This window comes from Castanea sativa, chromosome 6 (genome assembly GCF_040712315.1).
Source record: "Castanea sativa cultivar Marrone di Chiusa Pesio chromosome 6, ASM4071231v1".
Classification (NCBI taxonomy): domain Eukaryota; kingdom Viridiplantae; phylum Streptophyta; class Magnoliopsida; order Fagales; family Fagaceae; genus Castanea; species Castanea sativa.
The window spans coordinates 26,738,160-26,810,248 of record NC_134018.1 but is presented as its reverse complement, the minus strand read 5'-3'; the positions used below and the strand labels follow the sequence as shown (position 1 = coordinate 26,810,248).

Below are 72,089 nucleotides of genomic sequence, written 5' to 3'. Positions count from 1 at the left end.
CCTCTCTTCTCCTTTCTTGAGTTCTAGTGAAATAGAGTAGTTTTGTTATATCTTGGTCTTTCTGAGACTCAACGTATTAAGTGAGGCTCACTCTTCCTCTCCTAATTCTTCTTTTCTTCTCCACTAGAAGTACTTCCACCAAGAGCCTCCTCCTCCACCGTGTGGATATAGCATGCTCTAATATGAAATTATCATTTTGTATTTACTAGGGTAAAGGGCCCACACACATCGGCTGGAATAATGTCTTCCAAAAATTCATCGGACCTTTGGGAAGCACGTCCAAAATTCAAATCCTTGAACCTCTGGGAAGCATGTCCAAAATTCAATTTCAATGGACCTCTGGGAAGCATGTCCAAATTCAAATCCCTGGAACTCTGGGAAGCATGTCCAAAATTCAATTTCAACGGACCTCTGGGAAGCACGTCCAAATTCAAATCCATTAAACCTTTGGAAAGCACGTCCAAAATTCAAATCAACTGACCTTTGGGAAGCACGTCCAAAATTTTTTCCATCGGACCTCTGAGAAGCACGTCCAAAATTCAAATCCTTGGACCTCTAGGAAACATGTCCAAATTCAAATCCATCGGACCTTTGGGAAGCACGTCCGAAATTCAAATCAATAGACCTTTGGAAAGCACGTCCAAAATTCAATTCCATCGAACCTCTGGGAAGCATGTCCAAACTTCAAATTCAAGAGACCTCTAGGAAGCACGTCCAAAATTCAATTTCAATGGACCTCAAGGAAGCACATCCAAATTTAAAATTCAAGGGACCTCTGGGAAGCATGTCCAAATTAAAATCCATTGGACCTCATTGGACCTCTAGGAAGCATGTCCAAACTTCAAATCATCGAACCTCTGGGAAGCACATTTAAAATTCAAGATCGTTGGTCCTCTGGAAAGCACGAATCCTCATTTTGTCGTGATCGCTGGTAAGCATGTCTTGTACTCATTTTTTTCCAATAAAAAAAAAGCTGCATGTATGAACTACGTTTGGACCTGATCCTTTCACCAAAGGGTACGTAGGCAATCTCCCCTAAGATTCGGTCCACATTTTGATCCACTACATGACGATCTGCATTTTTATTTGCATGCATCATACGTTTACCACTATTAAATACTGATTACAAAGGTAGGTGTCTTTTTCATACATTAACATTCGCTTTTCAAACTCTGACAATGAGGAACATTCTGTTGACGCCCCATTTTGCAATCCGCATTTAACCTCACATGGAGGGTAAAAGGGTAATTTCACCTTAGAAATATGCACCTTGATTCTGGTCATTAGATCCTTAATCTCATTTCACCAAAATGATCTTGATGTTATAATGATCAAATCGACTGGTCATAAACCCTAATCGGACCATCAGATTGAAAGTTTCATTAAATCAAGTTTTAATGACTGAGATGCACTATCAAAAATTGAGTCCAACTATATGTGATTATGAGCAATTGATTCCAATTAGTTATAATTATAGTCAATTTGAGATTAATGACGTGTAATAATTTGATTGGCTAAGACTGCATTTTATGGTAAAGTTGCACAAACCTAATTAATTAGATAGTCAAACATTAATTATTCAATGAGTAATTTGTTCAATTATCTTTTAATTAGGTTAAATTTGGAACTAATTAATTCTGAAATGGGAGCGATTGGAGCATATTAATGTTAATTGGAAACTAATTTGGGACCTATTAATGTTAATTATGCTAAAATTATTTTCTGACAAATGACCTCTGCTCACCATTTTGTTACTATCTCTCAGAATATTTTGAATCTATGAATGAGGTTAATTTTTCTAGAAACTAGACATTCGGGGCTTCAATTTGAGTACAAGAATGAGACAATTCCGATCAGAATTGAGTAAGATATGATTTTTTGAAGTTGGCTCTACAGGCTATTATAGTAGTTAAGGGAAAACCGAATTTTGCTTGCTCTTCACTCCCACCAATTACTACATTTAATGCATCAGATTTCCCCAAAGGCTAAAATAAGGTCTAGGTTCATGATTCTTTGTCAGCCTTTATTAAATGACATTTCGTTCATATTTTCTCCACCACTGCTATATAAACCCCCTTCTCTCCTCCATTCCAAGACACAAAAACCTTCATCTCTTCTCCTCTCTTGAGTTCTAGTGAAGTAGAGTAGTCTTGTCATATCTTGGTCTTCCTAAGATTCAAGGTATGGAATGAGACTCGCTCTCCCTCTCCTAATTCTTCTTTTCTCCTCCACCCGAAGCACTTACACCAAGAACCTCCTCCTCTACCGTGTGGATGTAGCATGCAAGTATAATCTCTATCCTTAACTTGTTTTCCATGTTGCTATAATGATAATTTAAGATTAGAACATGCTAGTGTTTATTTAAATTCCTTGAATATGTTTGAATGTTCGTAAATGTTCTTATGTGTTCTTTATAGGTTTTTGGTTGTTCATCACATGTTCATGCATAACACTAATTTTGATCTTAAATCCACATCAAAAATATGAAAAGAAAAATGTTTGTTTCATAATTCTTTCAATCTAGGATATCACCATCCACACACATTCACTAGAATTTATGTTTCAATCCAAATGCAATGCTTAATAAATTGAATTAGGGTTTATCACATGCACACACATTAAACTCAACATGCAAATTGATTGATAACATATTGGATAATGTGATATAAATGTTAGTTACCATAGTCTAGAAGATCGGTTTCACTAGGTAAGGTGGGTGCCTAACACCTTCCCATCTTGTAACATAGCCTCCAAGCTTAGATCAAAGGTTAGTAGTTCAAATGCTTATTCATGTAATTTTCAATTTCTAGATTGTAACTAGGAAACAAAGCCATGTACTTTATCTTAGATTGTATCTAGGACCTAAGCCCTGTAATTTCCTATGATCAATGTAAATTCAATTTCAAATTAATAAAATGAGGAATTTTTTAAAATTTTGGTTTTCTTATTTTTTCCAATAATTAAATAAGTAGCGACTCCATTGTAAAACCCTTAATTTAAAAGGGTAAATATAATTAGTCGAACCTCTATTTTGAGAGGCAATCACTCGACTCCACCAATTTATGTGGGTTTGGCCTAACACTCAAAAAGGGGCCGGGGGCGCGGCCTCTCCCATCCACCGTGTGTCGCTCACCCACCCTAAACTCCTATAAATAGAAGCCTTCCTAGGGCATTTCTACACACACCAAGACATCTTGAAACACATCTTGGAAGACATCTACACTTCAAGCAGCATCAAAGAAGATTCAGAAGCATAGAAACTCTACTGGAATCAAGCCTTAAAGCCTTTAGGAACTTCAAAAACTTCAACCTCGAATACGAAGAACATTCAAAGCAGAATAATTCAAATCATCTTCCTATATATATATATATATCTCAAATTTCACTAGAATCAAGCTCAAAAGCCTCCAGAAACTTCAAGAAACCACAAATCAGTGAAGCTTTACGGATTCAATCCTCCAAAACCTCAAAGAATTTCCACCACAAACCTTCATAGACGAAGAACACACAAAGAACATGAAGAACACATAAAGAACGTGAAGATCAAAAGATTTCTAACAAGCTCATAGCTAGAGATTCATTGTAATTCTGTTTTAAAGATTTTCAATCCATTCCGTAAACAAATTGAAAGATAGTTAGTGCTCGAGTGAAAATCACATTACCACAATTCTAATAAACAAGTCTTTCAAGGAGATCAAATCAGAGGATCATTATTTTATAATTACAGAAAATCGTACCACACATTCATCAATACAAATTCACATTTGTAAAACTATTTTGCTTGTTTGACTTATTTCAAACTAGAAATTTAGTTATCCACCAAAGCTTTTAAACATAAAGTATATTTTGAAAAATGTTATCTATATATATATATATATAATTTTTTTTTTCCGGTGTTTTATACAGCTAAAATCCTTTAGTACCAAAAAAAAAAAAAAAAAAAATCTAATCAACTGAAAACTAAGGGCAAATCGAGTAAAGGCTAAGGGCATTCTAGTGAGATTACTTTCTTCTTTTTAAAAAAAAAATTATATTCCAAAATAGTTTTTGCTCTTGTGTGTGTCTTATATATATATTTTTTTTTTTGAGAAAGTTTTTGCTCTTGTATATGTATGCGAATGTTTTTAAAAAAATTTATTTCATATGGTTTTTATTATTATATCTCACTTCCTATTTCTTTCTTTTATTATATTATAAGGTCTGTTTGGATAGAATTTATTGCTGAAAATTGAAAACTGAAAACACTGTAGCAAAATAATTTTTAAATGTGTGAATAGTATCATGGGACCCATTTTTAATATTTTTTTTCTGAATAAAGTGCTTATGGGACCCATGAACAGTATGTAAACAGTGTAAAACAGTGCACGAACAGTGCGCTTGTCTCCTGCACAATGCATCCATGTGCATGAACAGTGCTTTTACTGTTCATGCGCTGGAGGAAAAAAAAAAAAAAACAAAGCTGAAACGTAGACGTGAGCCAAAACGTGAATCCAAACGGATTCTAGGTCCGTTTGGATAGAACTTATTGCTAAAAACTGAAAACACTGTAGCAAAATAATTTTTAAATATGTGAATAGTACTGCAGAACCCATTTTTAATAAAAAGTTGCTGAAAAAGTGCGTGAACAGTGCGCGCACAATACGCGCATTGCGCGTTTTGTCTCCCGCAGCAAAAACAAAAAACCAAAAAAAAAAAAAAACGCAAATAAATAAAACGCAACCACAATAATCCGAATTCAAACAGCTACTCTATATAAAAAAAATCTAATATTGTATTTTACACCGTCATTAAACATGTGAAAGGTTTCTAAAATCATACAAATTGAATGGTTTATATATATAAATGGTGAATCCATCTTCACTATTTCCTCATATATACCACCCTCGATCTTCTAATCAACAAATCCAGTACTAATATTAAAGGATCTTTCACTTTCACATGATGTATTTCTATGAAGAAAATGTATAAGAGGAATTGGTATTAAAGGAGATGATAGAGTAGAGTAGAGACATATATTGACAGTACTGGGAAGCGCCAAGCATTTGATTTTGATGTCACCGTCGCACTCGCACACCAGTACATGACATGCAGGTCCTGGTCTAACAAAGCGTCTGGATTTTGAGTGCACTGGCATGCCCCCATACCCCCACCCCTGTTGGTGTTGGACATGCCCTAACAAACAAAAAGTTTTATTATAGACTTACTTTAGTATTTAATCACCACATATCACAAACCCTACTCGCACGTCTCTCTCTCTCATACACACCCCAAAGAGAGAGAATTCGAGTTGTCATTTGAGCAAGTGGGACTCCATTTGAGTTGTAGTACGTACCCATCAAAAAAAAAATGTACATCAAGGTGATGTTGACGCAATAATCCAAGAACATGACCAAGTTGATGTTGAGCTCAACAAATTTTTTCATATACTATTCTTTATTTTATTGTTGTTACTTTTTAATATTGATAAAATGAATAAATGGTTGAACTACTTATTATTGTCCTAATTATATACGTTAAAGTGAGTTGGAAAATGACAATTGTGTGGGAGGTTCAATTCTTAATGAAGGGTTAGTGGTTTGCATTATGACTCCCACTATTTTGTTTCAAAAACTCCCACCACGACAGTAATAGATAATAGAATTTATATGAATAAACGGGTTTTAACTTTTAACTTTTACATATGGAGTAAGTGCTATATATAAATAGGCCTATTTACATCATCCCTCAATACAATACAATACAATATCTATAAATACAGTCACTTAAATATAACACAACATTGAAAATTTCAATGTAGCCATGTTGGGAACAGGTATGACGGTTGCTCCAGAACAAAGACTCCCTTTTTTCATAACGTCTTTAAATCAAAATATTTCCCCAGTTGCTCTATTCTTGAGGATGGTGTGAATATGAAGGGATCATAGGTTTGGCAAAGCATCCTAAAAGCACGTAAGGTCGTGAGGTTGGGTTCGAGATGGAGAATAGGGGATGGCAAATCTATCATGATTCGTGGTGACAAATGGCTCCCAGATTTGCACTCAAGGCATGTGATTTCACCTCAAAAAAATTTTCCCAATAACACATGGGTATGTGCTCTTATAGATGAGGAAAAATGCAGATGGATTGAAGACCGAGTGCTGGAAGAATTTCTTCCTCATGAAGCCAAAGTCATACTCTGGTTACCTTTGAGCTCTACCCGTGCCAAGGACAGACTGATCTAGACTGCAACAAAGAGTGGACACTACTCCACCGAGTAAGCATATCACCTCCTCTCAGAAAAGGGTCACATAATTGAGGACTTGTGGCTCCTAACCTCAAACTTGAGAAATGCTTCCTACTCACATGTCAAGCGTAATGGCAACACTGTTGCAGACAAACTCGCCATATTGGCAAAATTCTTGTATGAACCCCAAATATGGTTAGAGGACATCCATTGTGATGTAACCAATTATGTAATACTTGACAGAAGTTTTCTGTCTACATAATAAAAATTCCCGACTGGTTTCTCAAAAAAAAAAAAATATATATATATATATATATATATATATATATATAACACAACATTCATTGTATATAGGAGAAATTTTTTAGAAATTGTCTATATTTTCACATAACTATTAATGTATAATTAGTTTGAGCCAAATTAGTGATTCGATCAAGTGATATCCAAGAGAGGACAAGTCAAGTAGAAAATTTGTTAAACAAGGGCTTTGTACCTGAATTGGCACATTCCATTCACAAAATATTTGGTGGTCTAGGGAAAGAGGGTTTGAGCCGCGGGATTAGCCGCATACTGTAATTATCACTAAAAAAAATAGAAAAATTGTTATATTGGTTTGCAGAGTTTTCCAATTATATATAATTTAACATTTGTAAAAAAAGTGGGATTTTTTTTACTTTTATCTTTTTTCCTAACCTTATTTTGCCATTCAAGAATCATCTTATGATTCAAATAAAACATATATATCATGACCAAAAAAACCCTTCCAAACACTTCAAATCGGCTAAATTTATTCAAAATTACAAGATTTGACCAACTTTGACCAGAAATTAATGATTTTTCAAAATTTCGACAACCTAAGGTCTCTCCTCTAAGCATTTTTTCCCTCAAAATTTCTACAGTACCCACTATTCTCAATTTTTTTTAATAAACTCTATTGCTGTAGAAAATTAAAATTTTCAAAACCTTTAGTTTGATGATGTATTTAATATTTATAGAGGGAGGATGCAGAAAGATTACTTAATTTTTTACTCCACGGTTATACTCAGGAGTTTTAAACCTTTTTTATCCTCAAACTCATTTGAAGTTGGCTTCAAGCTGATAAGATAAGCAAAAACTCATATTTGGAGCGAATTAGGAAATGAGTTTTTTCTGAGGCTTAGTCCATAGAGCAGAGGCTTGGACTGGGAAAATTTTTTTGACTCGTTTTTTAGCCAGTTGTGGATCCTCTATGCGGGATATAAATACCATTGCTGCATATTAGGGTTTATTGAGTTGTTAAGAGAAACAGTGTACTGTCGTATCTTGCTTCTTCTTTTTTTTTTTTTTTTTTTTTTTGGAAATAGTAAATCACTGTAACTATGTGGACAAAGGCAAACTACTGAACCATGTAATTTCTTATGTCGTGTGATTGCCTTATGTGTGTGTTATTTTTCTATCTATTTTTTGTCTCTCATAGATTTAAGAATTTGTGAATATTACCAACACTTATAATTATTTTAATTACATTCTTGTCTTAACAAAAATAAACCAATGAGATTCTAACATGAAATTAATCACCAATAATCACATAGATTATACCTTAATGCTTTAGAATGCATATTAACTATTAAATCTTGATGTGGTTTGATTTCTTGATCAAATCATCTGATTGCCATATTTTTTATGTCATTTTGATTGTGGTGAATTCTTAGGGTTTTTTGTCCTTCATAGATTTGAGAATTTGTGAATATTCCCAACAATTATAATTATTTTTAATTACACTCGTATCTTAACAAAAATAAACCAATGAGATTTTAACATGAAATTAATCACCAATAATCACATAGATTATACCTTAATGCTTTAGAATGCATATTAACTATTAAATCTTGATGTGGTTTGATTTCTTGATCAAATCATCTGATTGCCATATTTTTTATGTCATTTTGATTGTGGTGAATTCTTAGGATGTGTTTGTTTGGAGGTGAAATAGGATAAATGGAAAACTTTGGAAAGAAAACTTTTTTTAAGTGTGTTTGATTGGGTAGGGAAGAAAGAAAATAAATTGTGGGACCGATGTGTTTTCTGTCTATGCCCACCAAAAAGTTTTCTCTCCAAAATAGGAAGAAAACAGAGAGGGAAAAGCTTATGAAATGAGCTTTCAAAAATACCCCTCACGTTGGACTTCACCTCTAACGTGTTGGGTTTTTTTTTTTTTTTTTTTCCTTTGATTTTTTCTTTCTCTGTTTGCTAACATGCTTGGTTTCTTTTTCTTTTTCTTTTTTTCCTTTGATTTTTTTCTTTCTTTGTTTAATATTTGCGCTTGGCTTCTTCTTCTTCTTCTTTTTTTCTTCTCTTTCTTTGATTTTGTTTGGACGTGTTAGTTTTCTTCATCTTCTTCATTTGTTTTTTTTTTTTTTTTGGTGCTCATATGTTTATTTTCTCATTAATTTTGGTTGGTTTTTGTTTTTGTTCCTTTTTTTTTTTTTAATAATCAGTTTTGGGTTAATTTTTTATGCTTTTTTTTTACTTTAATGAAGTGTCCATCTATACACAATAACGTGTTACTTTTTGTTTTATTTAATAAAAATATAGTGGTAAATTTATACAAATTTTTTTTTCAATTAAACAAAAAAAATTTACATCCTCCACTAGCTTTCCACCCTCTCAACCAAACACAAATGAGATAAACTAATTTTTTTTTTTCTATCCTCCCATTTTTTCTTCCTCTCTCCATTTTCTATCTTCCAACTTTTTCATCATTCCAATCAAATGGACCCTTAAAGTACAATTCATGTTCATCAGATGGTTTGAATGACAATTTTACTGCTAGATTATTTTGAAATTATGATTTTACCCATGTGGACTCCTCAATTGCAAAATAGGGTCTCTACAACAATACTGAAGAAGTTATAGGTGAGAGGCTCAGCAATGACTGTTGATGAAGCAAATAGGCTTTTACTTCTGAGTTCACATCCCATTGCTAGTGAGAAGCCTCAAATGTAGCATATATTGCTAGATTATATATGGAATTCTGCCAATCCCTAATGTGGATTTCTTTTTCAATTAGTTCTTTTGTTTGTGTTTGGCTGGTAAGAAATGATGAGAAAATAAAGTTTCTGTTCGGAAAAACCTAAAGAAACAAAAAGGAAAGTGTGAATTGGTAATGAACAATTATTTGGTGTCCTGTGTCAAACTTTAAAATTATAAAAAAAAAAAAAAGGGTGAACAAAAACAACAAAAGGACATAAATTGAAACATTTTCAAATGTTTAGAAATGAAAATGGATTCTTTAAAATTTATGGATGAAAAATGAACTCCCTACAAATTTATGGATAAAAATTATATTTAAACCTAAAAATAACATATTTTCATAAAAAATTTAAGTGAATAACACGCGGGTAAAGTTATTTAGTTATGTAACATTTTTTTGAAATTCAAGTATGTCAAACTTGAATTCCAATAGTATGGCACACGTGGCAATCTGAACTGGAATTAAAAAAAAAAAAAAAAAAAAAAGCTATTCCAACGGCAGAACTAAACTTGCACTACATACAGCAGCTCCAGACCACAGAGAATCATCACCACGAAACAAAACACCTCACTAAGTTTAACTTACATTAATCGAATTGACTAGGACCACGTGCAAGAAGTCCACCAACAGCTGGTGGAAATAATTAAAGCTTTAAAATAAAATAAGGATTCTCCGAAAGGTGCATAAAACTATTTTAAATAGAGTTCACAATTCCTTTGTTGGTGGAAAACCGACTCCTTATATCTAACATTACTTCCCTTGGCAACTCAACTACACTTAACGAAATTTAGTTAAAAAATTACTGATTAGATTAAACTCGAGTTCAACGTGGTATTAAAAAAAAAACAAAACAGAACAAAAACAAAACAAAACAAAATCTAGGTCAGATGCCACCACAATTTTACAAAAAAAATTCAGATCTGACGTAACTCTTGGAACTTGAATTTGTAAAACTTAAGTTTGAGTTGGAACTCGTTTTCAAAAGATGTTACATATCTAAATAACTTTGCACAAAACCCTTGTAAAATTCATCCCTACACGAACCTGAGTGAGGAGGTGATCAAATTTCAAAGTAAACCTCTATACTTCATAAGTCCTACTTTCTAGCACCTGTCGCAAGAGACCATTGGGGTTCTTTGTAGTTCACAGCGGTGACAGAGTAAAGCTTTGTAGATCCCAAGATTGCCGAAGCGAAAGCATTGGGGAGACTCTAATTTTGGCTTTGATGCATAAACTGACTAATAAAGGTGGTAAATGAAGGAGGTTGATCAAAAGAATATGTGCATGAAATCCTTTTACATGGCCAACAACACGTGCAGGAAAATCTCTGCCATTGTACGAGTCTCGTTAAAGTTAGCTAAGTTTCTTAATTTGTGAAGTTTCTCCTGGATAGCCAATGTAGTGGCTCATGAACTGAACTGGGTGTTTGGGTGTGAGTGTGACGATCCGCTTTTGTAGGCCTTGTTCCTTGCTCCTTGAGAATTTGTCTTTTATGAGCAGGCCTTGGCTTCTGAAGCCCAAGCTGGTTTATTTTTTATTTTTTATTTTTCGATTTATGGCTATCCATTTCATAATGATTTATCTTATTATTAGGTATAGGCAATATTCAAACCTCAGATCTTCCATTCAATGACAAAAACTTTATAACAAATATATGAAGCTCAAAATTTGTAGAGTTTTTTTTCTCTCTTTTCGCCTAATGAAATTTTTGTCCAAGAAGGATTTTTCTTTTATTATTTTTTTGTGCGTGTGGTAGAAATTACCTTTTTTTTTCTTCTTTCTGGATAATCTCATTTCATTGCAAAGAAATAAAGGAGGATACAAGGGAATCCTCCCCACCTTCACCTTCTTGGCAAAAACAATAATATGGAATACTAGAGATGAGGAGGATTCCCATATTATTACGCAAAAAGGTCCACTTAGCAATAATATATGGAGACATGGAAAAATGGGTTATGACTTGACAACCTAATTCGAACCTGAATCTTTTTAACAGGAGTAAAAATAGGTTGACTCGTGATTTGATATTATTTTTTAGTTAATCTAAATTGATATTTTTTTGAATAAAAATAAAAATAATAAATTTAGACTTCTTGGATAAGTGCATAACTCAAACTCAATTAATAATTATAATAATAAAGCCACTACCCACACTAGTGCCAGCCCAACCACATCATTTTTATTTTTATTTATTTTTGGCTCTGCCCAACCACATCATTATGAAACAGTATCTATGTTTTCTTTTTATATTTATCAATCTAAGTCCCGTTTTCTTTCTTAAAAAAATGAAAAGTAAAGAAAACCTCCTTATTCTGCTACGCATACTTGAGGGTCAAAACAATTAAACAACACACATGTTATAAAATTACTCTTTTTTCACGGTCAAAATGGGTTTTTACCAATTTTTTCACAAACTTTCCAGTAAAATGTCCTATGTCTGAAACTAATTAAGAAATATCCCTATTTTGAAACTCAATATTCTAAAAATCGAGTTTCAAATGTATAACTCGATTTTTGGAATATTGAGTTATAGCGAATGTGACGTAAATGCATTTTTAGTCCCTATATTTTGCATCTTTTTTGGTCCCTACATTTTCATTTCACTACTTTTAGTTCCTAAGTCAATTAATCCGTTCCATTTTGATCCCTACCGTTACTCACTTAACAGAAATTGCCTATGTGGCAAATGGAATACACAGTCAACACTTATAATGCTTACATAGCTATTAAAATAATAATAAAAAATTTTAATTTTGCATTTAAATAATGCCACATCAGCATTTTAATATTTAAAAAAGCCACATCATTAAAAAAATTAATTTATTAATTTTCAGTTTTTAACTAAATAAAAAAATTAAAAAAAGATTATTTAAAAAGAAATCAAATTAATTAAATTAAAAATCTAATCTAAACATGAACAAAACATCCAAATCTTCTCATAAAAAAAAATCCAAATCTTTCTCTCAATTTCTCAAAAAAAAAAAAAAACAGATAAAATCTGAAATATGAATTTTGAAAAGAAAAATTTTAATATCAAGATCACAATTTCTTTACTTTTCTACGAACCAAACACATCAACAATGTTTACGGAGAAATCTGTAATAGTCTGTAAGCAACCAAAGTACCATACACATCTCCAGAAGCAATTTGCTGGTTCATGTCATGCCCTTGCATTGCTGGTTCCAACACTGCCCTCTACACAGAATAAATCACATTTTCAAGCCAAATCTCTAGCCATAAACCACATTTTTGAGTCATAAACCACATTTTTGAGTCATAAACCAAAAATTTTATTGCATAAACACACTATACAACAAAAACAGAGGGCTTAAGCTTCAGAGTCAAAACAAAACAAAAACAAAAACCCTCATAAAATCTAGGCCATTGAAGGCCAAACTTCACTAAAATTCACCAATACAAGAGCCCATTAATTTAAAGACCCCATTATCAAAGGCAAGACACACAAATTCTAAAACAAGATTATAATTTTTGTTTATAGTTAAGAAAAGCGTAACCATTACCACTAGCCGCACAAACAAGGACATAATTTTTTTGAAATTACAAAGAAATGATTTTTGTTACTTGTTATTGAAAATTAAGAGAAACCCATAAGAGGAAAAGTGAAAAATAAATAAAGGGTAAGAGCCAAAGAGACCTAAATAGGGAAGAGCTTGGTGATACCCCTCTTAGACAAAGCAAATATAAAATCTTCATCAGCTTTCAACGACGAAGATGATGAGGCTTCAGATTTGTAATCAGCTATGGTAGCAAACTTGGCGAGAGAAGGCAAAAATTGTGGTGAAAGTATTCGGTTTTTCTGAGAAACTGAGAGAAAAAGATCTGGATTTTTTTTTTTTTTTTTTTTTGATGAGAAGATCTGGATGTTTTGTTCATGTTTAGATCAGAGTTTTAATTCAATTTCCTTTTTAAATAATCTATTTTTAAATTTTTTTTATTTAGTTAAAATTAATTTTTTTAATGATGTGGTTTTTAAAATATTAAAATGCAAAATGCAAAATTGAAATTTTTATTATTATTTTAATAGCCATTTGTGAGTGCTAACTGTGTATTCTGTTAAATGAGTAACGGTAGGAACCAAAATGAAACGCGTTAATTGATTTAGAGACTAAAAGTAATGAAATGAAAATGTAGGAACTAAAATAAAAAAAGATGCAAAATTTAGGGAATAATTATAATAATAAAGCCATTGCCCACACTAGTGCCAGCCCAACCGCATCATTTTTATTTTTATTTATTTTTGGCTTTGCCCAACCACATCATTATGAAACAATATCTATGTTTTCTTTTTATATTTATCAATCTAAGTCTCGTTTTCTTTCTTAAAAAATATGAAAAGTAAAGAAAACCTCCCTATTCTGCTACGCATACTTGAGGGTCAAAACAATTAAACAACACACACGTTCTAAAATTACTCCTTTATCATAGTCAAAATGGGCTTTTACCTATTTTCTTACAAACTTTTCAGCAAAATGCTACATGTCTGAAACTAATTAGGAAAATGTTCTTATTTTAAAACTCGATTTTCTAAAAATTGAGTTTCAAATGTACAACTCGATTTTTGGAATATTGAGTTATAGCGAATATGGACTTAGAAAAAAAAATTATGGAACTTGAGTTCCATGTAAAGTACTCGAGTTCCACTTGAATTCTTTCAAGGAACTCGAGTTCCAGAATTTTTTTTTTAATTTTCAATTCGCTATAACTCGATTGTCCAAAAATTGAGTTTTAAATTGAAACTCGATTTTTAGAAAATCTAATTTCAAAATAGGAGCATTTTCCTAAATAGTTTTAGAAATGGGAAAAAATGCTATATATATATATATATATTTTTTTTTTTTTTTAAAAGGGCAAAAGCCCATTTTCTCCTTTGACACTACTTCTATATCATAACAATTGCTTTTTTTTTTTTTTTTTTTTGGCTAGATGTAACAATTGGACTATTAAAATAATAGCCATGATTGAATTGTGTAAACTTAAAATATATACATTTAATTGTTTTTTTTTAGATTTTATGGTGGGTTTGAATCCAAGTGTTGGATTTTGTTAAAGAATTGTGTGTTTTTTATTCCAAATTTGGTAGAAAGAACAATGGTAGTTAGCTTAGTCTTTTGCTTTTGTAACTTTTTTTTGGGGGGGTAATTCTCTTTTTGTTTTGAATGTATTAGTTTTTTGCTTGGTTGATGAAAGAACTAAATGAAAGAAAATAAATTTAAAAAATTTGAATCATTTGCATTGTGTTCCATTACTATTAAGCTTGTAGGGATTTGTATTTTATGATTAATGAGAAAATATCAATTTGTTGATCTGAGCTATCTCATAACATGAGTGAGTCTAAATTAATGCATTCCACCATAAGTAATTTATTGTTTTTTGGAAAATGACCTATTCTCTAGAAAACGTTGATGCGAAAACAAACAAAGTATAAGTAACAAATACATACATGCCAAGAGCTTAGTAGCTGAATTGACATCTCCCCATGTAGAAAGTGCTTAAGAGCCAAAGGGGAAAGGGTTTGAATAGCAAAATTAGCAACACATTGTAATTATCTAAAAAAAACTGACGAATACATGTATTTTATCTTTTTTTTTTAAATGTGTAATATACAAGTCAATACAATCCACCTGACACACAGGGCTAGCCTAAGGACTAGGCCTAAGGCCCAGGGGCGGAGCTAGGAATTTATATTTGGGGAGCCAAGGTAAAACTATCATATTAATCTGTAATTCAAGAAAAATTCAAACTACAACATACATAGGCGTCTTTATGCATTAATTTTCCTTTATTAGTGTAATTATTATTAGCACTTAAAATACTAACAAGCTAAATGACCAGGTTAAGAGGTCTGAGGTTTTATCATCGCCTACAAAAAAAAAAAAAAACCAATTGATATTTTGATTTAATGATAAAGAGTAATAATCAGGAGCGGATGTCATAAGTTGAAACTATATCTTAAAAATGGAAGGGCGTATTGTAGAGTTTTGGGAAAGGGAAAAACTTATATATGGTACATTTTTAAGTGTAGTACATTACATTTCCTAACGAAACTCAACCACCTATTTACCATGACCAATTAAACACAAACATTATTTTCATTTTCAAGAAAAATTGTGTTTAATATAGTTGAGTTTAATTAGGGAATTTAATATACTATATGTAAGTTTTATCCTATTAGAAAAAAAAAATGAATGAATCTTCTAAATGGAACTAAAACTAAAAGCTAGAATAAGTTAATAAAAGTATATGAGATATGGTTGAAGTGTGGAGAGAAGGAATGGAAAAGGACAAATGGTGAAAAATTAGGATTTTGAGGATCCAAATTTGGTTAATGTATTGAAGGTGAGGGAGGGGGGACAAGCTTTATTCTTGTAGGGGGGAGGGAGGGGGGAGGCTGGCTATTAAAAATATGAGGTGAAATCTAAATTTATTAAGTATTAGAGGGTTTCTAAAAAAAATGGGGGGGGGGGGGGGGGGCGCACCACCCTTGCTAAGGCCCCCACCACAAAAAAAAAAAAAAAGTCTACCCCCTAGAAAAAAGGTCATGTCCCCATTGTAAAAGGCCCAAATGTTATAAAAAAAATATGAATCTTTTTAAATGGTTGTGCAATTTTTTATTATTATTAGTGATGCTATGGGATACCACAAATTTTATTATAAACTTATAAACTATCATGTCACCAACACAAAAAAAAAAAAAAAAAAAGTGATTCAAACATTCATTAATTATGTTATTAAAGTTCATCAATCACGGTTATTGTCATATCATATTGTGAAAATTTTGTCGTACCTTTAGCATCTTCATTTTTTATAAAAGTCACACACTAAATAATATCCATCTCTATCTCTTAAAAAATAGATTACAAATTTACTTAACTATGTATCGTCATATATCTAAGATAAAGTAATTTCCTTTTTCTTTTTTCTTTTTTTAAATATTATTTCTTTTTGTTAAAATTTATGCTTCATCTATGATATTCAATTCTCTATACTCCAATAGAAATTGTTTCATTTTTCCCTCTCTTTCCATTTCGAATCTCATTTCGGTTTGTTTATTGAAAATAGAACATTTTTATATCAGCCTACTTCAACATACAATTTGAGGATTATCACTAAATTACCAGATTGGTTGGAATTTAGTGAAATATACCAGAATAGATAGAATGAAGCAAAATAAACCAAGATTAGAACATGATAGAATAGATGAATAATTTGTAATAATTAAACTAATCGAAATGAAAAATTTCATCATTCATGGAAAGGAATTCAAAACTATACATTTTTAATGTCAACCCGCTACTCTTGTCTTTTCTTAAAAGAAAAAAAAAAAAATTTCAACTGACTACAAAATATAAATTACAAATATATAATTTATACTATTATTTAAGGGGTTTCTCCTATTTGGATTCCTCATTTTTTTAGTTAAAAAATGCCACTATGTTTAAGTAGAAATAAAATTACAGGATAATTTGGTAAAAATATAACTCTAACTCCCACTAAAATATTGCCTAAAAAATAGGACACTTTCCTGTTAATTTTCAAATTACTTTATCCACTTATAAATTAGATTTTTAAAATAAAAATTATATATATAAAATTAAAAAAACACTGTTTTTTCTACAAAATAAGACTATTAAAAAAAAAAATTCATCCCTGTTAATTTTTAAATTACTTTCTCAACTTATAAATTAGATTTTTAAAATAAAAATTATAACTAAAAAAATATATATATTTTTTCTACAAAATAGGACTACTAAAAAGAACATATATAATAAAATAAAATAGAACCACTAAAAATTATATTATAATAAAATAAAAACATAAAATTTTGTTTTGCTACAAAATAAGAACACTAAAACAAAATAAAAAAACGCAAACCCACCATTGAGACATTCATGATTCATCACAGAAAATCTCCATTTGAATAATTGAAACCCCAAATCCAAATCCTAAAGGCAATCTTCCCGCCAAAGCAGATGCTCTATTCTGCTGTGCTTCCCCAAACCACTCCATTCCCACACGGACACCGACTCCAACTTCCCAGGACCCAATCCAAAATCCGCTCTTACTACTACCAAAACCGATTCCCACCACGAACACGCCCATTTCTTCCCCACTTTCTCACCAAATATCCATCTGGGTATCGAAAATCTCTTCTGGGTTCTTCCAGTTTTGACTCGTCGGCTCCTCCTTCATTCTATGACGACGACGGCGACGATTTTGATGTCGAATTGGGCCGCCTTTTGGCTTTATTGCCCGAAGAAATGCGGCGGAGGGTTAGCGAACACCCTGAGCTTCATCAGTTGATTGAAGTGGTCATGGATTTGGGTCGGAAGCCACTGGCTCGGTTCCCTTCTAGAGACTTTGTTTTATCGGATTTGCCCATTATGACTGAGGATATTCAGCATGCCACTTCTCAGGTGAAACATGATTCTTGCCCACCACCTGTTTGATTAAATGATTTGAGTTGTGATTTTGATGTTTTCAATTCGGGCTGTTGTATGGTTCTCAATTGTGTGGTTTCTCGGTGTGTGTGTGTATACATACATATATATATATATATATATATATTCTCTGCCCGTTGTGATTGTTCTTTAGCTTACATTGTGATTTGTAACATTGGGAATTCCATTCTTCACGAATGCGCATTCTCGAATGATCATCTCAAAGCTATGTCGTTGGTGCAATAATGCAATTTTTGGGAGAGTGGTGGTCATTTCCTTTCAAGATGATAAGTATCACTTGATATAATGGGAAATTGAAATTATCAGATATAAATGTTTTTATTTTTTATATAAAAAAACTGAAAATTAAAACATCATTCGCAATTGGCCTAGGGTAGCCTTGGAGTGTTTTAGAATGAGAACTGAACATGATTATTTTGATATAATTCTACATTTAAAAAAAAATGTTCTTAGATGTTTGCATGGTATGATGAGACTTTGATAACAAGAGAACCTATCTGTGGGGTGAGTGCCTATATTATGCATTGATATGGTGAAACAATTTGAATAGTCATGCACGTGCAAGACTTGTTTGGAGAATTTCATAGTATGAGCAAGTTTAGTAAGGATCATCATAACCAATTCTGATGGCATTAACTTGTTTTTCAAAGAAAGGGGCAGTAGTATCAATAATGAGTTCAATTGAAAACTAATTTGGATGGTAGATTTATTTTTACTTTCTTTGGAGAGGTTTTGGTGAGGAGAAAAATTTTCATGTGGTAAATTGAAATGTCATTTGTAATTTTTTATAATTAGGGTCTTGGGCATTAAAGAAATTTGTGGTTTTTAACCAAGGTTTTTTTTCAAACCCCCCCCCCCCCCCCCCCCCTTTTTTTTCCCTGCTGATGGATTAGATATTTTATTAGAAGGAAGGAAAGCTCGAAATGGCAAGTTTCCTTAAAGAATTCAAGTGGACATATGTGTGATTAAAAAAATCATGTAATAGAGCTAGATGACACCCCCAACGTAGTACAATTTGATGGTGCAACCATAGTATGGTTAGAGGAAGAATATCCGTCCCCTTTGGAAGCCTAAGGTTAAGGCAAAGCCCAAGAACAAATGTCCATGGTAGTTAACTATGGTTTAAAAAAAAAAAAAAATTGTTTGGTTATTCTAGTCAATGTAAAAGTCCTAGTTCTACTATGTAATTGTCTCTTATTGTATTCAAACAAGTTAGAGTTAATAAAATTCAGTGTTTAAGTAATAAGGCGCATTGGCCTTAGGGTTATTTTTCCTCCTTTTCTCTCTCTCTTCCTAACTAGAGTACTTTCAGCCTTTAAGGTTTGGGTTGTTTTTATTGGCCTGTTTCAAATTTTAATCTTGCTCTCTCATGTTTAATTCTGTTTCATAATCCCTGCACAGTTCATTTCCATTTTCCCTTTGTAATTTGATTGTTTACAATATATATATATATATATATATATATATATATATATATATTGATAAGTAATGTAAGAAATTTTACTAAGAAAAAAAGTCAACCAAGTACACTGGAAGTGTACTACGACGGTGCAAATCAAGAACCCAAATTACAATGATCAATAAGATCGGGGAGAGATAAACAAGAACAAGATGGCAAATCTAAACTCTAATCAAGGAGAGTACGGAAAAAGAAAGACTTAATTCTAGAATAGACTGTTCACAATCCTTAAAGCATTTAGTATTTTGCTTCCACTATAAACACCAAAACAAACATTGCGGCACAAACCTCCATAAATCAGTATTTTGATGTCTACCGAACTTGCCTTGCCAAGAAGCTGACTTCTCGCTAACTTTATACAGCATAACCCAATGGATACCAAACAAGCAAAATAGAAAGTACCATAGACCACAACTCATATGTTATAGGACAGTGAAGAAGAAGGTGATCCACTAATTTCCCACACCTTTCGTAGATAAAACACCAATCTAACATTGCAATATGCCTCTTTCGAAGATTAACTATAGTTAAGATCTTACCTAAGGTAGCAGTCTAAGAAAAGAATGCTACTCTAGGAGGAGCCTTCGATTGCCACACCATTTTCCAAGGAAAATAGAGGATAGAAGGAGATAAAGAGTGATAGAAATTTTGAACCTCAAAACCTTTGCTCATTGTTGGCTTTTTGCATAGTTTGTTAGCACCAACACGCTGCACATTTGTGGAAAAAAGCACATCCAAAAATAGAGCCAACGAGTCTACCTCCCAATCTTGTGATAGATGACGGAATAGAAAATCCCAATGAGGCCTCCCATCAGAGAAATGCGTGACTTCCAGCACTGAAGACTCCCTTGCCCGACTAATGCTATACAATTTTTGAAATTCTTCCTTAGGAGAACAATCCCTACACCATACATCCTTCCAGAACTTTACGCTAGTACCATCACTCACATCAAACTGAAGAAATTTAGAAAAAGCCAACCAACCACTTCGAATGGATTTCCACACTTTAACACCATAGGTCCCTGACATTGGTTTTGTACACCAACCACTCCCTCCGTCCCCATATTTCAATTCAATGACCATCCTTCTAAAGGCCTCTCTCTCCGGTCCATACCTCCATAACCATTTGCCAAGCAAAATTAAATCTTCTTAGATGCCTAAACCTCCATTATGCACTGGCATACAAACTTTAGACCATTTTACCAGGCGTACCTTAGGAGCATCAATCTGGTCGCCGCAGCCATGTTGGACGCTTCAAGGACGTGGCGTGTGGCTTGGACATGGTTGCAATGCACGTCCCAAAAGATTATTATTATTATTTTTTCACAGCCAGTAATTTCTCTCCTTCTCTCTCTTTAGTGTGTTGCAGATATGCTAAAAGTAGCTTCAATCCCAACATGCCCATGATGCGGGAGACGCAAGAAGATTTTTATTTAGTATTATTTATGTTTGCAAGTCAATTGTATTTTTTATGTTTTAGGTCCTAGTAGTTTATTAGGCTATTAATATTTTAATTTGGAAGTAAGGTTATTTTTGTAATAAGGCAATAAAGGTTTCCTAGCCAATTAGAATTAGGGTTTAGTAATCCTTTATAAGCAACCTATTCTCCTTGAGGAGGTAGTTGATATTTTGATGAATGAAAAAATGGCCGTTAGGTCTTTATTTGGTCTGGTGCTGACACCAAGTCTACCCTAGGTGCTGACTCCTAGTGGTTTATCTGCTTGGTGTTGACTCCAAGCCAGGCATAGGTGTTGATTCCTAGGTCATATCCCTTTATTTTATTGTTGTTTCAGTTTTGTTCTGGTGGTCCTGCGTCAATTTTGGTATTAGAGCAAACACTAATTTGTTTGAAGCATCGTCGCAATCAATCCAGAACCAGAAAATATCACCCAAAAAAAGAAAAAAAAAACCCTCCATTCACTGTAATTTTTTCTGCCACCAGAAGGTTACCCAACAAACCCTACGGCCAGACTTGGTCAGGTTCTTTCAAGAAGTTTCTTTGTACACCACCACCCATTGGAAAGCCAACGCTCATTCCACGTCTGTCAGGTCGCACCACAGCGAGCCCCCACCACCATCCTCTTCTTGATATTGCGCCACTACCCTCAATTACCCAGCACCATGCCTCCGCAATCCCTCCATAAACTAGCGATTCCATATCATAGGTAACAATAACTAGCCTTTTATTTAATTAAACTTATTTTCTGTTCAAACTCTTCCTGATCATTTTTTTTTTAATTTGCAATCCCACAGTGTTTTCCCACTAAAAACAACTTGACCCAGTCCAATTAAACCAACCAACCCAAGTCATTTTTAAACCCAAGCCTTTAAGTGAGTGCCCACCACTAGCCCCCCCCCCCCCTCCAAAAAAAAAAAAAAACCATCAAAACCAATTAACCAAATAGCCTAGTCCTATACCCATCCACTGCAAAACCCACCCTGGCTCAATTTAAAAAAAACATATAGGCAGTCATATTAACCCATTAAACCCAGAAGCCAACCCATGCACATCAAGTGTTCTTCAACTTCGCAGAAATTTTTCATATCGGGGTTTTGTGACTCCAAGTCTGAGCTAAAAATGACTGCCTTTGATAGAGACTTTGAGAAGGAAATTAAGGAGGCTGGGAATGCACTCCTTAACCCTCCTTCCTCCATTGATGATCTCTTCACTCTTCTTGATAAAGTTGAAAATTTGTTAGCATATGTGGAGCAAGAAGCATCCAAATCAATGCAAGATGCACTTTTACCCTCAGTGAAGGCACTAATCACTAATACACTTTTGCGACATGCTGAAATGGATGTGAAGGTTTCAGTTTTATCTTGCATCATTGAGATTACAAGGATAACAGCACCAGATGCCCCATATAAGGATGAGCAAATGAAAGAAATATTTCAATTGATTTTGGCAGCATTTGAAAATATGCCTCGTGTGTCTACTCACTCTTATAAGAAGGTGGTTTCAATTCTTGATACCATTGCAAAGGTCAAGTTATGCTTGGTGATGCTGGATCTTGAGTGTGATGCATTGGTTGTTGAGATGTTTCAAAGTTTTTTAAAGATAATTAGGTCTAACTATCCACTTGCTGTACTTTCAGCCATGGAAACAATTATGAATCTGGTCATAGATGAAAGTGAAGACATTTCCTTGGATTTTCTCAGTTCACTTTTTGCTATTGTAAGAAAGGCAAATCAGAATGTTTCACCTATTTCGTGGACATTGGGGGAGCAAATAATCACTAGGATTAATGCCTAGCTAGAAAAGATAATGGCACCCACTCAAAAACTACCCAGCAAGCTTGAGGGTGCACATGACGTGAAAGTTGAAGTTGTTGAACGTGCTTCTGATCAACCTTCCACAGTCCTTGAAGATCTACATCTTGGTGAAGTTGAAGAGGTTAAAACCGCAATGCTTCCTATGGTTCGTAAGGTTCAAGAAGAGATTATACTGATTTCACACATTGATTTTGTTATTCCAAATGAGTTTGATGTGGTGGAATTCAAGGTTTTTCTTTTCCCTGTGCTCCCTAAGGTGATTCCAAACTTGAAGCAAGTGTTACTTAGCATCCTAATCCTTCAATGCTTTAAAACTCGAGGTCGAGTTTTCTCTAACCAGAGGAGAATGATACAAGAGATGCAAGAAGATTTTTATTTAGTATTATTTATGCTTGCAAGTCAATTGTATTTTTTATATCTTAGGTCCTAGTAGTTTATTAGGCTATTAATATTTTAATTTGGAAGCAAGGTTATTTTCGTAATAAGGAAATTAGGGTTTCCTAGTCAATTAGAACTAGGGTTTAGTAATCCTTTATAAGCAACCTATTGAATTCCTTGAGGAGATAGTTGATATTTTGATGAATGAAAAAATGACCATTTGATCTTTATTTGGTTGGTTTCCCCGCTTGGTGCTGACTTCAAGCCAGGCCTAGGTGTTGATTCCTAGGTCATATCCCTTTATTTTATTGTTGTTTCAGTTTTGTTTTGGTAGTCTTGCGTCAGCCCATGTGTATGGTTAATAAACCACACTTTGCAATCAGCTACCACCATTTTTTTTCAAAACTTCCAAGTATGTGCATAAATATTTTATATAAAAAAATATTAAAATTTAAAAGTTTTATTATATAAAGAATTTTGTTAATGAGCACAATATTTTCGCAACAATTTGCAACAAATTTTTGGTAATAAGTTGTTAATCATTCTCATTTGGACTCCCCACTTACTTTTGATATGTTGTTCTATTGAGCTAATTTCTTGATTGAAAAAATACATGTTGATTTCATTTCTTTTTTTGATTAGTAGAAAATATGTTGATTGCTTTTTTTTTTTTTGTGGATAAGTTTTACTATTGATTGAAAAAAAAAATATTGATTGCTTTTTTTCTTTTGTTGATTTATCATGTAATGGTTATGTATTCACTTTATTATCTACTATTGCTCTTAAATTAATATATATTTACCATTATATGGAAAAAAAAATGCTTAGCAATATATAGAACATAAAAATAAAAATAAAAATAATAATTAATTAACAAAAGTATCCCGCTGCACCTATGTCCTATTTTTTCAAAAATTTCTGTGTTGCCGCACTATACGCACACCCAACTCCGTGTAGGTGCTTCCTAGACGATTAACGACCTTTACTAGAATAGGAAGGAGAGAGGAAATAAGTACGCAAACTGGATAGAGTACTCTTAATAAGAGTTACTTTGCCCCCCATAGATAAATACAACTTTTACCACCCAGCCAGACGTCGCTCCATCTTCTCCAAAATAGGGTTCCAAATTTTCTCCTCTTTATAGATAGCACCCAACGGAAGGCCCAAGTATTTCAAGGGAAGTGAAGACTGTTGACAACCCAAAATCTCCACTAATTCCTCCATATTAGGCATGTTACCAATTGGGACCTATTCTGACTTCAACAAATTAATTTTTAACCTTGACACCACTTCAAATCTAGCAAGATGCATGGACATGGACACGGGTGTGGGTACGGTATGGCAACACGAGCAATTTTTGAAAAAGTATAATATGATACGGTAGATAGAAAATTGTTACAACACAGGTATAACACGGATATGACAGCCCAAATAAAGTGTCTGTGCAACCTAGCTGCAAGAATCCCAGGCAAAGCAGCTAAATGATGTGAGTCGGCATCACAAATAAAAAGTGTATTATTTGCAAATAAGAGATGAGACACCATTAGCAATGTACTGGCTGAATTATCTACTGAGAAGCCTGAAAATTGCCCCAAAGTAGCAGCCACATCCGACATATGACCTTGACAATATAAAAAAGGAGCAGAGATAATGGATCCCCTTGACGAACACACCTAGTGCTTCCAAAAAAAATTAGTCGGAGTACCTTTGATCAAAATAAAAAATTTGACAGTTGATATACACCACATAATCCGCCTTCTCTATTTTTCTGAGAAGCCACATCACCTAAGCAAATACATAAGAAAATTACAATTCACATGATCATAAGTTTTTTCAACATCCAAATTGCAAATAACCCGTGGCACTCTTGTCTTCATCCTACTGTCCATACATTCAGAAGCAATTAAAACAAAATCCAAAATCCTAGGAAGCACTTGCATGGATATGGGTACAGATAGGGGTGTGCATGGTTCGGTCGGTGCGGTTATTGGGCCAATTTGCAACTGTACTTTAGGGATCAGTTACCTCTTCTCCATCTTTGATCATCATCGCTGGAGGTCTGTTCTCTGACCTCCATCGGTACAGTTTTAGGCATTGGGTTGGCTCAGTTGATCGGTTTTTCTAACCCACATACTCACAGAGTGAAACCCACACTTTCATAGCCACAAATTGAAACTCATATACCCACAAATCAAAGCCCAGGCGTTCCCAACCATAGATTGAAAGCTCACATCCACAAATCTCAAAGAGAAAATCAAAAGTTCAAAAAGAGCTAGCTAGTACCTTGACAATCTGATCAATACCCAGTTACCCACAAGTAAAAAGAGCTGATTCAAGGAGATTGGAGAAGGCAACCAGATTTCAATAGAGAGATGGCAAAATGGCGGCTATCGTTAGGGTGTGAGAGAGAGAGAGAGAGAGAGTGACACATTAGAGAGTTCGTTGTGAGAGGAGAGGGGCTTTCTCATTTCAATTGTTTGTGAGAGAGAGACTTTAGTCGACACCCAAGCCGATTACTATATTTAAGAACTAATGACCCCAAGGGCCGAAGCCCAAGCCCAGCCCAAATCAAGTAGAGAAAAATTGTGCAATTTGATTTCAATGGTCAAGCCCAAGCCTAACCCAAATTAAGTAGAGAAAACTAAGCTTATAGTCCTAAAAACAAAACCCAAACCCGCCCATGAATATCAAAACCCTAGCCTCAGTCCTTATTCCTCTCTCATATTCCATTCTTATTTCTTAGCCTACCACTCAGCTCTCTGTTACAAAATTTGGTATGTCTCGTTCTTTCTAACTCTCTATAAATGTTTTTCCAACTCTCTCTCTCTCTCTCTCTCTCTCTCTCTCTCTCTATATATATATATATATATCGGTGCGGTTTGGTTAGCATCGGAATACACCTTCCATCTCCGATGGGAATACTGCACCGGTGTTGAAATTAGCTATCTTCTTCGATTACCGACTTTGGTTCAGTCGGTCGGCTTGTGGAGCGGTGTGGCTCAGTCGGTTTCGGGGTAGAGGATTAGTGTAGTTTGGTGCTTGCACACCCCTAGGTACGATGACACTGCAATTTTTGAAAAAGTAGGATATAGTTGCGGCGGGATACTTATATTAATTAATTATTAAATATATTTTTATATATGGTTAAGCATTTATTTTTCATATAGTATTAAACACATATCAATTTAAGAGAAATAATGAATATTTTATTTCTATATATTATTAATCATTTATTTATTTTATCAAATTAAGAGTAATAATGGATAATAAAGCAAATTCATTACTATTAAAGGATATTCAAAAATTAAAATACGAATCAAGGATAAAGATATTTATTAATTTTAAAATGCAATATTATTATCTAGAGCATGAATGTTTTCTTTATTTTGTGAAATGGTATTTGATTCCTCTTGTTCTCGTGAACCGGTTGTGTCTTGTATTAAAATTTTATTTTATTATATAAAAAGGACACAACTGGGACACCCATGCAGAAGTATTTGTGGAGTGTCAAGTGTCCGATGTGTGTCTGACACGAGTGCGGCACCCCAAATGAAGTATTCGTACTTTTAAGCCAAATTCTACCTACCTTTAACAAAGGTGTTCTGAGCATTGCTATTAAATCTGAGGTGTTTTGGCTGGAATGGTGGGAATATCTCGTACCGGGATGCAATCTGGAACGGTAATACCACCTGTTCCATCTCGGGTCCAATTTTGGCCGGTTTCGGGTCATTCCGGCAAATTTCAGTCAATTTCGGCCAAAATGTAAATTTTGGCCGGTACAGTTTTTAGAAGAAAAAAAAAGAAAAAAGAAAAATCCCTAGAGTGACAAACTTGTTAGCACAGCATGTTATTACCTAGCGTCGACCGCCTAAAAAACAAACCTAGTCATCGCAGAGGTCTCTCCTTCTTCTTCTTCTTCTTCCTTATCATCTTCTTTTCTTTGTCTCAGATTCTCTGCCAATCTGCCTCTTCTATCGTTTTTTACTTTAGTTTTTGCTTTGTTTCATCTTTGTGTTTGCCTTTTAGACTTAGTTTGCTGACCCCACCCACGTGGCAAAGCTTTGGAAATTAACAAACTCCAAAAAGCTGACAAAAGAGTTTGATTTCAAACTTATATTTATTGAGTCTTGCCTCTCCCCAATGTGAGATACACACACACACACAATTATTGTACCGTTTTTGGTTGTTGTTTTTCATTATTTAATTACATATTTATGTTTTAATATTCTAAAACAATAATTGTTATGTAATAACTAAATGATTTGTATTATTTGAGGTTTACTTATTTGGATCAATAATTTTATGTTGTATAAGAAAATATAAATTTCTATTATTGTTAATCTTTTTTAGAAACCCCGAAACACCTTGAAACGGTATGCCGAAATAGATTGGTACCGAAATATTCCGTTCCACTAGACAAACCGAAACGGGGTCCAGAACGGTATTCATAACATTGGTTCTAAGAATACTATGTGCCACCCTTCAAGCAATTGAATAGCCAAAACCTTAGATATAATCTTATACATCCCTCCCACCAAACTAATAGGATGAAAATCCTTCACTTCCACAACATCAGATTTCTTGGGAATGAGGGAAGGGAAAAAAAAGATTAAGAGTGCGTTTGGCATTAGTTTTAGTTTTTAGTTTTTATATTTTATGTATAGTTTTTTAAAACTTCGTTTTTTTCCACATTTTCTCACTTTTTTCAAAGTACAAGTATACTTTAGCACACTTTCAGCAAAAAGCTAGATAAGTTGTTCCCAAACAGGCACTAAGACTCCTTTCAAACACGGCTAGCTCATGGAAATTATGAAGGAAAACCATAATATTTGATTTCAAGATGCTGTAGCAAGATTGAAAAAAGGCCATGGAGAAACCATCTGGATCTAGTGACTTATCACTGTTGAACCCACTAACCACCCCAAATACCTTATTGTCATCAAAGGTCTATCCAACTGCATAGCATCTTCCTCAGAAATTCTTCCAAATTCCATATCATCCAGAATAGGGTGATGACCCTTATTTTAGAGTAAAGCTGTCTATAAAAATGAGTAATACACTCTACAATGGATCCTTGGTCAGAGGACATCACTCCATCCACTAGAAGCTTATCAATGGAGTTAAACCTTTTGTGAGAGTTGGCCATACGATGAAAGAATTTTGTGTTCCTATTTTTTAATGCAAAAAAATCTTGATTTCTTCCTCCAAAAAATTTCTTCCATCAAATTCTTTTTCTCCAACTCTCCGCTAATTCTTTTCTTATCCAAATTTTCCTCCACCTTAAGAGCATGACTATCCTTAACAGTCACTAGAAGATCACTCCACAACTTCTTCCCCTTTTCTTCTACATTACTAAACTCCTCCACATTCCATCTATTGAGATCAACCTTCAGAGCCTTCAATTTACTTGCTAAAACAAAACTAAGAGCTCCATGAAATTGCTAAGACTCCTACCAGGATTGTATCCTTTCTACAAAACCCTTGTCCTTTAGCCATATATTCTCAAACCTAAAAGGCCTTCTTCCTCTATGAAACTAACCTCCCTCTAGAAGAATTGGGAAATGGTCCAATAATAACCTAGACTATTGCTTTTGACAAATAGAAGGAAACTAATCCCCCCAATTTGCTGTCACAAGAAATCTATCCGGCCTCGACCTTGAAACAAGGTCACAAGAATTAGACAAAGTGAAATTCCCACATTCTAAAGGAAGATCAATCAAATTATGCTGAGAGATAAAATCAGAAAAATGATGCATAGCCTGAGTAAAAGAGACACAGGCCGAGCGTTTAGAGGGAAATCGCACAATATTAAAATCACCTCCCACACACCAAGGCACATTCCACCAATTGCACAAACCAGATAGCTCCTCCCATAACAACCTTCTGTCTCTGTAAGAATTAGGCCCAAGCCCATAAACTCTAGTAAATGCCCATTCAAATTTATCAACCACATTTTTTAACCTACAAGAAACCAAAAAACGACCCATTGCTTCCTCCAAAATTTCCACCATCCTTCTATCCCATATCACAAGCACCCCTCCAGAAGCAACCATAGAACCTAAATAAACCTAGTCCACATTTTGACCATCCAATAGACTGAGGACAATTCCTCTAGTTATAAGCTCCAGTTTAGTTTCCTAAAGACAAACGATATCTGCCCTTCAATTCCTTATCAAATTTCTAACTCGAAGCCTTTTTTCCTGCTCATTCAAACCCCTAATGTTCCATGAAAGAATTTTCAGATTCATTGATATACCACAACAGCCTGATCCTTATTAACCTGTCTTTTTTTTGTTTTTTTTTTGTTTTTGATAAGTAAGAATGATATATATACGAAAGGCTACTCTATGCCTGAAAAACACAGAGCAACCTAGAAATTACAAGAAGAAGAAAACAAAGAGAAACAAGAGAGAAAACCAAACAACAAAGAAATTACAATAGGAAAAGGGAGCAAAGAAAAGAAGGGAGGGAATCACTAGATGTGAGTCCCCACGCCCGAGACCAATCAAAAAGAGTTCCACTAAAAGAAGCAAGCAATTGATCACTAGAGCTATCCAAATCCTCAAAAGTCCTCCGATTCCGCTCCTTCCAAATACACCATAGGATGCACAACGAGACTAAATTCCAGATCTGAGACGAATGCTTCCCTAGACAATTCCACCATCTAAAAAGCAAGTCTGGAATCGATCTAGGCATAACCCAAGCCAAGCCAAAAGTTATAAAAACAAAGCTCCATAACTGATAGGCCACCTCACAATGAAGAAGTAACTGATCTACCGTCTCTCCACAATGACGGCACATAATACACCAATCCACAAAATCCAATCTCCTCAATCTCAGACTGTCTCCCGTTAGGATCTTATTCCAAGCTACACACCAAACAAAGAAAGAAACTCGCCTAGGGGCCTTTACTCTCCAAATAGCTTTCCAAGGAAAGGTAGTTGAAGGAGAATTTCTTAATTTGTAATAGTACGACCGGATGTCAAAAGCCCTATTAGGCTTCAATTTCCATCTCATCCAGTCTCCAACATCCATAGGAGGGGTTATAGCACCCAATATACGAAGAAACTGCAGCCCTTCATCCATCTTCCAATCATTAAAAAATCTGCTAAAACGAATATTTCAAAATCTTCTATCTTTTGCCCACTGCCTATGCAAAGAAGTTTCAACAGAAGCCTCCTTATCAATGGCAATGCCATACAGCCTTGGAAAAGCCAATTGAAAAGGATGATCCCCATACCACCCATCCTGCCAAAACCTCACCCTATTCCCCAACCCAACCACAAACTGACAATTTCTGTTGAAATCCTCCCAACCCATGCGGATACTTCTCCACAAACCACACTCATGAGCTCCCCTACCCAGCTTAGAGGTCCATCCCTCCCAATCTTCCCCATATTTTGAAGCTACTACCCGCCTCCATAACCGACCCTCTTCCTTTCCAAACCGCCACAACCATTTCCTCAATAAAGCCTTATTAAAGGTAGTGAGTTTTCTTATCCCTAAGCCACCATTGGCTATAGGCGCACAAACTTTGTCCCATCCTACCAAATGAATCTTGCTATCTCCCCATAGGAAATCCCTTTGCAACTTTTCAATTTTATTAGCCACATGACCTGTCTTCCTGTAGTTGAGCTAGTCTCACCACTCTAGATACTCGTCAAATTTTTAAGTTCCCGACATCCCGGTGACCTTTCTGCCCCATCTTAACCATTTTCTTTTGTAAACCTTCTACATGCAACTTTTTTTCCTAGCTTCTAGAGCTAAGAACAAACCCGTAACCTGCATTCAACAACATTTTAGAGATATTATTTCACGAAATAATTAAACATTAGGGCACCTAAAGGTTAGATAATAAAAATGGAAGGTTTGACCAATGTGAAAATGGAATCAAACGTGAAGAGTTAAGATGAAAATTTTGAAATTTAAAGGGCCAAATGAAACAAACTCAAACTTTAAGGGTCCAGAATATGCTTTTGGCATGACCTTTGATGTGGTCATGATTCTAAAGGATGCTTATTTAACTTTTTTTAACATTGCAGTGAACAAAAGAGGTTAGTAGCTGATTATTTAGAGTCACACACTGGCGAACTTCATTGGAATATTATTTTATTCTGATCACAGCATGATTGGGAGATGTATTCCATGGGTCAGTTGTTAAAGTTATTATATGCAGTCTGCATCAAATCCTAGATGAGGATAGAATGTTGTGGGTTTATTTTTTTATTTATTTTTTTAAGTAAAAAATTTATGAGAAAAGGAAAAGAGAATGCCACATAAATAGATGTGAGTAGACCCTTTTTGATGAATACACTTCACAAAGAAAAGAGATCTGAGATCAACAAAATCTACAAAATACGTCCAAGGGATCCTGCCTAGAGCAAGCATCCAATCAAACAAAGAGTGCAAAATATGCTCTTTGATGACAAGAGTAAAACACTTAATTCCATAAAAAACCCTCCTTTTTATGGAACATCACCCAAGCTAGCCCAAAGACAAAAGTCCATATATGTTGCCAAAGAACAATGAAGAGGCAAGTGATCAATAGATTCCCTAATGCTTTTACACAGACAACATAGGTCAGTTATCAATATGTGCCTTTTTTTTTGAAGGTTGTCAATTGCTAAGATTTTCTCAAGGGTTGCAGTCCACTTAAAGAATGCCACCTTTCGAGGGTCCTTAGCCATCTGAATACCGTTCCATGGGAAAGTACATCTTGGTAGAATCCTTGAGGGTATTGTAGCATGTGCAAACCTCATACACACCTTTCTTTTAAGGCAACCGCATGGTTGCTAATTACTTGGCAAGGAAAGAAAATTCTCATATAGAAACTTAAGAAAAAGTCTATTGTTTCTAACTCCAAATCCTAAAAAGAGTAAGAATTTTGGGACTATTATTAATTTTTCTTGGTATTAGAGCTGGAAATCTTGAGTTTGATTCTTGGTTTTATTCTACCTCCCATATAAAAGGTTACAAATCCCATGTGTTGGGCCCCTTAATAAGGGGGAGTTTAGCCCACACGTGAGGAGTGTTAAAACTATTGTTAAATGGTTTAATTCACCAATTTCTAGAAGCTTGAGCTTTTGGGAGAATTAGTAATTTAGCATGGTTTCAGAGCCACTCTCCTGTGGCCGATTGCTTTTGATCTTTCAAATTTCTATAATTTTGTTTCACCCACCAAACAGATTTATGCAACTGTCGTTCTCAATTGTCAGTAGTTGTTTTCTTGTGCAACCTTTAGATCTAAGTTTGTTGGTTGTTCTTGGTGGATGCTGTTGTTGTTAGTTGTTCTTGATAGTTGCTGTTGTTGTTGTGGGTGGTTGTCAGTGGTTGCTATTGTTGGTGGTGGTTGTCTTGTTGTCCTCATTACTGTCGTCAGTGGTTGTGGCCATGGCTGTCGTTGGTGTTGCAAATCCGACCTGAAGTAAGTAGGAATGGCAACGGGTCGGGTTCGGGCCGGGTTTTTTGATTCCTGGACCCGACCCGCAGGTCTTTTCCTGTTACCCGGACCTGGCCCGTTTAATAAACGGGTCTTTTTTTTAGCCCCAAACCTGGCCCGTCGGGTCTCCGTGGGCCCCGCGGGGCCCGTCCAGCAAAACACAAACAAAAAAAAATCACCATTCTTATCACAAATAGCAACACAACTAAACCAACACAAAATATACACATGCATTACATTCTATACAGATTGAATCCTCAAACAAATACCCAAAAACAAAAACTACTGAGAGAGGAAATGAACTAAAAAAAAAAAACTCAGACCACTAAAGCTCCATCGGTGGTGCTCCGATCTAACAACACGACCACATCTCTCTCCGATCTAACAATCCCATGCTCCGATCTATGGATTTCGTGCTCCTCCGTGACAAATGGCAACCACTATGAGGGTGAGGGTGGTCCGATCTATGGATTTCACGCTACTCCGTGACAAACGGCAACAACCACAAGGGAGAGGGTGGTTCGATCTATGGATTTCGCGCTCCTTCGTGACAAACGGAAACCACATCGAGGGTGAGGGTGGTCTGATCTATGGATTTCGTGCTCGTCCGTGACAAACGGCAACAACCGTGGAGGGTGAGGCGTGACAGAGAGATTGAGGGTGAGGGTGGTCCGATCTGTGAGTGTATGAGAGAGAGGGTGAGGCGTGACAGAGAGATTGAGGGTTAGGGTTAGGGTGAGGGCGACAGAGAGAAGTGAAATGAAATAGGAATGAGAGGCGGCTGGGGTATTAGGAATGAAATAGGGTTTAAAATGATATATATATATATATATATATATATATATATATATATATATATATATATATATATATATAAGGGGGGCGGGGGTTAGTAATCTTACATATTGGGTATTATCCGGGCCGGGTTTCGGGTTGGGTTTCGGATTTTTTTGATAAAACCCGGACCTGTTTCGGGTTTTTAAAAAAAACCCATACCCGACCCTATTCTTTATCAGGCCGGGTAAAATCCGGCCCATTAGGGTCGGGCCGGACCAGGTATCCGCGGGTTGGATTTAAATTGCCATCCCTAGAAGTAAGATGCGACCCGAGATCCAGATCTGACCCATAACCCAGCTTGGTAGATTTTTGAGGTTGGTCTCTGTTTTTGTTGTTCTTGGCAGAAGATCAGTGATGGTTTCCAACCATCCTCCACCGGTTTTGGCTGTTCTTGGCGTTTCTCGGTGGCTTTTTTGCTGTTGGGTTGTTGTTTTCGGCATATTCTAGATTCCTGGTCCCATATGAACCCCGAATATGTTCTGTTGGTCATCATACTTAGTGAAATTTACTCTTTTCCAAAGGTGGTTGTAGTCCACTCCAAATCACTTGAGCCACTTCCCTAGGAGAGCTTGGTTTAAGGTACTAAGCTTTTTGATACCTAAACCTCCCTCATGAAAAGGGAGCAAACCACTCTCCAATTAACAAAATGAAACTTTTGGTAGGAATGGAAGATAACGTATTTTTAATAAAGGTCACTCTTCCTCCTTTGGATGGGTACAACTTTTTCCATCCTTTCCAAATTAGGGTTGCAGATTTTGCTAGCTTTGAATGTAGAACCCAAAGGTTTGCCTAGGCAATGAGCCAACCTTGCACCCTAGGATGCCAGCAAGACCTGTCAAATTCCCTATGTGTTTCACCAGGACCAATTCACTTTTGTGCAGATTCACTTTGAGTTCAGACATGGTTGCAAAGCAAATGAGAACACATTGAAGGTAATCAAGCTATTCAGGTGAAGCAAAACACAATGGTGCCATCTGTGAAAAGGTGAAAAATATCATGAACACTTTTGCTATCAACCCCAACTTTAGAGCCTGTAATCAAACCACTGAATTTTCCATCCATATCATTTTGGGTCTCTAGTATCTCATCTTTAGAGAATACTCTTTCCAGCCATCTGATTCTACAATTTGTTTCACTAAGATAAGGCAAGTCTAGCCAATTGGCATCTCCAATATTCATATTCAGAGTAGAGGTTTTTATAGAAATGAACAATCAATTCCTTTACTTTCTATTCTTGCAAAAGATGTGCATCATCTCCTTCAAGCTAGCCAATAGTAAAGTTTTTGTCTGAATTGGCTGGTCTAAACCTCATATTGTCTCCATCTTTCAACCAGAGTGCTCTAGATTCCTGGTGCCAATTAATTTCCTCATGATGTGTCAAATTTTCAAATTCAAAATTTAACTCATCCTTCTTTGCCTCTCCTTATTTGATAGGGCATCTGCTTCTTCCTTGTCCAGCTCTTTTAATCCTTCCAAGATTGTCTTTTTTCTCACCCCAATTTCCCCAAACTCATCTCAGTTCCATTTCGGCAGGTCCTCCTTCAAGGCTCATAATTTTTTAACTAGAACTTAGCTAGGTGAGCCAGTAAACTGATAATGTTTCACGATACGTTCACTTTCTCCTAGAAGCCTTCAACCTTTGAGCCAAATTATTTTCAAAATGGAATGGCCCTTACCATGTTGGAGATTCTCACAGTCTGATAAGAGAGGATAGTGATCTGATAAAGCTTGAGGCTTGAGACTCTGGATGGATTTATCAAATCTCTTCTTCCACTCAGTTGAGACTAGAAAAAGATCAAATCCAAGATCAGCTGTGCATCTCGTGATTAGTTAGACCATGTAAAATTTTCATCCTCCTAGGGGAGATGAATCAAGTGCCTCTCATCAATGAAGTCTGAAAATTCCCCCTTTGCTAGCATAAGCCTTTTTGTGTCCTTTTGCTAGAAAACTTAACCGCATTAAAATCCTTAGCTATGCACCATGGATTGGTCCATCTGTCCTCTATGCTCCTTAGCTCCTCTTGTAGCTTACACCTCATCCTGTTGTCATTAGGTCCTTACACCCTCAAAAACACCCAATGGGGGCCACCTGCTACGGAGCTGCATAAAGCTGAGAGAAGTAACTGGACCAACAATCATGTTTTTCAACAGCTCTTTTATTTCACATCAACAAAACACCACCTGAATGTCCCATTTCCCCTGAGCCTCCCAGTCTACAAATGGACTACCATTGGTGAGAGGCAACCATGGGTGAACTTTTTTTGGACAACTGTAAGAGGCAAGATTCTGACCATAGATAACTTGCCTAAAAGGGGTATCATGGTTATGGGTTGGTTTTGCATGTGTAGAGATAATGGGTAATTGGTAAACCACTTGTTCTTACATTGCCCAGTAGCCTGTGTTTTATGGAGTTTGCTCTGTAGTTTGGTTGGCTTTTCTTGAGAATTGCCTTGAAAGCTGATTGAATTTTTGGCATGTTGGAAAGGACAATGGGTAAGATATAAAGGATTGGAGAGATGGAAGATTATTCCTCATTGCTTGTTGTAGTGTATTTGGTATGAGAGGACATTTGAAGAAAGGGAGTTAGCAATTGAGGATTTATAATAACTATATTTATGGACTCCCTTTGACTGGATGAAAGCTGCGAGATAAGTCTCTTCTTTGAGCTTTCATGATTTTATTAACATGTTAAATTTTAGAAGTTAATATATTTTTTTTCTTGTTTTTATTGTTGTATACATCCCATGAATTAGGGTTAAACCAGTTTTATTTCAATGAATTTTATTATTTATATAAAAAAAGTATTAAGGCTGATGATTGAGTCTCTAAGAATTCATGGCTGGTTTGATTGTTTGAGTGAACTGGTTGAAGGAGAAAAACGTTATGAGGATAGTTGGGAAGGTTTTTAATTGTGAACCAATCCAGTGTGGATAAATGCCTTGGGTGTATTTTATTTTATCCCTTTTGCCTGATTTGCTTGATCTTTGTAATTTCCATGTTTAAATTTAGTTTACTATTGTATACCCTGTATTCATGGGTGACACTCTTTTTCCAATTCAATCCAGTGTAGAAGTGTTCTGAAGCTCATGAGGTATGTGTCCTTGTGTCTTGATGTGTTATGTCTTTGACCTCATTATATTGCTGCTATAGCATGTCCACTCTTCTTCAATATAAATATTATAAGCAAAAGAATATTTTATTCAAAGGGAGAGATATCAAATGTACAATGCATGCATTTTAACCACTCCTAAAGAATTACTAACTAGGATTTTGAAATCTATATGAAATCAATATAAGACAAAGAAGTGATGGTACTCAATGTAGTCATCCACTCATGCAGAAAGATCTTTGCAAAATTTGTTTAATGATATGATTTGGGCATTCAACACTATCAAAAGTTATTTTGTTCCTCTCTTGCCAAGTTGTCCACTGAACACACAATGGAATTGCTTTCTAAGTCTTTGACTGAATATAACAAGGAAATCCTCATTGCCAACACTGCAACAACTGAAGCAGTCTTTTGCATAAACCAATTTACCTAAATAATGTAAACACACAAATGTCCAGATATCTTATGCCATTGAACAATGGGGGAGTATATGCTAGATTGACTCTCTGTTAGCACATACACCATGAAGTTTCATTTTTGGAGATTAATCACTATCATGATTTTACCCAAGCTACCTTGGCAACCCATATATTCCATGGAATGGCACACCATTTGTCCCTTTCAAAATCTCAAAATATGAATGCAACTCAAGTTGGCCATGTCTAGGCCCTCTCCATGCCATAAGCTCCTCTCTCTGCAGACAAAAAAGTGTGAATATTACTAAGTGAAACAATTGTTCAAAAAATCTAGTTCACTGCCCTAAAATGACCGAATTAACTGAGGATCCCAATGCCGTATATGTTGGTCATGTCCATATATCAAGTAAGTTGCCACTGAGGCTTCCTTATCCATTGCTAGCCTGAATAAATCTGGGAAAAATTCTTTGAGAGGGTAGTTCCCACCATTAATCAAGCCAAAAAATGCACATGAGAGTAACTCTTCTTCAATATGAATATATGAAATAACTCCTTTTCACTTTATGTTACCACTAAACTTTTTGTTGGTGGTGAAAGAATGTTTTCTGAATTTGTTAATTGATGCTACAAGAGAATACCCTGCACCTCTGTTTCTCTTTTCTTTTTTCATTGGGTAATGGTTAAGGACCAGGCTTGTGACTTACTGGAACCACGTGTCAGGTTGGTGACTTTATGATTGACAATCGAGCAGGCATCAGCAGGACATTACACCGCATTAGTGCCATAAGGAATCGGAAGGGTGCAATTATTGGTTTAACTTGTCGAGTTGGTCGGGCAATATCTGGTAGTGCAAATTTGCTTCGAGATTTGGTGCAAGATGGGTCTTCTTTGTTGCTCATAGGGCCTCCAGGTGTGGGAAAAACCACGATTATTAGGTTAGTGTTTCCTATTTCTTGATACACTTTTATATGCATCCATGAGCAGCAATTCCTTCTTGCCCCCCTGCTTTGTGTTTGATTTCAAAGTCTCAGACTTCAAATGTGAGATCCCTGGATTAGTAACTCGATATTCAATAACTTGAAAAAGGACTATACAATAACTTGAAAAAGGACTATACCTTATGATATGTGGTGTACAATATGCTGCACTTTTGATGTTTCTACATTATTTCGTAGGCATTATAATATTAAGATCGATGGAGACAATTATCCTGCTGGTGGAGTATTTGCTCTTGAATATTTTTACTGAGAATGTGGAAGTTTTGGAGTTCCAGTTGAAAACCTCTTTTCTTAGACAGCTAAGAGAGTGGTCTAATCTCTAATGTCTTGGGGTTGAGTGATAGTAGTACTTTCAAAGAATTTAGTGCTTCACTTTTGTTTGCTTGTAATTGTTGACCTATTTTTTTAGATTTTCACACAAGTTTATGCAATAAATTACATTATATATATATATATATATATATATATATATATAAACTTTTTAGCATTTGAAGTTCTGATATTGCAATGCATATCTTTCACCACTGCCCAGAAAATCTCCAATAATCTTCAAAGTTTTCACCTAATTTAAAAATAAGTGTTGCAATTTCCCATTTCTTAGGGCATGTGATGTAAACAACTCAAGGAAAAACGCTAGCCACATCTGCATTATATCCTAAAAGGATTAGTCTAGTCACAATTGAGGCTCCTTGTAATTGCTAATAAAATTTAGATCAATCCAGTATATGCTCGATGTGAGACTCATCACACACCTACACAACATACACTCAATCAATATCCAAATAATTTGGGGTATCACAATAATGAAAGAAATTGTTACATACCTCTAGGATTGATTTTTTTTTTTTGTTGCCAACTACACCTCTATGTTATGGCTCACAAGACACGGTTTCCATGGTCCAAAAACCTCCTCCAAGGGAGAAATACTAAGAGAGAGATTTTACGTTTATTACTACATTTACACCTTTAAGGGAATCAGCCAACCAATATAAATAGTTGCAATTCCCTTATAAAACCCTTGCGTGTGTAATTGCATTAAACACGCTAACTTGGCTAACAGCTAATGCCCACTAATGTGTGAACCGTTTTGGGTAAAACTAAACATCTAGCATGTCTCAAATTAGTTATATTGTTCATTGGGAAGGAATAATTTCTTAGTAGTGCATGTACTTGACTCTCCAGAATAACCCATAAGAAATAACCCAACTAAATGGTTTGTGTGCATAATTTATTATTTGATGGTACTTTATGTGTCTGTTCTGAAAAGTTAGCCAACTTCAGGGAAGTAGCTCGAATGCTTGCAAATGATTACAAGAAACGTGTGATGATTGTTGACACCTCCAATGAGATAGGTGGGGATGGTGATATACCTCATGCAGGAATAGGTAGTGCACGCCGGATGCAAGTCCCCAACTCTGATATGCAACATAAGGTATGATTTGGAAGTAAATTATTTCAACTCTATTTGGTTTAGAAAATTTAGGTTCTTTTAGTTGTGTTACCAAATAAGGCATGATAGATTTAAATTTGGTTGTTCTGGATTTTTTTCAAAGTGTATACTTTGGAGAAAGTTTGAGTAATTCTTGTCTCTTGAAATATTAGAGAGAGAGAGAGAGAGAGAGATAATTTAGTTGGAAATTTTATATTGGCTAGAATACTCTTTTAGTCCTTGATTTTTTTTTCCCAATTAGATTTTTGTTTCTCCAATTTAAAAAGCTGTGATTTAGTCCCTGACAAATTTAAAAGGTATCAATTTTTCCCTTGTGTCAATTTCTGTTAAATAAATTGCACACGTGATAAATGGAGTGGTAATGTGGCACATTAAAAAGTTGAGGTGACTTGGAATAAATTTAATGGAAAATAGGTGGAAGGAAAAAATTGCTACTTTCTAAAGTTTTCAAGGATAAAATTGTTACTTCAAAATTTTAGGGACAAAAACTGAACTTGGGTGAAAGTTTAGGGGTGAAATTTATATTTCGGCCTTTTATGTTTTACTGGATTCTTTTGGAATGTAGTTAAAATGATGCCACATTTGCTTTCTGTCAATTTTCTCAGAACAGTATGGTTATACTCACTACAAGTAGGATGACTCTATCAATTTATTTCTTTTTGTTGTTCACATTCTTTTGTAAGATTGGTCAGAAAGCGATTTGGTTTACCATTAACTTGTCTATTTAATCTAGAGTTTTCAAGGTTGCTTGTGGTTATATATATATAGTTTTCAGGTATTGATAGAAGCGGTTGAAAACCATATGCCTCAAGTGATTGTGATTGATGAAATCAGCACAAAACTTGAAGCAATGGCTGCAAGCACAATAGCTCAACGGGGAATTCAGCTAGTTGCCACTGCTCATGGAGTAACAATTGAGAATTTGATAATGAATCCTGCATTAGAGATGCTTGTTGGAGGAATACAGGTGCGATAACTATATCATTATTTTAAATTTAAATGTGTAATTAGCTTATAACACACACATATCAAGTTACACCTGATGTAATTTTAAGGAATGTTACACTACTCAATATTTTTTTTGGATGTGAATTTTGACAAAATCACCATTGGATTAGATTTTCTTATTTTAAACTCCATGCTTACAAAAATTTAAAACAATTTGAGATTCATAACTATCTCATTTATAAAATGTTTAAATTTCAATTTTTGTACTTTAACATTACGTATAAAATTTGAGTTTATGGATTGAATCATAAATAATATCTAATTGGCATGAAATTTTCCATGTATGTTAAGAATATAGAAAACATGTAATCTAATGGTGAGATTTTTAAAATATTAATTCCATAAAAAGTTGCTAGGTGGTGTAACATTGCTTAAAGTTACACCAAGTGTAACTTGATCTTCGTGCTTTATATATTATAATTTTTTCCTACATTGTAAGAGCTTCACTCTGAAAATTTTGCATGTTAAATACCTCTCCATTCTTTTAATGATAATTTTGCATACCCTTTGACTGTGAGCTTGCTTGACATAAAAGTGTAATTTACTGGTAAGTATATACAGTTGTAATATCCTGATGGTGTTATTATCTTGTTTTCCCTGAAGAAGACCTTGGAATGCTATTCTTAACATTTTGTTGATACATCTCTTGTTAGGTGTAATTTTAAATTTAAATGTGAGACCTTCTGCAGCCATTACCATCTGAGCCAGGATTGAAGCTTTTGGGCTAGAGTCTTGACACCATCTGTGGCCTTCAAGTTTGAATATAAATAGTGAAATGTAGTCCATCAAGAACTTGTAACACTTCTTTATTACTTACTGATAACATGCTGTTGTTCATTAAAAATTTATGGACAGACCAATGAATGCTACGATAAACAGTATTGGGCACTAAGAACTTTACTCAAAGCAAGATAGAAAACAAGGGATACACCTTTTGACAGACTTGTGAACCAAAATTTGGCGATGGTAAATATTGATATCAAAAGGATCCCAAAGTAATCACTTCCAAAATTTTTACTCTTACCACCCACATTAATTGTGACTTGTGAGGTCAACAGGGAGGTTCTATAGAAAATCAGACATATATGAATGGAACCAAAAATGATTTGTTTAAACAAGTATGCCAAGATAGGCAAAGAATAAGCTTGGTAAACTGCAAAAGCATACCCAAGAAAGCAGTGTCATAATTACCACCAAAAGTAGTCTTATATATATATCAGTTTCAAGCATGAGTTGTTTAAACTTCAATAATTGTCTATCAAATATGTAAATTGGACCTAGGAAAATGATGTTATATCTTCATTCTACTTGGTGACTAATGCAATCATTTTTTAGAGTGTGACACTAGGGGATGAAGAGGCTAGCCGAAGGGGTGTCCAGAAGACGGTTTTGGAAAGAAAAGGACCTTCAACATTTATGTGTGGGGTTGAGATAATTTCAAAGACTCAGTTGCGAGTTCATCGTTGCCTAGAATCAACAGTGGATGCTATTCTCTCAGGTATGATTTCCTTTTTCTTAAGCTTCGTAAATTGATTTCTAAAATCGTGATAGGACATTGGTAAGTTCCCTTATAATTTTTCTTGCTTTTACTTTTATTGGTGAAGGTCGTTTTCCAAATGTTGAAGTTCGCAAGATGGATTATCTGAAATTAAGCGAAACAGCAGAAAGGGAACCCTTTATTTACAGTTCCTCTGACAAAGCAAATGAGATTATAGTTGAAGATGCTCAAGACATGAGCAATGAAATGGCTAGCCTTGATGCTTTCTCTTCTGAAGTTCCTCCAAACATGGGAGTGGATTGTTGGGAAGAAAGGACGCCCCTTCGCCTATTTGTTTATGGGGTAAGTCATCACCCTTCAACTTTGACAATTGAATGCAATTAATGTGGTCTTTATGAGCAGTCTTTGTATTATTTCTAAAATATTCAATTCTGATCTTAGTGGGAAAGGTTTCTTTGATTCTTTAAGGGAAAATTATACTTTATTTCCCTAAACTATGCGAATGCACACTTGCCCCCCTAAACTATTACCCCTTGCATGCTTTGCACCCCACCATTTACTTATGTGTTAAGTTGGATGGAAATAAGACTCACATGCAAGTCACATGATAGCTGCAAAGTTGGCATATAGTTAAAAGAATTAATTGTCCCCATTTTAATCTCCTAAAACATCACATGTCACTCCCATGTCCCACGATTGAGTCCCTCAACCCTTGCGTCTTCTTCCACAGTCCCTTTGAGTCTCTCACTTCCTCTCAATCTCTTGCTTCTCTCCCTTACTCATAGGCTCTCGCTTCAAGGATTTTGTGTTTTCTCATATAATTTTTCTTCCTCATGTGATTTTTTGTCTTGTATTAAATTCCAATTCCTTGTTTGCTATATCTAATCGGTTAGTCCTACTCCACGACAATTCAATTTCAACAAATTCAAAATTTCTAAAGCTTTTTGTTTTTTTGTTTTTTGATAAGTAAGAATGATATATATTTAGGAAAGCTATTGCATGAAAAGATGCAAGCAGCTGATATCTGGAACTATCCAAGTCTTCGAAAGTCTGCCGATTTCGTTCCTTCCAAAGACATCACAGTAAGCATAATGGGACTAAATTCTAGATATTAGACGAGTGCTTCCCCAACCAATTCCACCAGCCAAAAAGTAGATCTGGAATCGATCTAGGTATGACCCATGAAATTCCAAAAGAAGTAAAAACAAAACTCCACAACCAATGAGCCATCTTACAATGAAGTAGTAAATGATCCATTGTCTTCCTACAGCTATGACACATAATGCACCAATCCACAAAATCAAAACCCCTCAGTCTCAAGTTATCACCTATGAGGATCTTATTCCAAGCTACAGACCAAAAAAAAAGGGAAACACACGGAGGGGCCTTAACTCTCCAAATACCTTTCCAAGGAAAGGCAACAAAAGGAGTAACTCGCAATTTGTTATAAATTGACCGGATGTCAAAATCCCCATTAGGCTTTAGCTTCCATCTTATTCGGTCTCCAACATCCATTAAAGGGATATTGGCTCCCAAGATACGAAGAAAGTTCACCCCTTCATCCATCTCCCAATCATTAAAGTCCTGAATGAAACGAACATCCCAACTTCTTCTCTCCCTCGTCCCTAGCCTTGTCAAAGAAGATTTTACAGAGGCTTCCCTGTTAGTAGCAATACCATCCAGCCTTGGGAAGGCCAGTTGGAAAGGTTGATCCCCACACTGCCCATCCTGCCAAAATCTCACTCTATTCCCCATCCCAACAACAAACTGAGTATTTTTGCTAAAATCCTCCCAGCCCATATGAATACCTCTCCATAAACCACACGCATGCACTCACCTACCCAATTTAGAAGTCCATCCCCCCACTCTTCCCCAAATTTAAAAGCTACCACCCTCCTCCAAAGTTGAGTCTCGTTCCCAAATTGCCAAAGCCATTTCCCTCATAGAGCCTTGTTGAAAGTAGTTAGCTTCCTTATACCTAAACCATCGTTTGCCATGGACGCACAAACTTTATCCCATTCTACCGAATGAGTCTTGCTATCACCCCACAAAAAATCCCTTTGCAAATTTTCAATTTTGTTAGTCATATGAGTAGGAATGGTGAACAACGATAGAAAATAAGTAGGAAGACTAGAGAGCTTACTCTTGAGCAATGTCAATCTACCCCCCTTAGACAAATACAACTTCTTCCACTTGGCCAACTTATGCTCAATTATTTCCAGAATAGGATTCCAAATTGAAGGTGATTTATGAGAGGTCCCCAATGGCATGCCAAGATAAGACATAGCCAAAGTTCCAACCTTTTAGCCTAATATCTCAGCCAAGATATGCACATCATTTACCTCCCCTATTGGAACCATTTCACTCTTTTGCACATTGACCTTCAAGCCTGTCACAGCCTGAAAACAAAGTAACAACAATTGAACATTAAGGGTATGCTCCATATCTGCATCACAAAACAAAATAAAATCATTTGCAAACAAGAGATGTGAAACACATTCCCTACCGCCCCTCCTACCATTAGCTTTAAAACTACGAAGTAAGCTTGCACCCTCCACTCTCCACCATCCTACTAAAAACCTTCATCATAATAAAAAACAACATAGGAAATAGTGGATCCTCTAGTCTTAATCCCTATGAACTACCAAAAAAATCAATTGGAGACCCATTGATCAATACAAAGAACGGAATTGTGGATATACACGTGCGGATCCACTTACACCACTTCTCCCCATAACCCATTCTCTCCAAATCCAAGAGAGCCTCCCAATTCACATGATCGTAAGCCTTCTCAATATCAAGTTTACAGATGACCTTTGGAACCCTACTCTTCACTTGGCTATTAGCACATCCATTCGCAATAAGAAATGAATCAAGGATTTGTTTCCCGCCCGCAAAACTATTTTCAGACTCAAAGATTAATTGATCTAAAACCACTCTAAAACAATTTGCCAAAACCTTAGCCAAGATTTTATATACACTCCCCACCAAGCTAATAGGCCAGAAATCTTTAATATTGGAGGTATCATTCTTTTTTGGAATTAAAGCAATGGAAGTAGCATTAAGATATTTTTCAAATTTACAATGTTGAAAAAACTCTTCAAAGACTACTAACACGTCTTTCTCCACTACTCTCCAACAATGACCGGAAATCTCTAATATTGGAGGTATCATTTTTTTTTGGAATTAAAGCAATGAAAGTAGCATTAAGATATTTTTCAAACTTAGAATATTGAAAAAAACTCTTCAAAGACTACTAATACGTCTTTCTCCACTACTCTCCAACAATGATGATAAAATGCTATAGTAAAACCATTCGGATTTGTAGCTTTGTCCCATTCCAAGTCTCTTGCAACCTGAAAAATCTCCTCTCTCAAACTTCCTTTCAAGCCAAACCCTCTCCATATCCCCAATACATACAAACTCCAAACCCTCCACTAAAGGCCTCCACCCCTCTGTCTCTTGATACAAAGTTTTATAAAACTGTATCACTTGAGCAGCTACCTCAGATTTCTCCTTATAAACCACTCCATCCACCTCCAAGATGCTTAGATGATTATACCTTCTATGGGAGTTAGCCATCTTGTGGAAGAACTTGATGTTATGTATCAAGGAGTTAGCCATCTTGTGGAGGAACTTGGTGTTATTATCTCCTTCCTTGATGCATAACATCCTTGATTTTTGTCTTAAGAAATTTCTTCCAAAGAACGAAGATGCTTCACTTGGGACCTCAAATCAACCCTATAACATTTCTCCCCATTAGTGAGTCCTAGATCCCCTTCCTTAGCATCTAAATTTTCAACTCCTCCAACAATTGTTTCTTATGACGATCTACATTACCAAACTCTCTACGATTCCATTGAATAATGTCCTCTTTCAAGGCTTTTAATTTTTTTGCAAGCATAAAACTAGGTGTACATACAAATAAATGCCGATTCCACTAGGATTGAACTCTATCCACAAATCCATCCGTCTTCAACCACATGTTCTCAAAGCTAAAATGACTTTTTCCTCTCGCCATACCCCCTGCCTTCAAGAGAGTAGGACTGTGATATGAAATAGGATGAGGTAAAATCCTTCGAATAACCATTTCAGAAGTAACCAAAGCTCTATCAATCCTAGACATCAATGGTTGACCTGTACCACATGACCAAGTATAGCTTCCTCCTTCCAATGACAAGTCAATCAAATTAAGATCCTTGATAAATTCAGAGAAATTTTCCATAGCGGGGGTCATACGTGTCCCACCCATACGTTAACTTGGAAAATGTATAATATTAAAATCCCCAAAGCAACATCACGGTACCCTCTAGTACTGCTAAATACTGACCGACTCATCCCACATGTGACCTCTCTCATTGTTTTCATTTGGGCCACAAACCCTTGAGCATGCCTAGATAAAACCATCCACCACCCCTTGCCACTTGACCAATAATGAGTAAGTACCACCATAGCCTCCAACTTTTCTAAAGCCCTTCTATCCTTCATAATCAAAACCCCACCAGCAGTTTGATTTGCCACCAAAGCAACCCAGTCCACATACGGGCAGCTCCACTAACTACAAACCAATTGTCTATCCACGCTAGCAATTTTCTTTTCTTGAACAAACTACATCACACTTCCACTCTAGTAACAAATTCTTCACCACGACGTTTTTGAGGATCATTTAAACCTCTAACATTTCACGAAATCATTTTTAGCTTCATAAAAACAAAAATATCCTAGCCACTAACACAAGCACAAATCCAACACCTTATCTCCCATCATAGTTCACCGAAGAGACCAAATTTCTTAGCTATCTTCGTACCTTATTCTTAGATTTAGCAATTTTTCAACTACCTAGACTTCCCTATGTGATAAATTGGCTGCCTCCATTTCAGATTCCAGCCTTTGTAAAAAAGCGATGCACAGCTTCTCATGTCGGCTTATGGAAAGCCCAACCAAATTATTGAAATCGGGAATTCTGTGTTTCTTCCATCCAGAAATATCCAACTTATCCTCAAAACTCAAAACCTTAGTGACCACCTCCAGTTCTACCGAAGTAGCCAACCCATTTGGATCAATAATCATCAGAGGAGCATAATTTGACAATTCTTCTCTCACCAAAGCTCACTGAAATATCAATTGCATCATCCACAACAAATACCTCCCCGAAAAGGCTAAGAAATTCTTCACTAGAAAAAGTATTCATCTCCCTACCTATAACTCCCAAGCCCAGTAAACAAGCTTACAACAACCTAGAAAAGAATCAGAGAGAGACCGACCAATCGCGACACAAATTAGAGCTTCGACGCCCAGAAAACTTTTAAAACCGGCCTTCCAATCATCATCTTGAAACCAAAAATACTATTCCTGTCAGAGATGATACTAAAAACCAGCTTTTGAGACTTCTTGGGGCATCGGGCCACTCCTACCTACGAAGCACAGCCTGACTGAGAAACCGAAGGGCTCTCTCTAGCCACATTGGTCCGCATCGCAGCTACAAGTGAAGCCAAGCACGACTGAGAAGCCGAGAGGCTCTCTCTAGCCTTGTTAAATCACGGCATCACTTCCGGCGACACCAAGCCCGACTGAGAAACCGAGGAGCTCCCTCCAACCTCGTCAGCATTAGGGAGCGAATTCTAGAGAGAACACTTGATGTTTTAAGAGATTAAAACGGGGGCAATTCGGTCTTTTGACTATATGCCACCTTTGTAGCTATCATGTGACTTGCACATGAGACTAATTTCCATAAAATTTAACAGATAAGTAAACGGTGTGGTGCAAAGTGTGCAAGGGGTAATAGCTAGGAAGCACAGGTTGGATTCAGGTTTGGGTGCGGGTGCGGGTGTGCTGCGGCGACTCGACCATTTTTGAAAAAGTAGGGTGTGGGTGTGGCGGGATATGTTTATTAATAAAATATTAAATATATTTTTATTTATATTTTCTATATATTGCTCAACATATTTTTTCATATAATGGTAAATATATACCAATTTAAGAGCAATAGTAGAGCAATAGTAGATAATAAAGTGAGTACATAACAATAAAGAGATATTATGTTTACAATATTTTCACAAAATATTAAAAGTGACAAGTTATTATGAGTTGATATTGATGGGCAAAAAATTAATTTCAGTATTAGGTTCAAATTAGAACAAGTAAAAACTTTCAACTTATAATTTGTTGTGAAAATATTGTAAACAATTGCTTCTCCTAATAATAATAACTCTTTTTTTTTTAGTATAAATAAACATTAATATATATTTTATACCTAGTCTAAGACTCACACTTGCTTAGATATACTTTTTTATAAATGTTTCTTTGTCATTTCCAAGGCTAATAAAGTGTGGTCTCAATAAAGACTAAAAGTCTAAAAGTTGAAACGTAAGAAGAGTACTCTAGAAGACTGAAACATAAATTAAAGGAGGAAAAAACCGGTGCAAAACAAAGAAATGGAGAAGAAACGGAGAATGAAGAAGATGAAATGGAGAAAAGATGAAGAAGAATGGCAGCCGGTGAGGCGGCAACACGGTGGCGACCTGGGCTTGTAGTGTTTTAAAAAAAAAAAAAAAATTTATTAAACGTATTTTGGCAGTTTTGGCCTGAATCGGCTTGAATTAGAACCGAATTGGAAAAAGAAAAAAAAGGACACGCCATGGACGCGTAGTCAGAGGCGTTGACCACCGCATGGTGGGTCCGTGCATGTCGGGTGTGGGTGCAGCAGCCCTGGAGCCACGCCCTTGCTTCATAGGGTAATAGTTTAAGGGGTGTGCATTCACATAGTTTAGGGAGTAAACTGTAATTTCCCCAGACTTTAACGGTTATTAGGACTGTCAATCGGGGCTGAGCATGCTGCATCATGCTCAAGGGGCTGAACTTTCCGGGGGGAATTTTTGAAAATTTTTAAACTAGTTTTATATTTTAAGGACATTTTAGTACCGAAGTATATTTCTGTCCCTCCAAAAGTTACCAGTTTCATTATGGTCCTTACGTCTCAAATTTCATACAATTCCCGTTTCTAATTTTGTTCCCTGCATTTCTATAACCTTGGCTCTGCCCATGTATGTAGCCCATAGGGGTCCCCCATTTCTAAAATCTTGGATTTGCCCATAGTTGTCCAAACATGAATCATTTTGATTCAATTTTTCATTTTGTGGTATCGTGTATTGTAAGATACAAAAATACTTTATAAGATTTATAGAAAAATTATAGATATAAATATATAAAAAGTATATATTCATTATAAATTTGGAACATATTCACTTAGTGTGTGTTTGGCTTCAGCTTAAAAAGCCAGCTTATTTTACTATTCAGTTTATTTTTGCTACTATTTAGGAGCCCTACTGCACTTTTAGGTATTTTTCATGGGTCTCATTGTACTATTTCAATTAACTTTTACTTTTATTTACAGTACTTTCAGCAAAAAGTTTTCAGTTTCAGCAAAATTAGCGGATCCCAAACAGACCCTTAATGACTAATTTAATCATCACTTATGTAATAATATTTACAAAGCTAATTAAATAAATCAAATGAAAACTTATAACATCCACAATCAAATTGGTGGAGGAATGGTTCTTGTGGGAGCCTTGAAGGTATGGACAGCAATAGCCCAGTGCCGTGTTTCCGTGTATATCTGAATTGGGGATCACAACTGCAGTTACTTGGTTGTGTAGATTTGGTGACCATTGTGACTTCAAGAGTAGTTGAATTGTCAACCCAACAGCCAGAGAATTTAGAAAATTAAAAAATCTGGCAGTCACTGTGAACTAGGACAGACCAGAGGCTGGTAGTTGAAGGAAGAGGGCAGGTAGGTCTTGTTTGGGGTTGTTACAGTCATCTCTTTGAAGCTGTATATTTATACTTTGAATGTGCAGGGGTTGAATAACCTTAACAAGAGAGCAGTGGTGAAGAATATTCTCATGAATTGGAAAGGTGATTTAGTATGTTTATAGGAAACAAAAATTGATAAAATGGAGCAGTAGGTTGGGCAGAAGTTGATGCTAGGAACGCTGTAGGGGTTATTTTGTTGAAGAATGTAGAGGATGGCTTACAGGGAGTCTTTTTAGTGGGGTGTATAGCCCAAATGACGATGCTCAGAATGGGGTTTGGGAGGAAGTAAAGAAATAAGGTTGTGGGAGGAGGCTTGGTGGATTGGTGTGTGGCAGAGGATTTCAATGTCATTATATACCCTAATGAAAGGTCATGGTGCTCAACTTGATTAAATAATCCAAGATAAAGCATCTTTAGAAATTTACAAATATTCCAATAAAATTCATAAATTCTCCATACAATGATTAAATTGAAGATGCTCATCTTTTCCAAGCCAACAAGTCATGTATATTTCTCCATAATCAGTGTGAAACACAATGTACGTTCCATGCTTATGCCTTAAATAATAAAATAAAAGCATGGCAAGGCTTTACAGATAAAACAACAAAACAAGAGCCAACTATATCCATCCAGAACCCAAACTAGCCAAAAACCTATTATCCAATGACCATCAAATTCCTCCAAAAGCCTCACATATGTAATTTCCCAAAAACAAAACCTGACTCGGTTTTACAAAGCCAATTAAACTTGTGCTCTAGACTTCTAAAAAAGCTACCCTCTTCATCCACTTAATTATATAAAATATTTAGCCCTCCTAATCAAATGAATAACCTCCACAATGCAGCTTTTAATCAACAACAGATTTCTACTTATAAAAAAAAAAAGACAACCGATTCCTAGAAAGGCCCAGCCTTGGTCTTGGACCTCCAAGTCTTAACTGACATCCAAACTTACCAATAATAGTTTAAATGCATAAATTTCAAAATAAAAATGATAAAATACACACTTAAAAGCTCTTGGGCATTTCCCAAACCTTGGATTCGATTGGAAGTTACCATTTGTATATTTTTCAAAAAAAAAAAAAAACTTGTCTCTCATACCACTCTAAATATTCCCATTTACATCATACTTTAGCCTCTTAACATTCAATTTTTGTAAATTGAAAAACCCCTATGTGAATTGGATAATTCGGATTTAACAAAATAGTTGCTACCTGAATCCTCCTAACCCTCCAATCTTCCATTATTTTGTGAAAGACTTCACATATTAACCATAACAATCACATAATAACAAAACCCAAAGGATTTTATAGAAGAAATTGAGATAAAAGCCATTCTTACCATTTTCAAGGTATTTTTTTACCTATAAAAAAATACCTTGAAAATGGTGACACATTAATCTAGAGACATTTTAGAAACTTTGATTAGCTGGCCTGAAAATGATGACTGGAGCAAGGTAGGTGATGACTTGAGGTTTGGCTTTTAGTGGTGTTGATGTTGGAGTGGCTGTCCAAGTGATGTGGGAGAATTGAAGACGGGGTTGGGTAGATAAAGAAAGGAGAGAGGTTTTGGAGGAAAGGTAACTCCTCATTTTTTTTTTTTTTGGGGTTGGGGGCGGGGTGGGGGGTGTTTTATGGGACAAAAAATTTGGACCACATGTTAAAAATATATTGATAGAGAATTTATGAAATTGTCCCCAATAAATCATTTAGTTTCTTAAATGCCTGGGTGTTACAGTTCCATCCTAAATGGTGTAGATTTCTTTTGATTGCTTTGATTGTGTTGTGCTTGTGTTGATACCTAAAGTAAAAAAGAAAAGAAAGACTAAAATAGACTAAATGACGTAGGACAAGGGGAAGCTAGGTTTAATAGGGCTTTAGGAATGAGACAAAAGTGAAAAAATCAAGATTTGAATTGCTGTGAATAGTAACCGTGAATAGTAAATAAAGATAAAATCCTAAGATTCACTCCTAGGGTTCCTTGGCATCACACCTTGGAGAAGGTTGTATCACACAAACCATAAAAGAAAAGCATAGCTCTTAAATTCTGAAAATATTCATTAATTTCTATCAATAGAAAGTACTACAACTCTTTAAATAGAAGACTTATACCTAATCCTAGTTGAACTAGGATTTCTTAGAACCCTAATAAGACTTGGACATGGACTCCTTGGGCATTACTACTAAACCCAAACGAAATAACCAAACTTAAAATAAAGCCCAAAAGAAGATCTAATGGACAGTTAGCACAACCCATTCCTATAATATTATGAAATTACAAAATTTCCTTTGATACATAAAATCAAATAAAATATAATAAATATGTCTTCTCATTGCCTCCTGCATCATTCTTCCTTGGTTGGAGAAACTTTGACCTCGAGTTTTGGAAGTGTTGAAGTAAAAAGAATTTTGGTTTTTTGAAGTGCATCCTTGACATTGAATAAACACTTTGAATTCGAATTTCCAATTGTTTCTTTGTTTGTGGCAACAATGATGATAATGATACACCCACCAATTCAATTGAGCCATTAAACTTTTCAGGAATGACAAAATCAATATCTTGAAAAGTTGGTGTAGGCAATAGAACCCTACTTTGGCAAGCAACATGAACTTGGGTATAAGATGCTTCGAGTGTTATAGTCTTCACTTCTGCCTTGTAATTTTCATACACTGCCCTTTCAATTTCAACCACTTCATCAACAGTTTCCATCTCTTTCAAGTCTTGTTGCATTACTTTAAGCTTCCCTTGATCACTTGCTTCAAGCTTCCCTTGATCTCTTGCATCTACTTCAAGCTTCCCTTGATCACTTGCATCTATCTTCAACTCAGCATCCCCTATGTTGCTTAATAGACAACCAGTACCTTTGACAAAGTCAGTAGAGTACTCATCCATAGGACATTAGGGCTTTGATAAATCTTTCAAAAAAAAAAAAAAAAAAATCAGTGCAATCTTTGGAAAAATCTGTTGGAATTTGAGGCACTTCTATAGGTTGGTCAAGTTTTATTTTGGTAGCAATTGTTGCTACACCATAATTTTTAGCTTCTAGATCTTTTCCTTCAATAACTTTTGGCTTTGATACTTTAAATTTATCCATCTCGGCTAAGGTCATAGGTTTCAAAACAACCTACTTCTCACGAACCATTAGAGCATAGGTGTTTTCTTTCCCATTATGTTGGACATTTTGATCAAAGAGCCAAGGTCGACCAAGAAGGATATGTGTAACTTTCATAGGAATTATATCACACATGATAGAATCACTACAAATACCACAAGAAAAAGAAATAAGGCATCTATGAGTTACCGGAATAGAAGTGTTGTCTATCCAAGTCATTTTGTATGGTTGAGGATGAGGTTCAACTGGAAGCTTAAGGCATTCAACCATGGAAGATGACACGACATTCATGCAACTTCCCCCTTCAATAATAAGCTTCTTTGCTTGGTTTCCACAACAAAACAACATCTGAAATATTGAAGTTTGCCTCCAATCCTCTTTCTCTACTTTAGGAGCTGCTAAAATACGTCTCACTATAGATAAAAGAGAAGTATCCACTTCATCCTCCCCCAAGTCATCCATAGCAAAATCTCCATAATCAAATGCACGACCTTCATCTTACTCACAATCACTGAATTTTCCCCTAAACAATCTCCTTGATCGTGTAGACATGATGCAAAATTCCTGCTCTAATACCAAACTGACGTAGGACAAGGGGAAGCTAGGTTTAATAGGGCTCTAGGAATGAGACAAAGGTGAAAAAATCAAGATTTGGATTGCTGTGAACAGTGCTGTGAATAGTAACCGTGAATAGTTAATAAAGGTAAAATCCTAAGAATCACTCCTAGGGTTCCTTGGCATCACACCTTGGAGAAGGTTACATCACACAAACCATAAAAGAAAAGCATAACTCTTAATTGCTGAAAACATTCATTAATCGCCATCAATAGAAAGTACTACAACTCTTCAAATAGAAGACTTATACCTAATCCTAGTTGAACTAGGATTTCTTAAAACCCTAATAAGACTTGGACTTGGACTCCTTGGGCTTTACTACTAAACCCAAACTAAATAACCAAACTTAAAATAAAGCCCAAAAGAAGATCTAATGGACTGTTAGCACAGCTCATTCCTATAATATTATGAAATTACAAAATTGCCCTTGATACATAAAATCAAATGAAATATAATAAATATGTCTTCTCATTGCCTCCTGCATCACTAACTCATTTATTAAAGTAGAAATCAACATAAATTTAGGCTTGACAGTACAATTGACATTCCAAACTGTTATCCCAAAGATTTGAGCCTGATGTAAAACTGCAGCACATGTAACACACTTGCAACAGCCCTGTCTTGAAATAGAACAAAGTGTATTGCATGGGTGTTTATAATAGAAAAAATTGCCAGACATAACTTTATGCATTTGTGTCCAAAACACCGAAAAAATGCTAGATTAAATGTGTTAGGTTTCTTTGATTGACTTTATTAAATTGGATAACTCTTTACTCCTTTATACTGGATTGACTTATTTAAATAGGAGAACTATTTTATAACAGTTTTTTTCCTTTTCTTTCTTCTTCTTTATTTATTTTAATTTTTTATTTTGATTACATGATAGAACACATCTAAATTTGTTTTTTGAACCTTCTGTGTAGGATATGTGATCTTAGTGATCATTTGGTAAGGAATTTATTTATTTTATTGTAATGTTAGCATGTCATTTTACTGAAGCCTTTTTATAATTTTAGGGGAAAGCATATTCATTTATAAGGGCTTCTTTCGAACTTGATTTTAAAAAACTGTTCTCTAGATCTAAAAACAAAAACAACTCGTCACTGAAAAGTTTGATTTGTCAGCTTATTCTCAAAAAATTGGTTTTCAAGAACAAAGACTCCAAGAGGCTTGGTTTTGGAGAATATGTAAAAGATATTCTCTGATTCTGGTTTCCAAAAGCAAGGGAAAAAGCCCTTGATGAACAGTGAAAGACTTTAAGTGCACATTAACAGTTGTACAACCTTTTTCCCATTTCCCCTCTCTCATTATTCCTATTGTGATTCTCTCTCTAACTCTTCATAGGTCCAAGCCATCGATTAGTGACTAAGGGATTTTTGGATCATCAATTGGTGGTGGTTAGAGTTTGATTAGAAGGGTGCGAGTTTTGGTGGTCATTGTGGTAGTTAGAGTGTTCAGTGTTGTGTTGCAGCAGTTTGAGTTTGGGTCATTGTGGCTTTAAGTTACGGTAGGTGTGGGTCACTGCAGTTAGAGCTTGGCACCATGTGTAAGGAATTTTGGGCACTGGATAGTTGATTTGCCTTATTTTTTGTTGGATTGTGTGTTTTAGACATCGATGAGGCCCACATATGTATGGTTTTGTGGTTTATGGGTTTGTATTGATTCTGTTGGCGGCTGCTAGCTGGATGCTTCTAGCTGTGTTTTTTAAGTATTGTATAGTTTGTGTTGATTTGCCAATGAGCTAGATCCTCTCCTTTTAATAGCAAGATGGAGGATGAGATTATGGGTTCGAGACCCATTGGGGTGTGTAACCTATCAACAAAATAAAAGTATAAATTTTTGTTGATTTGCATGTGTGTGTGCGCGCGCGCGCGCATGGTTTGTGTTTCTGTTTTTAGTAACTTCCTAGAGTTTGCTTCTTGTATCTATAATGTTGTAGCAACAGATTAGTGTTTTCTTTGTTCTTCTCTGCAAAAACATGTTTATGCGGGTCTTTTAATAAGTATCATATATTAGGTTTATTGAGTTTGATGATCATGCTAAGTTCAATGAAATATCAGCAATTGATTGTCTACAGTGTTTATTAAGAATCTATTCAATATGTAGCGCATTCAATGAGCAGTTATTCTAGATCCTGGAGGCGAGTGTGACTCTTAAGAAAATGCTAAGTTCAATGAAATATCAGCAATTGATTGTCTATAGTGTTTACTATGAAACTATTCAATATGGAGCTCATTCAATTAGCAGTTATTCTAGATCCTGGAGGCAAGTGTGACTCAAGCGATTAAGCAGTTGAAACTGAATGATGCTGCCATTGAGTTAACTGAAAATATCAGTGAGGCAGATGCACTACTTGCCTTGCAATCCAAGCTCAAGAAGAACTCCCGGATTCAAGCTGCTGTTAAATCTCATAACACACCCATTTATGTGACCAAGGTAATTAATTGCAATTGCTTTCCTTGTTTCAACTGCGACACCTAGTCATCAAAATTTTAACCATGAAGTTATCTATTTGTTTTTAGACAAGCTCGCTGGTTCATATAACAAAGGGTATACGGGCATTGATGACTGATCTTAAAGATGGTTTGAAGGATTTTGAACCGGTAGATGAGATGAAATTATCTGAGAAGCTTGATGCCTTAGAGGTATAAGGATCTTCTATTTCACTGTGGTGGCTATTCATGTCGCGTGTATATAACAAATTACTTTACACACAGTTACACTGGCGTGTATACATTTTCGTGAGCTTGTTCAGAATGCCATTATGCTTCATAAAGTAGTTTCTTATCATACAGGAGGCAAGAATTGCCATTGAGCAGGTAGTCATCCCAAAAGGGGAATCCATAGAGCTACTTCCAAGGCCGTCCAATGTAATGTCTCTTCAGATGGACCTTATTCAAAAATACCAACTGGAAGCAGAGAGAATTGGTACAGAGTCGGATGTACGTCTCCGGATCCTTCCCCACCGTTCTAGGATGGATGAAGAAGGAAAAATCAGTGAGAGAGACAGTGCTACTGGAGAATTAGATGACTTTGTCAGTGCCAATGGAGACCCAAATGGTTCATTGTACATTGTGGACAGGTTACCACTGTTGCCTGATTAGCCCTCGTTAGAAAGTTGTACATAGACCATTGCTACTGATCATCATTGTAACACGTATAGCAGCCTTTCAAACTCTGGCTCCTGTCCCATCTGATTTTGTAAAAATTGGTTACTTGACATTATTGATTTACCATTACCAGCCAATGTCTTGTAGGTTTATTTTTATTTTCAAATATTTGTAAAAAAATCTCTGTGGTCATATATACTAGTTATGTGGTGTAATATTTAGTGATAGTTTCAATTATATTTTGTAATTAAAAGAGAGGAAATATAAAATTTTAAAATTAATTTAATTAATAATGTGATTATGTTATTTGTGTGAATTCACAAATATTTAATATTTCATTATTTAAATGCATGAGTATATATTTTTTATTTGTATGTGATTAAATTTTTTTTTTCTCTTATTAGTTTTTATTTATCTATATATATATAAAACTGAAACTTTTGAAACTTCCACAATTTTTCACGTCAGTATAATATTTAAATAAAATTATCATTTTATTTAAATAAAATTATTTTTGTTTAGTTTAAACTTAATAAGGATTAAAACTCTATCTCTCTAACAAGTCCAACTAAAAATCAAACTCATTATCATTTTTTTTTAAATATTTAAATAAAATTATCATTTTATTTAAATAAATAAAACTGAAACATTTGAAACTCTCACAATTTTCTATGTCAGTATAATATTTAAATAAAATTATTTTTGTTTAGTCCAAACTTAAAAAGGATTGAAACTCTATTTCTCTAACAAATCCAATTAAAACTCAGCCTCATCATTATTATTTTTAAAAATATTTAAATAAAATTATTTTTATTTAATCCAAACTTAACAAGAAGTGAAACTCTATCTCTATAAAAATTCCGACTAAAATTCAAACTCATCGTTATCATTTTTTTAAAACAAAATTATTTTATTTAATCCAAACTTAACAAGGAGTGAAACTCTATCTCCCTAACAAGTCAAACTTTAATTCAAACTCAAATATTGATAATTTATCTCCAAATTTGTGAGGTTAATCATGAACACTATAAAAGCAAAGCAAACTCTAATATATTTTTTTTAAAGCCAAGTAGAGGTATGAACTCTTCTTATGTTATTTTCTTCTTCTCTATTTTGTTAAAAAAAAATATTTATGGTTTTTCATGTATTTTTTACAAGATAAAAAAAGCTTGCAATAATTGAAATTATTTTTTTGAATATAATTCATCTTTCTCTTATATTTCTCTATTGTTTATATATATATATATAATTTTTTTTTTGTTTTGTTTCAATAGTTTCTAAGCAGTGAATCATCTGATTTTTTAATATATTTTGGTCTTTTAGAAGTTTTAATAAGTGAATTTTTGAGTTATTTTTTTTGCTGTATGTGAAATTGTTTGACAAATATTTTGTAAACAATTGTAATTGTAACACAAATTGAAATTATACAAAAGCAACTCATGCAAATGTATAGTTTCTTAAATTTTTTATAAAATTATTTTAATTTACCTCACAAATAGGTAGGTTCTCGTACATAGCACGGGTTAGCGACTAATATTTATTTATAGATATGATAAAATTTTAAATTATTGTATCTACTCGATAATGATTACTTTTATTATCAGGTTAAGACGTCAATCAGTTTTTGGTATAAAAGAGGTTTGAGCTTCAAATTTTTATAAGTTGAATTAATTGGAACTTATTTTTTTATTTATTAGATATTGTTTCAATTGTTGTGAAAGTAATTAAATTTGGACAAGGTCCGTATCTTAATTTATTATTTTGATTTTATTTGTTCCTTTATTGAGTCATTAATTATTCCTTTTTTATTTTGTGTTATCCACATCATTGTTTCTCTTGTTGTTTTGGTGCAATGAACTTAATTAAGATAAAGATATAGGGTAACTTGTCACTATGCATAACCTAACTATACCCAACGATGATTAGGTCAGATTAGGTTGTTTGTGGTTTTACTATTTTTCACATATATTCAAACCTTGACCTAATAAAGAGCATTTCCCGCCCTGTCCTTCATGCTAACTTTGTCCTTGTACTATTCACCTCCTTCCACCTCTTATTTTGTTTTTTTTTTTTTTTTTAAATTTTTAGTACAGCCACAGGTCTTTAAATTCTGGTTTTAAGTACATCCACTAGTCTGTAAGTTTTTAATTACACTAATAAAAGAGAGGAGGAGCCTCTGGTATCTATTTTTAGAACACTTTTTAGCTGAAGCTAAGGATCTCCTATCCCAACATTTGATTTATAATACAATGGCCTTACAAATTTGCAATTGTCCTATACAGGGCTAGCTCTAGACATTTTGGGGCTTAAGGCGAGATTTAAAATGGGGTCTTTTTTATACTTATGTATTAATTAAACTAATATTTATTTAATATTTTTATATTATAATATATTTCATTTAAAATCTATTGTTTTATTTTTTGACAATCTCATTTTCAAATCTAGCCAAATGTACATGTTAGTAATATGCTCTCTAGTTGTTTCATGGTTTCTAATTTTAGAGCTAATATTTTTCCAATCTCGAGTTCCGTCATTACATAGTTGGCCAGTACGTTTCAACTCAAACAACTTGCAACAAAAACAAAATACTTGGTCCATATCTTTTAAATACACTAGTCATTTCTATTATGCTTCTCCCCATTTGATAGTATTCAAGTGTAATGAATAGTAGAAAAATGTCTAGTGTCATCACCTTTAGGAAAAATTATATTATTGTCTCTAATTGGACCTCTTTCTACTAATAAACCTCTTAATTTTGTGTCAATATTTTTCCAATTACTGGGATCATAAATATTTAAAGGAATATAATTCAACATGTCATTATTATTTTCATTTTTTTTCTTCTAGTTGAACATCATTCTGGTGAACTTGTTCATATGTGACATTTTCATCATTATTTTCATTTTCTTCTAAATTCTTTGGAAGTTCATTATCAAGATTTGTTGTATTGCAAAATTGAACATCATTGTTATCTTGCAATTGTATCATTTCATTATCTTCTAACTCTTTTTGGTGAATTTCTTGCTAATTTGTGATATTTTCATCTAAATTTTGTGTTATATTTTGTTTATTGCTAATAACAAATTTATCTATTTATCCTTTTTGAGACTCAATTAATTTTTCTTCTTTTTTTCCTTTTTTTATCAAAAAATATATTTATAAAGACTAAAAAAAAAAAAATAACTTTCATTTGTAGAGCAAATGAGAAATAGAACCTAATTTATATAAAAAAGTATAGTTGTAGTTTCACTGAATAATAACAAGTTTTTAACAATCTCAACCTGCATCAATAAAGATTTATTCATTATATTACTAATAAATTATATATATATATATATATATATATATATATATATATATATAAACACAAGATTAAAATTTAAAAAAAATTAAGCACAGCCCAGCCAAGAAGATGCCAAGATGGCCACACAAGTCTTATTAATAAAACCCACCCACAAAAAACATAAAACAAATCATATCACACCTATATATATATAAAAAAAAAAAAACGCCGGCTTAACAAAAAAAAACTTGAAGGCCCAAATGTAAAATGTCCAGCCATAACTCAATATATACAACCCAGTCTTATCTAAACTAGAGAAAGCCAAGCCTTATAAGTTATACCTCAAAAATCAAAACCCATTCTGTAGAATCAAAAAGCATGCAGCAGCGAAAAAATAAAAAGTCAGTCGGCTCGGCACTCGGCAGTCCTCACTCCTCAGGGTTTTCAGATCAGATGCGATTGGATGATTTAGATCGGAGGAAGCTTGAGCTAGACAGCTAGCAACAACGGAGAGAAAGAATGAGAGAGGCGGAGAGCAAGAGTTGAGAGAAAAAAGCAGAGCAAAAATGAGAAAGAGAAACAGTAAAAGTTTTAGGGATTTGAGGTTTTAGGGATCAGATGTGCTGGATTTTTTAGATTTATTTGAAACCAAATTTTTTTTCCACTACTATCTCTTCTTTCCTAAAATTTTGGGACCCCTCTTCCACTTGGGGCCTTAGGCAATTGCTTGATTGGCCTAGTGGAAGGGCCCACCCTGATCCTATAACATTACAACCTATAAACTATAGAATATCCCGCGAAGATAGTGGAAGCTGTGACCATTACCTACTTAGCACTCAGCAGCCATTAATATTTGCTAGCTTCTCCCAAAAATAGCTCTTTCATTTTGACTTTATTATTCATATAAATTTTAATTTAATGGCAGTGGAGGTCCATTTATATAAATATAGCCAACTATGGTAGCTCTGAGTCCACACCTAGTAGTTTTGAAAGCCAACTCTGAGGCTTCAATAATGGCTGCACTGAAATTCTTGTTATGCCTTTTCCTAGTCTTTGCTTGCTTTCCTAGTTCTGAAACTCGTCCTCCTAGTCCTTTTTTTAACAAGAGCGACCGACCATTGATTGAGATTGCCAAAGAAGTGTTTAATTCTGGCATTGCAAGAAAAGCTGCACAGAGTTTTGAGCCTAAGCGTCTGAGTCCTGGCGGACCTGATCCACGACATCACTAACACTATGTTGGTTCAAGGGAATAGAGGTGGAAGGGAAAAAAGGAGTGAGGGAAAGTAACTTTTCCCTCGTTTGGATTGGTGGAAATAAAGAGAAGAGAAAGGAAATGCAAGGATTTTGTTTCCCTTCAAATCCACTATTTACTTCCAAATTGAAAAAAAATGGAGAGTAAAATAGGAAGTTTAAATTTTAAATTTATAATAATAAATTCCCTTCTAACCAAACGACATGAAGGATGAAAATTTCTCTTCCCTTCCATTTCTTCACATTCCCCTCTCTCATTTTCTCTTCCTTTCTTTCCCCCTCCATTTTGCCAAAAATTGTGTAAATTATCGCTAATTTCTTGTGGAGTTGTGGTTCGTGCAAAATTTTGTTGTAAATTTTTTTCTTTTTTCGAGTCATAAATTCATTAAATTGAACCTAAGAGGAGTAAATTCTATCGTATCCTTTACTATTTCTTAATTTAGACTCGGGGTAAGAAAGTTCGCTTAGATCCTATGAGATGTGCTTCAAATAAGACGTGACCTTTCTTTAATGAAGTAACTAGTTGAAGGACCCTATGATGTGCGTGTAAGCTAATAGTTTGTATTAAAATTTCTAATAAGAATTTATATTTTTATAGTTGCACTCTAGGCATTTTTTATAAATTATATCCTAAGATTTTATTGTACATGCAACTCCATAAAATATTCGTAATAATACAAAGTCATAAAAGTAGACTGCCATTTTAAAGATTACTATATCTTAATTCCTTGAGTACCCGGTTTAATCCTTTAAGTTATTCATCATATATTTATAAAATCCAATTCTATAAATATATACTTTAGTAACTCCTTATTAAAGTGGTTAGGCCTAACTCTCTGAATAACCAAACCCATTAAACTTATCTCAAGAGAATATTTTATATCTCCGTTAAGAGACTATGAATTCCATCTTGAGAATATATGTTCCATCAATACTAAATGTGACTGTCCAACATATTGAGTTTTGATCATTACTTTAGATCTCACTCCTGATATATCAAAGCAACCTACACTTCATGATCAAGTCCATTATTCTCTCAGGATTAAGAGTTCATGTAAATAAAAGTCGTGAGATTTATTATTCATTTGACAGTGGTTAGAAGAAGAATAAATCTCACAGTGGTCTAGTTTAATATGTTTTAACTTTTAAAACATATTAACATACCAACTAGAAATCTCCATTTCTATGATCAAGACAAATCATCTTAGTTGATATGTTATAGTATTCGCAGATGAAATGCCTAATTTCATCATCGACTACGAATTAAAATTATGAGTTTACAAAGAATTTGTGATTTATATCTTCTGTGACATTTCACATAAATCACATACTATGCATCTCATGGACTATATGATAATGTCCCAATATTCATGTTACCATTATTTTTAAATAATAATAAAATTTTATTAATCATAACATTAATGTCATACATAACATCATACAATAGGATTTAAGGGCACACATCCTAACAATTTCATCATAAAGCACACCTCATGCTTTGATGACAGATCTGTAGGAATGGTGTTCTTTTTCATCTGCCATTTACAGAAAAAGCCTTTAACCTTCACTCTTCTCAGATGAACTCCTCTGCACATTCTCATTCTAAGGCAGTCTAGTTTCTTCTTTGTCATGTTAAGATCTTTTTCAATCATCATCATGATAACTTTCAAATAACTTTTAGACTTGCATTTTTTGAGACACTCAATTAAATAGAGATTAGAAAACAAGATGTATTTGAAACAAAAGATCTTTTCTTGCCAATAGCAGCCATGACAACAGGGGTCAATAGATCATACAGCAAAGATTAAATCATAATCAGAGTGTGCTTGCTCTGATACCACTTGATAGGCCAAGAATGTATTGACCCATTGTGATGAATTAATTGATCAATTAGCCAAGTTTATTAATTAATCAAATTAATATGCAACATATGTGACAAAAAAAAAAAATTCACCAACTAAAATAAAATGCAGCAGAAAATAAAGTTGACAAGGTGATTTGTTTTCGAATGGAGAAAACCTCCAAGGCAAAAACCCCACCTGGTGATTTTAAAGTCACCACTCTCAAGAATTCACTATTATCACAATAAGCGGTTACAAGTAAAGGAATCCCAGTACCTTATACCAACCTACATAACCCTTATTCCAATACCCAATTGGACTTGTTCTGTAGTGACAATCTCTCCTTTCAATGCACGGCTCCTAGTACGTGACTAACCAATAGGTGCGTGTATCCTAGTATGCGGCTTAATCACCAACTTCAGAAGGATGTTGGCTGCAAAGTTCTTCAGTTCATCACATGATGAAGATCACAAAACTCCTTGGTCACAAAATCCTACGGTGTACAAACATAACAACTTCTTTAAGAGAAAGAAGAATTAGAGCAAATTAGGTTTCCGGTCCCAATTTGCATGAATAACACTTTGCTTCACACTCATGCACTTGTGCTCACTGTGACGGCCCTTAAAATAATCTTTATATATGTTTAGGGTTGTGAGAAAAGAAAGCCTAAACACGTACTCATGGATTGGAATGAAATTAGAGTTGAAAATCTGATTTTCATAAATCTTGATAGATACCCTATCTATCGAGCAGCTGTCGAGTATTGGGCTAGAATAGCTTTTTAAACCTCAATAGATACTAGTTGTCGAGATTTAAAATCCAGCACTTCATCACTTGATTCTTGGATAGACTTACATGGCTTTAACACTTGAACTTGAAGCCTTGTTCCTTGAAACATTAAACACATCCTAAATCTACCTAATTACAAGTAAAGTGCGTTTTGTCAAAGGATTAACCAATACATGATGACATATTTTCCTAACATGAGTCACATATGTCATAACACTAAAGTTGAACTTCTAGAATTTGTTTTACGTTAAGAGCAGAGGTGTGCTGAATTTTGATTTTAATTATGTATTTATAGAGGTGTTGTGCTTAAAAAAACAAGCTAGGGTTGCTTAGGAAATCAGCAAAGATGAGTTAGGTCGAATTTTATCCCTAAAAAATTGAATCTGATGTGTTTTAATCTAAAAATTTCTGGACCGAGTCTCAAAGTTGTGCCAATTAGCATAGTGGAAGTGCCGATTGGCACTCTTGGGTGCTTGGCCCAATTTTCTCTTTTGGTTTGATTTGGACTCTTTTTTAGGGATTTTCTTAGTCGGGAATTGCACTTGGACATTTTTTAAACTTGTATTCCATAATAAATCCCTTTTTAATTTGATAATTAGGTCCTTAAAATGATAATTATTTGAAAGATAATTATTTAAAAAAAAAACTTAATTATCAACAACTTCCTTATTATCTAATTATCCATTTTATTCCTATGCAACCAAGTTTATTGTTGATCAAATCCAACAACCAATCACGTAAATTACTTAATTAATTTTAATTGTTGACCAATCAGAATTAATTTCAACTAATCACACGTGATCAACTTCACCCACATAAAATGTATGCAGACCTTGAAAACTTGATCTAGTGATATTTTTCAATCCGATGGTCCGATTTGGGAATCAGGCATATTGTCGTGTTTGTTAGAGTCTCAAGATCATTTTTATGATATGTGATGAATGATTCAATGCATGAAATGCAATTATGATTTTTGGGTATTTAGAATGACCATTTTAGTTATCTTCCAAGATTAAATTATGGGTGCAAAATTGAATGTCTATAGACTCTACACACCTAAACTAGAATCATCAAAGAACATAGTATTGGAACAAGTTGCATACTGCATCTGCATAAACGATAGAAGTTTAACCTTTATTTTGTAAAGCTACTTGTAGTTTAGGCTTCAGTGTTAGCTGGTTGGTTATATTTATAGACACATGTCAGTAGCTGATTGGGTATTTTCATAACTGAGTTTTGGACGGAAACCCGTATAGTTTGGGAAATTAGTTTAGGGAGTTAGTTACAATTTTTTCTTTTATAAATATCTCTATGTACATTCAGTTTCTTTAGCCAATTTATTCTTAGTTTCTTGTTTTGATTTTATGTGAATGCATAGCTATCCAACTTTAGTCCTTTTCATATTTTGTGCAAGCTATTTTTCTTTCCTTCAATTAGCTGTTGACAATTTGGAGAATATTAGGTTCTGTTCTGTGTCTCCTTAATTAGTCCATACTCCTTACATCTCCCATGCTTAGTTACGATTAGTGCTTCTCTTGCAGAAATTTTATTTTTAATATATATATATATACAAGGCCGGCCCTAGACATTTTAGAGCCTAAGGCGAGAACTAAAAATTGGGCCTTTTTTCTACCTATATATTAATTAAATTAATGTTTATTTAATAATTTTATATTATAATATATTTCATTTAAAATCTATTTTTCTTGTCTTTTGAGATGCAAATTGACTAATTAAATTTTTGTATTCAAGTTCTTCTAACATCTCCTTTTCAATTGATAATATATTTCATTTAAAATCTATTTTTCTTTTTCTAAGTTTTTCATATCTAGATGCATATTTTCTAGTAGACATTTCTAATCAAACAATATATTTATAAATACTAAAATAAAATAAAAACTTTCAAGTGTAAAGTAAATAATAGAACTTGATTTATATAAAAAGTATTGTTGTAGTTTCATCGAACAATAACAAGTTTTTAGCAATTTCAACTTGCATAAATAAAGACTTATTCAATATATTACCACTAACTAATATATATATATATATATATATATATATATATATATATATATATATATAAACACAAGATTAAAATTAAAAAAAAAATTAAGTACAAGCTTAACAAAAATTTAAGCACAACTATAACACAAGGCTTATTAATAAGACCATCTAAAAAAAAACACAAAACAAATCCTATCTATAACAAAAAAAGAAAAGAAAAAAGAAAACCAGACTTTATCTTATTACCACCACGGCTGAATCAGTGACTCTTAAAACAAAAAGTAAAAAACGGCTGACAAAACCAGGCTTTATAAAAAAAGAAAAAAAAGAAAAAGGAACTTGAAGTTGAAGGCCCAAAATTGATTAACAAAACCAGGGCCCAAAACGGAAAAATGGCAAAACTGATAAGTGATAAAACAAGTGAAAGTGAAGTGCCCAAACCCAAATATTTATACCTGATACATATGGTAAGCACAGAGTAGTTGAGGACAGAGGACTTGAGGGAGGCAGAGAGCAGTGGGCAGAGAATCAGATTCTGATTTCCGAGAAAGCTTGCTTGATAGGCCAGGTGGAGGAAGAGAGGCGGTCCAAGCAAGGAGGAGGAAGCTTGCTGCCTCCTTGCTTGAGCTGTTGACCAAATGTGAATAGTGGAGTGGAGAGAATCAGATAGGATGAGAGACAGAGAGAGGCGGAGAGCAGAGAGAAAGGTAAAATTTTTAGGGTTGTTTTATTTGTTTTGATTTGTGATTGTTTTGTGGTTAATTTCTTACACCGGATTTGTAGTTTATCTGGTTGATTTTTGATTTGTCTAAAAGATAATAATGTTTAACTGGATTTATCCAAATTTTTGTTTTTTAGTTAAAATGATGTGCCAGATTATTGTAATTCTGAAACTATTTTTTTTTTTTGGCCCGAACTACCTCTTATTTTTTAAAATTTTAAGGCCTCCCTTTCACTTGGGGGCCTTAGGCAATTGCCTAACTTGTCTAAGGGAAGGGCCAGCCCTGTATATATATATATATATATATATATATAATATTCAATTATATATATCCTTCTTTTTTATTTTTGTGGAGAATTTAAATATGTATATCCTCCTTTTTGTGAATGCATTTAAACTTTTAGCCATCTCTCTCTCACAGTATAGACTTCTCTTATCGTCACTGTTTCTTAATTAATAGCCAGTTGACCTATGATAGGACTACGTCCTCTTTGTGCATGCATTGACTGGACGAGATTGAAAACTGATATTGACCGCTAAAAACTATGGGGCTAAATCCACCCAAAAAAGGGCACTTTACCCCATAAAGTAAAGAGGTTTTGCAACAGCTACACCAATCAGGTTGCCATTATAAATAAATAAACAATTGTGCAAATGGAAACTGACAGCTGGCAACAACTAAAACGTGACTCCTTTTCCCTAGGGGAAATCATCCAAGGAGGTTAAAGAAAAATGGGATAGGATCCCCTCCGGTTCAAATTTCTCCTATTTCCTCTGGTTTTTATCCGGATGCAAGATATGTGTCATAAAAAATATCCAAAGGCACAAAACAAACCACTAAAGGTCAGAACATAACAACTTTAAATACAATTTTCATAGTATTGTTTTTCCTTCTTTCTCTCTCTTCTTTTCCCCTTAATCTCTTTCACCTGAGTTTACCAAGTTACTGTGCAAACAAAGAAGAAGAAGAAGAGAGTTACAACAAAAGTGTGGAGAGAATCTATAGAACATTAGCAAAGGAAACAAAGCAAAACTTGTGGAGAGAATCTACAAAACATCAAGAAAGGAAATTAAGTAGAGTTAGTAGTCAACATACCACCGTTCAACTCAAGACTACCGCTACCTTCGCCACCTCCACAAGGCCTTTCCGCCGCTACACCATTGCTATCAAAAGCCACGGCCGTCACACCATCAGTTCGAGCCCTCCTTCAGATTTATTAGTTCTTCTCCATCATTTCGCGAAACCGACGTTCCAAATCTCTTCTTTGGCCTCCAAGGTTTTCAGCCCCGAAAGGAGGGATCCTTAGCTCGATAGGTATGGGCTTAACCGGTCAAGGAGTGATTTTTTTATCCAACCTTCGTAGGCTAATGTCCAGGTGGTCAGCTCGGTGTTTAAGAAGCCCGTATAACAAATCCTTGAAAAAAATGAGCCTTATTTCAAATGGCCCAACAAAATAGGAGGAGACCCCACCAAGCGTAATCAAAGTCTATACTGCAAGTATCATCAAGACTGGGGGTGTACAACCGAGGATTGCAGAACCCTGCGCGACCATTTAGAGCAGTTAGTCAAGGCAGGAAAGTTGAAGCAGTTTATACACCAGTGTCTCGAGCAGGGAAGTTAGGCTGGGTAGGGATACTAGCGAGAGGCCATTCCATGCCCATCATTGGGAACCATCGATGTTATCCTTGTCACACCAAGCCGAGAGGTAGGTCCCTCCTCCTGAATCATGTCCATAGCATCAAGGCAGGAACTTAAGGAGCAAGTTTAAGAGTCCAAGAGGGTCAAGGTAGAAGTACGGCCGACCTTGGGCTTCTCAAATAAAGATAAAGTGGGAACCTTTCAACCCCACGATGATGCACTAGTAGTTACCCTCTGTATTGGAGGGTATGACTTGAAAAGGGTGTTGGTGGACCAAGGAAGTGGAGCTGAGATCATGTACCCAGACTTGTATAAGGGGTTAAACTTGAAACCTGGGGACCTAAGCGGATACGATTCGCCATTGGTAGGATTTGATGGAAGAACCGTGACCCCCAAGGGGATGATTAAGTTTTTTGTGCAAACAGGCGATGAGGTGGTTGAAGTCGAGTTCATAATAGTTGACACATAGTCACCTTACACGAAAATTTTGGCAAGACCTTGGCTTCACGCTATGGGAGTTGTCTTCTCAACCCTACATATAAAGGTGAAATATCCCACCAAGGGATGAGTGGGGGAGCTAGTGGGAAGCCAAACAATGGCCAGTTGCTGCTATTAGGCACCAATCAGTTGAAATGGACTCTCTTGGCCCAAATTATGTTTTGTAGCGATTAACAGTTAAGGAGCCTGAAGATTCAATTAGGACTGTAACAAATGGTTTACAATGTGAAGAGATGGAGAAAGTTATCATTGGGTCAGACGAGGGCAAGTACTTTCAAGTTGGGGCCCAAGCTGAGAAGGAAGAATTGTTGGTATTCTTAAGGGACAATCTGGATGTCTTTGCATACAGTACGTATGAGAGTAGATTCGAATTTCATATGCCATCATCTTAATGTGAACCCAGCCATCATGTCAAAAAGGTAGCCTTCTTGGCGCTCTACCAAGGAGCACGCTGAGGTAGTGAAGGAGGAAGTGAACAAGTTGGAGCAATCAAAGAGGAATTTTTTCTTGAATGGCTGGCAAACACAGTGGTTGTTAAGAAGAAGTCAGGAAAGTGGAGGAATTGTGTGGACTTCACCAATTTGAACAAAGCCTGCCCCAAAGACCCATTCCTAGTTCCCTGGATTGATCAGTTGGTAAATGCAACAGTTGGCTATCCTCAGATGAGTTTTTTGGATGTCTTCAAAGGCTATCATTAAATACCATTAGCCTTGCCCGAACAAGAAAAAACTGCATTTCTGACCCCTATTGGAAATAACCATTACTGAGTAATGCCATTAGGCTTAAAGAACGTCAGATCTACCTATCAGAGAATGGTGATGAGGATGTTTGAATTACAACTAGGCCAAAATGTCGAGGTATATATAGATGCTATGGTTGTAAAGAGTAAGTAGGTGTCTGAGCACCTAAATGATCTGGGAAGTTTATTTTCGGTACTTAGAAAATATAAATTATGCCTTAATGCTTCTAAATGTTCTTTTAGTGTTAGTTCTAGGAGGTTCCTACGTTACATGATCACTGATCGAAGGATAAAATTTAACCTTGACCAAATCAGAGCCATCAATGATTTGCACCCACCTTAGAACCTAAAAGAAGTGCAGAGGCTGACCGGAATGATTGTAGCCTTGAATAGGTTTATTTCTCAATCGGTCGATTGCTGTAGACCCTTTGTCTAGCTTCTTCATAAGTGGAAAGATTTTACGTGGACTAAGGAGTGTAACATTGCTTTTTAGGAACTGAAGAAATACTTATCGCATCCTCCCATCCTATCCAGGCCTAAGAAGGAAGAGGTCTTGTACAGTTACATAGCTGTCACGAACCATGCAGTAAGCCTAGTCTTAGTTCAAACAGACTCCAGGGTACAAAAGCCTGTCTATTATGTAAGAAAGTCCCTTCAAGAGGCCAAAACCCAATATCTACCCCTTGAGAAGGCAATTTTGGCCATCATACATGCCATGAGGAAGCTTCCCTATTACTTCCAAGCCCATATCATAGTTATCCTCACCTACCTTCCCTTGCAAGCATTTCTTCGAAGATCGGACTATATAGGAAGAATAGCTAAGTGGGGAACTATGTTGGGAGCATTTGACATCAAGTATTTACCCTGTACAGCCATAAAGGGGCAAGTTCTGGCTGATCTGGTGGCAAAATTCACTGAGGGGGTAGGAGGGTCTAAAGCCGAGGAGTATGGGATATCCGATGTTGAGGTTTTTTGGTCTCCACTCCCCACCTCCCATTGTGGGAGCTTTATGCGGATGGGGAAGCTAACCAGAAGGGTTCTGCGATTGGAATTGTTCTAGTATCCCTTGAGAAAATAACCTTGGAGAAGTCTCTAAGACTTGGTTTTCTAGCCATAAATAATGAAGCGGAGTATGAAGCCCTCTTGCTGGAATGATTATAGTGAAAAACCTCAGAGGCAAAGCTGTGGAGGTTTTCTCTAACTCAAGGATAATCATGGGACAAGTGAAAGGTGAATTTGAAGCTAGGGATCAAAGGATGTAGTGGTACCTTGGAGAAATCAGGCAACTATAGTCCAGTTTTGAAGTTTTCTCCATAAAGTAAGTTCCCAGAAGTAAGAATTCCCATGCCGATTCATTAGCAACCTTGGCCATCTCCTCGGGACAGGGCCTTCCTCAGGTCATAATCATTGAAGATCTGATAGCATCTAGTTATGATAATCGAGCTCTGATCAGGGTAAACAACATACATGTTGGTCCAAGTTGGATGGATCAGGTGGTATCATTTTTGAAGGATGAGGCGCAGCTCGAGGACAAATCCAAGGCTAAGAAGATCCAAAGGAAGGCATTACTGTACTAGCTTTCAAAAGAATAGAAGTAGTACAAGTGATCATTCTTTAGGCTGATAGGTCAAAAATGTATCGACCCCTTTGGAAAATTAATTAATTAATTAAGTCAATTTAACATTTAATAAGCGTGGTAGCACAAAAAAATCACCAACTAAGTTAAATGTAGCATAAAATAAATTTAACACAGACGATTTGTTTACGAATAGGGAAAACCACTGGGCAAAACCCCACTGGGTGAAGTTAAGGTCAACACTCCCAAGAATCCACTATTATCAAAATAAGCAGTTACAAGTAAAATGAATCATAGTACCTAATACCAATCTACAGTTGAAACCTTATCCCAATACCCAATTGGACTTTTATTGTAGTGGCAATCTCTCTATTCAATGCATGAATCCCAGTACGTGACTAACCAATGATGCACGGATCCCAGTACGTGACTAACTCCTTTGCATGAATCCCAATACGTGACTCACTTTCCAACTTAAGGAAGATTGTTGGCTGCAAAGTTCTTCAATCTATCAACATGAAGATCAATAAGCTCTTTGGTCACAAAACCCTTGGCGCAAAGACGCAGTAGCTTCTACAAAGAGAATGATGAACTAGAGCAAATTTTGTCTCTGGTTACAATATGCATGTAACAACAAAAATAACAACAATTAGACGACCCTTAAAATAATCCTTATATAATGTTAGGAAATATGTGGAACTTGTCAGAACATATATTATTGTATATTGGCTAATCCTTTGACAAAACACACTTTACTTGTAATTGGGTAGACCTAGGATGATTTAAGTTTTCAAGAAACATGTTGTTCAAGTCAAGAGTTAAAGCCATGCAAATATGTCCAAGAATCAAGTTAGGAAGTGCTGTATTTTAAAGCCCAATAGATTGTATCTATCGAGTTTTAAAAAGCAGTTTTAGCCTGATGCTCGACAGCAGCTCGACAGATATCCTATCTATCAGATTTACGAAAATTAGATTTCCAGATCTGTTTTCACACATATCCATGTATGTTTGTGTAGGGTTTCTTTTCTTACAACCCTAGACATATATAAAGATTATTTAAGGGTCGTCTCAGGAGATGTAAGCAAATGCAAAGTGATTATTTATGCATATTGTGACCGGAGACAATTTTTCCTAGTTCATCATCTTCATGGAAGAAGCTACTGTGTCTTTGTGCCAAGGGTTCTGTAACCAATGAGCTTCTTGATCTTCATCATTTAGATGAACTGAAGAACTTTGCAGCCAACATCATTCTCAAGTTGGTGTGTTAGTCACATACATGGATTCGTGCAAAGGAGTAAGTCGCGTACTAGGATCCGTGCATCAAATTGGTTAGTCATGTACTTGGAGTCCTGCATTGAAAGAAGAGATTGTCACTACATTACAAGTCCAATTGTGTATGGGGTAAGGGTTCAACTGTAGGTTGGTATAAGGTACATGGATTCCTTTACTTGTAACTGCTTGTTTTGATAATAGTGGATTCTCGGGAGTGGTGACCTTAAATTCACCCGATAGGGTTTTGC

General features: G+C 35.0%; 1 protein-coding gene across 1 annotated transcript; it reads left to right on the top strand.

The window, feature by feature from the left end:
- The first annotated feature begins 17,114 nt into the window (after window positions 1–17,114).
- On the top strand, window positions 17,115–56,509 carry LOC142640969 (protein SEEDLING PLASTID DEVELOPMENT 1). The gene is made up of 9 exons (XM_075815313.1): window positions 17,115–17,671; window positions 37,347–37,561; window positions 38,906–39,056; window positions 39,850–40,041; window positions 41,418–41,580; window positions 41,687–41,922; window positions 55,375–55,554; window positions 55,641–55,763; window positions 55,914–56,509. The coding sequence occupies exons 1-9, from the start codon at window positions 17,228–17,230 to the stop codon at window positions 56,220–56,222; spliced, it is 2,013 nt and encodes a 670-aa protein (XP_075671428.1). The 5' UTR covers window positions 17,115–17,227; the 3' UTR covers window positions 56,223–56,509.
- Window positions 56,510–72,089: the final 15,580 nt, after the last annotated feature.

What these genes read in the sequence shown, in the direction of transcription:
- LOC142640969 (XM_075815313.1), top strand. Translation starts at nt 17,228, where the DNA reads ATGCTCTATTCTGCTGTGCTTCCCCAAACCACTCCATTCCCACACGGA. An exon ending in ACTCTGATATGCAACATAAG is followed by an intron (nt 39,057 to 39,849) that starts GTATGATTTGGA and finishes TATAGTTTTCAG; the next exon opens with GTATTGATAGAAGCGGTTGA. An exon ending in TGCTTGTTGGAGGAATACAG is followed by an intron (nt 40,042 to 41,417) that starts GTGCGATAACTA and finishes ATCATTTTTTAG; the next exon opens with AGTGTGACACTAGGGGATGA.